At 41.1% G+C, this 63,840-nt stretch overlaps 4 protein-coding genes and 1 long non-coding RNA gene across 7 annotated transcripts in view; 2 read left to right on the top strand and 3 right to left on the bottom strand.

The window, feature by feature from the left end:
* Nucleotides 1-1,982, bottom strand: part of rp9 (RP9 pre-mRNA splicing factor) — an 8,959-nt gene extending 6,977 nt beyond the window's left edge. The window contains exons 1-3 of the mRNA XM_010791241.1: nt 1,655-1,982; nt 1,404-1,434; nt 1,163-1,292 (exon numbers count right to left, since the gene is read on the bottom strand). Of these exons, the coding sequence (XP_010789543.1) occupies nt 1,163-1,292; nt 1,404-1,434; nt 1,655-1,800 (307 nt within the window). The 5' untranslated portion in view covers nt 1,801-1,982. The remainder of the gene's footprint in view (nt 1-1,162; nt 1,293-1,403; nt 1,435-1,654) is intronic.
* A 1,509-nt stretch (nt 1,983-3,491) lies between these two features.
* Nucleotides 3,492-22,707, bottom strand: rmp24 (ribonuclease MRP subunit p24). Of its 3 annotated transcripts, none has more exons than XM_010791238.1 (6): nt 22,691-22,707; nt 22,393-22,532; nt 15,440-15,462; nt 14,830-15,050; nt 4,939-5,132; nt 3,492-4,618 (listed from the first exon to the last, which is right to left on the bottom strand). In XM_010791238.1, exons 2-6 carry the CDS (start codon nt 22,485-22,487, stop codon nt 4,456-4,458), a joined length of 696 nt encoding a protein of 231 aa, XP_010789540.1. In that variant the 5' UTR covers nt 22,488-22,532; nt 22,691-22,707; the 3' UTR covers nt 3,492-4,455. The 3 variants fall into 3 exon arrangements, with proteins under 3 accessions (XP_010789540.1, XP_010789542.1, XP_010789541.1); XM_010791240.1 differs by having other exon boundaries at nt 22,393-22,521; nt 22,628-22,706; XM_010791239.1 differs by having other exon boundaries at nt 22,393-22,521; nt 22,618-22,692.
* A 1,447-nt stretch (nt 22,708-24,154) lies between these two features.
* LOC104962744 (uncharacterized) lies at nt 24,155-29,240 on the top strand. The gene is made up of 3 exons (XR_800239.1): nt 24,155-24,462; nt 27,078-27,155; nt 28,955-29,240. It is a non-coding gene; the product is annotated as an uncharacterized lncRNA (long non-coding RNA).
* Nucleotides 29,241-41,543: 12,303 nt separating this feature from the next.
* Nucleotides 41,544-54,247, bottom strand: LOC104962743 (polypeptide N-acetylgalactosaminyltransferase 4-like). Its single transcript, XM_010791237.1, has 8 exons — nt 54,141-54,247; nt 53,325-53,512; nt 49,810-50,255; nt 47,891-48,060; nt 45,554-45,743; nt 45,237-45,422; nt 44,142-44,259; nt 41,544-41,786 (listed from the first exon to the last, which is right to left on the bottom strand). Exons 3-8 carry the CDS (start codon nt 50,193-50,195, stop codon nt 41,559-41,561), a joined length of 1,278 nt encoding a protein of 425 aa, XP_010789539.1. The 5' UTR covers nt 50,196-50,255; nt 53,325-53,512; nt 54,141-54,247; the 3' UTR covers nt 41,544-41,558.
* A 7,076-nt stretch (nt 54,248-61,323) lies between these two features.
* Nucleotides 61,324-63,840, top strand: part of LOC104962751 (polypeptide N-acetylgalactosaminyltransferase 4-like) — a gene marked incomplete at its 5' end in the record, with an annotated part of 4,706 nt that continues 2,189 nt past the window's right edge. Inside the window, 2 exons of the mRNA XM_010791246.1 lie at nt 61,324-61,470; nt 62,831-62,941. Of these exons, the coding sequence (XP_010789548.1) occupies nt 61,324-61,470; nt 62,831-62,941 (258 nt within the window). The remainder of the gene's footprint in view (nt 61,471-62,830; nt 62,942-63,840) is intronic.

The following is a 63,840-nucleotide window of genomic DNA, read 5'->3' as shown; positions in this document are numbered from 1 at the left end:
CCCCCCCCCCCCTCTCTCTCTCTCTCTCTCTCTCTCTCTCTCTCTCTCTCTCTCTCTCGAGTCTGAGTGGGACGGAGGAATGAATGGACTGTGAACATAAGGGAAGTCTTTGTCAGAAGGTGATCTCCACCAACACCAGTATTAATCTGTCGCAGTAGACAAACAAAAGACGTGGTGTTAATTGACAAGTTCTTGTGGTTACATTTTATCCGGCATCAAAACCACTGCCACACACAAGATGGATGTTTGCTCCCACCTACAGTTCATACACTTTAGGTGCTGCTGGTACTTCTAAAGCCAATATGAGGGAATCTGTCAACATAGGTTAAGAGCTTTAAAGAGAGTTTATCATAATTTTATGAATAAGAGTGCATGTTTGGAACTGTGAGCAGCAACTCTTTCTTGAGCTCAACAACAACATTTAAGATGAAACAAGTTATTATTTAAAGTGGACCTATCATGCTATATTTGAATAATATAGTGTAGGACCATACCTATATAAGGCATATTTATACTTTTTATTTTTCAAAATACCAAACAGATTATGCATTTTAGCCATTCCTCATTTCGCTCAATTTAACACTGTCTTTTCATGGGCTGATTCTGTGAGAACAGCACCACCTACAGGCCTGGCATATGTACTAAAGCGCCTCCAGAGCTGTAGTACATATGCCAATACATATGCAATGTCCGTGGCTGTCTCCTCCTCATTGGTGGAGTTGGCCCAATGTAGCTCCACTTCTGTGACTTCATAGAAGTGTTCAAACCTGGATCAGTCTGTATCAGATCCGTTGCAGCCCCTTTTTAAGAGATTTGGGTATGGAGGAAAATAGAGAGGGTTGTGTTTTCTGACACTTGGTGAGTTCCCTGGAACACCGGGGACACATATTCATGTTTAAAAGACGTACAAAAGTGCATTTTGCAAGATCGGTCACCTTTAAACTGTGATCAAAACCGTTCGCAAGCTAAAGAAGGTTTTGTAAAGTATATTTCTTATTCAAAGTGGTGTCATGAAGAGCTTACAGTTCTTATTTGTAATAATAAAGATGTATAGTATTTATGTTTCCCTTGCCGAAAGGAAAAATAAAGAAAACACAGAATTGGGCAAATTGTTGTCAAAGCAAACTTGAGTTATCAGTGAATGAGTGCCAAGTGTACTCACACTGCATCACCTTCACCTCCCTCCCCAGGGGCATCCACAGCCCCCTGGTGGGCGCGTGGGCCAGGAAGCTCCTGGCTGCTTCATTTCCGGGTTCAGCAGGAATACAGTCCTCTGGTTTGTCCTCGTGCTCCTGCAACAGTAACTTTCACCTTTGGGCATTTCTTTGAGTAAATGATAACAAAATGTGTAAAATCCCAACAGCTATTTTTCTTTAAAGCTTAATTACTAAATGTAACGTTACCTTTATGAGTCCTGGTGGAGGCTTCTCATAGCTGCATGAAGAAGATAATACTGATGTTATTCTTGCAGACTATTTCAAGCTCAGCTGTCTTTTCCATAACAAGATACCACAAGTACAACCAAACATTAACCGGAAGAGCGTAAGAGTAAATCATTATGGATGAGCTACAACAGATAACTTATCAATTGCATTTATAATTCATGCATAAGTTTGGACCCTGAAGCAGAAAAGCTCTCAGTAGTCTTACTCACAACGTCTCAAGGTGTTTCAGTTGTTTCACTTCTTGGGTGAGTTTTTTCGTGTGTGTTTTGAGTTTCTCCAAATCCTGTTTGGATGACTTGTGTCTCTTGTGCTCTCGTCGGTCCTCCTTCTCTCTTCTTCGCTTTTTGTCCGACATTGCCCTGATATAGACCCCCGAACAATCATTGACTTATAAATGATGCTGCATTAAACGATAGTTTGTCAGCTACACAGTGAGAGACATCGAGCAGCGTGCTAACAGCGGCTAACCAGCAGACATTTCTCTGCTGCTGTCCGACTTCCTGTGCAGCAGGCCGGTTTGTTAAAGTCCAGCGCCACCTACAGGACACGTGGAGTACTGCTGTGGTAAAAATGGCGTTTCCGTCTCTAGAAAAACTCACATTTATTTCATTGCGACACATTTTTAAAAAACATGTTATTCTTATTTTCGTCAAAAGAAACTTTAGGTACTTGTGGGTTATCTTTCGCCACTTTTTTTGTTTTTTTCAGACTCTAAATACGCAATTTAATTTTCAGACTCTCTAAATAACCCTAATCCTCAACCATAGGATTCATGTTTGTTATTTTGAGAAATTAAAAAGTTAATGTGGAGGAGCCAGTTACCCGCTATTAAAAAGGGGCAACAGATAACCCACAAGTACCTAACTTTATTTATAGCAAACAGTACATTACTGACTAACACAATGATGTTCTCAAGGTCAGCTGTCCAAAACAGAATCACACCTCCAAAAAACATCAGAAAGGAAATAGTGAAGTAGGCTAGTAGTTGTTGAATTTAGAGAGCAAAATATAAAATAAATAACCAAACGACATAAAAGTAGTATAGAAGAACAACAAATTAGGCGGGTAAAATAAACAGGGTCTGCAAATAGTTACTTTAGAGCACTACAATAAACATTTATATTCACATACATGTCTTATAGCTTTCATTCATTAAAGGTGGGGTAGGTAATTCACTTCAGAAACTCTTTTTGTAATATTCCATAGAATGCTCTTAACATCCATCGGGATGGAATATAACAAAAAGTGTTTCTTTTTTAATACATTAAATGCTTTGACAATAAATACATACAAAAATGTCATCTGTGGAAGCGGTGACGCTGTAAAAAGCACGACCAATTATTTTAGCCGGCCCGGCTAAAATAACTGAATGGCCTACCTGCCTGTCAGCCTTCCATCTCGTGCACAAATTTATCTCGTGCCCTCATTGGTCATGTGCACGTTCGTGTATGTTGGAGGAGAGGCTCTGTAAGGAAGTCTGAAGGAAAGGGCAGATTTTTTCAAGCGCACTCGAGCTGGTTTCTCCATTCTTACCTACCATACCTTTAAGTAACAGTAGATTTACTCAAGAAGTGTACTGTACAATATTGAGGTACTTGTACTTGAACATTTTAATTTGTGGCCATTTACTACATTTACAACAATCATTTTTATTATCACTAAAATTATGACTTTATTGATCCATTGGCTAATTCACAAATAACTTGCCAGTATATATATAGTATAGTATAATATAGTATATAATTATTAATGATGTACAAGTCATTTTTTGCTTGTACTTTCATTAGATTTATATGTAAATTGTTCTACTTTAATTTAGGTTTGTATGGTTTTCTTTTACATATTTTGCACAATAATTTTCTTGGATAGTAATATAGATGTGTAAGTGTAAAAACCCCCCATATACCCCAAGTACATGCAGCTGGATTAATTATAGCCTTACATCTATATCTGCAGAGACATTAATATAAACTCTGTAAGACTGAAGCTGCAGTAAAATACATTTTCTAGCACTCATTTCACAGAAAATTGGAAAAGGTTTCAGACTAAGATGGTTTTATTTGAGTGATTCACAGTGTAGGTGGAATACAAATGTGAGGTATTTCAGGATTCAAATACATACTGTACATTCAACAGCTAATGGAAAAGGTAATCAGGCAGTACGACAAAAGAAGATGTATCCAAATCCCTGCTCTTTACAAAAAGATGAAAAGAGTAACCTTTCAAAAACATGTTACCAAAGAAAATATTAAAATAAAATGTTAAGCATTGACAATACTGATTGTCTGTAAGTCTCTCTGTACAGGTTAAGGCAGAGTGCCTATTCAATGTAAACAGCAAGTTATGAGTCCCATGTCAGATGATAATTACAAACATCTTCCCTGGTGACACAGGTGCACAGTTCCTATCATGTCATGCATTTGCATTGACATATACATTTGTCAAGTATATACTTAACATCTCCCCACTGGATACAAAAGAAAGAAAGTAAATACATTCAAATACAAAATATTAGACATCAAGTAAACATGAATACGAAACAGTTTTATATATATATATGTATTATATACATATTTAATTGAAAAAAAAAGATATTGGCATGTAAACCAGCTTCCCATGCCAAACTCCACCCACAGACCACAGTTCCTGTGGGTTTTAAGCTATTTGATAAATACTGAATAATTCCTCAAACATTGCCCTTAAAATAACATCCCCAGTTTAGGAGATTTTAAGCGACATGTGCTGAGTTAGAATAAAAGCATTCTCCTCCAACTGGCTCAGCAATAACCCTGATGCAAAGCTGAAATAGCCAACCAGAGATCCCAGTTGATACATTCAGGATACCAGGAGTGCCATTCCAAACAGCCCGGCAATAGTTGTGTTGGTAGGCAGACTGTAACCCTTCACACACCGGCTCGGAAAATAAAGTTTCCCTTTGGCGTTAACGGGTTACAAACGTGGGTCTTACCCCATGTTTTTTCAAGAGTCGACAAAAAGACAAAAGAGACGATCAGAGTGAGGAGAGAAAATCTTTCAAGCCCCCCTTCTTCTTGCCCGGGTTGTCTTCTCGCATGAGTATCTTGCTGAGACGCTGCACAACCCAATTCTTAGGTTTAGAGGGAGTCTTGGGGGCAGATGAGCCTGACCCTGGGGTGTTAGAAGAGCTGGAAGACCTGGAGAGAGAAGGAGAAAGTTGGGAAAGGGAGAGGAGAGAAGAGGTAAATTAGAGAAATCTGAGATTTTGTTGGTCGGCAGGAAAAGTTAAAAGTGTGCGTCAAAAAGTATATGATCTGGCAAGCATGGATACCAGCACGTAGCACCCTTACAGCTAGCTGCAGTTCTCTTTATGAAACATAATCATTCAAAAAACTAATGGGCCTGACACAGCATCCTCTCGAATGTCTGTGACACCAAACAAGTTTAGTCGAGGAAGGTTATATCCTAAACTTTTAGCTCTGAGGATATTAATAAGATCCACCTTAAAATAACTTACCTAGGTGTGCGAACAGGTGTCTTGTCTTTGCCGGGAGTCTTGGGGGTAGGCATGTTGGCTCTGTGAGTAAACTGGGGGGTCTTGTATTTGCCCACGCTCCCTGGCGTGCTGTGGGTCTTCGCAAGGCCAGATAAAAACTCCCTGTTCATTCCTCTGTGTCTGGACGTTTGATTGCAAGTGTGGCAGGTTGCCATCTGGGGAGAGAAAAGGAACATATTCATTAATATTGCATGGCCTGAATACAAATTCCTCTCAAATATAATAAGGTTCCCAGGTGAAGGCATATCAGCTGTTGTTGTATGATAGCAGTTTATCTACCAACTGATGTCATTCTAAGTGAGGGAAGATAAAGCCAGTACAGCCACATCTACCTGTATTTCTGTGGGACACATAAGAGCTTATTGCGACTTAGTCTGGATTGATCGCAGCAACAGAAAGCCCACCCCGGGACAATGAGCAGCCTAAAGCCTCACAGACATCAGACACATAGGAATAGTTCACTGTGGGGTCCAGGAAGTAAATTCATGACGTGTAACAATTTTGAAAATGATTTGCTTGACAGCTGAGGCTCTTCCCATTGGTCCTGCCAATCATCCCAAATATTATCATACCTTTCAATGTTTGTACAGATATTAAAATAGCTGGATTAGTTAAGGCGGGATGGGAAACCTTGACTTAGCCTTTGAGAGGGGAGGTGGGTGGGTNGGGGGGGGGGCTGTTGCCAGGCAGTTTCACCTATTCAAGCTATAGGTGCTTTAACAGCTGTCAGCCAACTTCTTAAGTTTAAGTTAAAATAGAGTGGTGCATCTTTTGCTAAAATTTGCAAAAGATGCACCACAAAAAATTATCATTATGAAGTTAATTTTGATTGCCGAGTGTAATGGATAGTGAATGATAGATTGGTTCCTTCACTATGCAAAAATGTTTCCTACTCTTTTCAAATAATCAAATGAATACAAGCTCCAAAAGTAGGTAAACAAGAGGAGAGCAGTGGATGGCGATTACTCTGAGCAGGAAAGTGTTTCTTGCTCTTTTTGAATCATGTCTCTCTGGCAGCGGTGCCAACATGGGGGAAAGCTGAAAAGTTGTCTGTTGCAACTTTAATCTCTACACGCCATTTTTTTTACATGAATTACGTTAGCACGTCAGTCACACTTAACTGCGCCTTACACGAAACATTCCAAGCAATTTCCTAACACAGATTACACAACACCTTATATTTGGCGAAGAGCTCAGACACTTATGAGAGTGACGAGACCCAGCTGCTCATGAGACCCTCATGCTTAAAGATGGTAATTGGCATTCCAGACTCCTGACTAACCCAATAAATTAAAAAAAGAACGTGCATGTAGCTACAATATGACTGAGACAAACTAAAGAAAACTAAAAACATTATAAAAACAGCAGCTATGGTTATTGCCACAAAGAGTCCTTTACTTTCAGCCACAGATTTACAACTAAGATGCAACTATAAGATCAAGCGACAATAGCAACTAGGAGGCAATCAAATCTTCTCAGTGATGAGCGCAAGTGCAAGCTACAGGGCTGCAGAATATTAAACAAACTCTAGCAAATAACAAAGCTCTTGAAAAAGTGTCCTTTCCTCACTGTAGAAAAATGCAGGACAAAGAGTTAATGGCTGTTCTGCAACTCTACTTGTAACCTGTAGAAACTTAAATCCCACTTTTGACACAAGCCCTCCAAAATTGCACAAGATTCAAACAGGTCAAAAGAGACCAAGAGGTCAGCAAGTGTGAGCCAAGCTGTTGACAGCCCTGAATGCTGAAGCGATGGAAAACTCACCGACACGAAGGTAGCCATTTCAGATTCTGACAGGTGTCCGAGAGTTGGGTTTCTATGAAGCGGGAGTAATGAGTTCCTCTGTCTTTCTATTCGAACTTGTGTGAAGTGTTTGCTAAACGAGCATGCATGTCCAGCTTTATAAAGACCAGCCCAGCAACTGACCCACCTATCTTTGCAGAGGGGCGGGGCTCAGAAGAGTGCTGACCAATAGGAAGGGTCGACTGCTCTGTGGGACAGCCGGCACTCTGCTGCTCCGTCAGTGATGAAGCTGTTACACAAACTGGACTCCTGGAAGGATTCCTACTTGTATACATTTCCAAAATATATATTACGTTATTAACATTGCTGCACACATATAAAAGAAGCAGGGTGAGGATATCTTTAAAAGAAAAACACATTTTTTTAACCTGCTATTTATCCTGTTATTAGTTTTATTATATGTTCAGTCATTAAATGTTTGTATTCATTTAAATAAATATATTTTTAAACCATAAAACATTTTATTTTTGAATGTTCAGCACTTGGAGTTGTCATTGATGTATGAATGAAGCTATTTAAATAACGTTGGATGAATGACCCAAAGCTGATGTAAAGTATAATAAGGACATTGTGATCATTGTAAGAAACGTTTGCTGGTGATAGACTTGTCTACATTTTATTTTTCCCTCATATTAAAAAAGGTATAACTGAATACTGATGTCATCACAAATGTATTTCTAACTCCTAAATAGGCAAACCTTTCTTTCAGTAGATGAAGCTTCATACTGGAAGAGAACATGTAGCGGTAGAAGCCTATTCATCAAACTATTTATCGCTTCCAAAGTTAAAACAACTCTTCTGAACTTAGCAAACCATTTGTGATTACAATCGTTGTGAAGAACAAGTCGTAAAAACTCAAAGCAGCTATGTTGACGGTGCAGATTAAGCTGTTTTTAATCCACTAAAGATCATTTTAGCTGGAGATGGTAAAGCTGTTAAAAACACATCATACGGGAACAAACTGTCAGCAGGCTTTTCTTTGGGTCAAATCCATGCAGCAACGCAGCTATTCAAACATGTGCAAATGCATAGCTCAGATTTCCCCCTCATTCCTGTTTGTCTATTCACCTCAACTTATTTGTATTTGTTGTGATGAGCAGTCCACTGTGTTTACTTTCATTTACAACCCTTTCCTCACTACCACCTGTTATTTCCTGCTGCAATTACCCAATTTCCTCCAGCAGATCATTAAAGTGCCATCTGATCAAATATCAACAGGAAACTGGTAGCCAATACTCGAACAAGAACTGTTTGTTTACAGGTTATGAATGGAGCTGTGGCATTAGGCTTAGATTGTACTTGTTTGAACTCAGATGACTTATCAGCTGAAAGCAAAGAAACACCAGCTTAGAGGACAGGAGTGTGAGCGCCATAGTGAAGTGAAACAAACAAAAGCAGACACCTGCAGATGGATGTTTACATCAAGAATGACCTGCTGCTGTTTCGTGTACCACTAGTAGCCCCACATGTTTGAAGTGACTTGCTCCGAAGCACTGATATAACAGGCTCCAAGAAAAAAAAACGTTAACAGAATAAAGACTTCTGTAAAGTGAATCCATGGCAATCCAACAGTGCTTCTACAGAAAGAAAAAGTCACAGATACATTTAATCTTCATCCCCTACACATGGGGATAATAGTAAAGGTCTGTTCCAGAGCTAAATGGTAATTGCCCTTTACACACAGGGCGTGACGACCTTTGAAATAATGATGCAAGGTGTGCGAAATACCAGCATGTGCTGTTCATCCCTTGAATCCTAAAATGAAAACAGCATGAAATCGTATATATACCTCGCTAACTAGCCCACTTCAAAATCCATTATAAAGAGATAATACATCTCTTGGTGTGAGCGAATGTTTTTTAGGCAGTCAAGGCTTTCCAGCATGCCGACCAATCAACAGCAACACTTTGATTTATAAACCTTAAAATAAGACATGCATCCCATGTAAGTGTACCTGAACGCACAGGGAAACAAGTACGAGGAACAAAAGAGTCCAAGATATCTCACAACACAACAACTCTATGAGATTTTGCAGCTTTGTCTCATGTAGCTAAAGCTGTGCCCAGCTGGCCACGTGGGAAATCAGATGTTGTGTCAGGTAAGAAGATTAGAGACACTTCAGAGGATACATCTGAACTTATGAACACAGAAATCATTGCTTCCGCTGTCTAGAACATGCCAGGTCTGTATATATTTCTGCCACCCTGTGACATGCATGCTTAAAGCGTATGACCACTCTTGCATGTAACATTGGCTCTGGGAATCAAAAGAAAAGTTGCGTGCCAAATAGGGTTACAAACACACACAGACCCCACATAAATCCATTCCACCCTTTCTTCTATTAATAGCCCCTGCTCCATAAATACCTCCCTTCCTGCCTTTCACTCTCTGTGGCTGGGGGTCAGGTTGGGTTGATTCATACCAGCCAGGAGCAATATATGAGTAGGGTAACAGTGAGTGACAGAATTCAGGGCCTAAAAGCGCCTTTTAATTGAATATTTGTCGTGGCAGAGTTTTCTAAAGGCTCGATAAGCGTGTGATCTAAAGCACACATATCTACACGCAGTGTGTGAGTGAAAGTGATTTGAGAACACATCAATACAACACCATAGAGCCGAGAGCAGGAGAGCAGCTTGGGGATCAATACGAGGCCGGCCGTGGTGTTGCAGGCAGCCACTTAGGCACAGTGTCTGGAGGCAGGCTGCACGGTAAACACACCGAGACACCCCATACCAAACACTGATATTTATAAAAGTAAGTCATATCTGTTTCTATATCTGTTGTGTCTCTTTTGTTTGGATAAAGGTCACGTACAGCAGGTTTGCCTCAAAACAAACCATAGCAAAGGCTGGAGGGAAGATATCTACGTTTTAAATGAAGATGTATGGCACAGTCAAGTCGGATAAAGTAGCCGGGTCAAATAAAATAGGGTTTTTCAAAATGCTTTAGTAAATCATGAGTTTTTGAATGAACATCTGGGAGGCAATAAATCAGTGATATCTCACTGTGGAAAATGCCTGATAACATCCTATCAGTAAATATCCTGAGAAGAACTTTCAGAACAAAGAAATGTGTTAAATATTACCTGTGCGGCATTTTTCCAGGGCATTCTGAACTTGTTTGTTCTAAATCTGTAAACGTACCCCTAAAGGCCTGGTGTATTCTGTCACTGGGTTCAACACACTTACATAAAGGTTAAAAGTGTGTGTGTGTGTGTGTGTGTGTGTGTGTGTGTGTGTGTGTGTGTGTGTGTGTGTGTGTGTGTGTGTGTGTGTGTGTGTGTGTGTGTGTCTAACAAAAGACATAAATAATGCATATGCATATTTTGGTTTGTATATTATTTGTTGGTCCACAATTTTAGTGGTGCCACGGTTTTATGCATCTGTCCCTGGGTGGAGCAGCTGTGCTTCAGGGTGTAGCTGTTAGATTTGGAGCTCCTCTGTGGACAATATAAAAGGAAACTAATGGAACAAGTGTGGCTTTACAGCAGATATGTGTTGAATGACAATATTGTTCTTACATGCAGTCAGAATCAGTTACAGGAGCAATATACTGTAAATATATTGCTAAGTGAGGATCAGAAAACCAAAGAGTGGCGGCTTCCAAACCTTGACACCTATGCCAACTCACATTAGAGCCTATAGGAGCCATTTCCAAGTTAGAGAGCAGGCTTTTAATAGTGACTAGGCAACTCATTGAACAGGATTATTGACAGATGACTTGTTGTTCTGGAGCTGCAACAAGTCTTAAGCTGGGTTACAGACGTGATGACAGCGGAGATCAGAAACTGATCCTAGCCTAAGACAAAAAAACAACACCAATGCGCACTTCACTATGCAAGGCTTGTGTGTGTGTGAAGCCTTCCAAGGAATCATGACAGTCCCAGCTGGACTGCTGCCGCTTTTGTGTTTGTGTTAACTTGCTTAAAATACTTTATGTAGACTTTGTTAAATCGCTAAACACGTGAGACATGAGTGAGTGTCTTCTTTCCAGCAAGTCTCCTGTGTTTGTATCTCAAGGCCACGAGCACTGCTGCAGATTCCCTCCTGGCCTTTCTTTTCCCAAACATGTCCCCATCTTGTCATCCTGTCACTCCCTGCCCAACGTCGAGGCCTCCAAACCCTCGGCAGAGCTTTTGGTGTTCCCTGAGAGAAAACAGAGGCGAAGAAAGAGCCAGACATCTCTGTCTCCTGGTTCCTGTCATCCCCCTATGAGGCACATTCTCCAGCAACATAACTCCAGGAAAGATACAAATGACAGAGGGATGTGGTGAAGAGATGGCCAAGAATGGAAGGAGGAGAGAAGCAAGTTTAAGATTAATGTGAGAGGGGCGGTCAGGTAGAAGAGTTGAGGTAAAACACAACAGAAGAAGAGTGAACGAGAGCATGAGAGGTGGCCAGTGAGGTCAGAGAAGTGGTGACATGAATCACACATAGAGAGTTGACTTACGTCAGGAAGAAATGGCCCTTACGGGAAAAGGGAAAGGTTTTTCAACCTCTTACGTACTGTCGATTTATTTTTTTCCTGCCTGGTTTATCTGTTATTCTGAAAGCAAAGGTTGTTTTCAGAGAAAAACAAGTGTTGTTTTACAAGGGTTGTTGTTGTTCTCCATCAAGGGTTTCGAGTGTTGTTTTTACAACACTTGTTTAGAAGGCATCGTGACTACACATTCAGTAAACATATTCAGTCCTCTTGTAAAAACTAAAATAGTTATTCTTCCGGGAGCTACTAGCATCACTTTTTATTGCCAAAGTAAGTAACTGTTGAGTTAAAAACAAGGCATAAATTCCCCATATAAAACAACAATATTGTACATGTTCAGGAAAGACCTGAACTACATATTTTTGTAACAAACAACTCCGCTGGAAAGCATAAATCTAGGCTCACGAAGAAAGAACAGAAGAACAGAAGGACAGAGGAGGAGACGTGTGCATGTATGTTTCGCTCCATTTAGGGTCTCTGCTTCTCTGGTGGAGCTACAATCCAACGTACTTCCAGAGCCATTGCTAGATAACCTGCCCAGCATGCATAAACACGGAGGATTTACAATACCTCTAAAGACACCGCTTCACAGAGCCGAGGAAAGCATATGACATCCCACCCAGTGGGCGACACACATACATACATCTAAAGGGAGAGCAGTATGGTGTGAAATGAAGGGGATTTACACACCGAGGGACGGCACACCACCTATGTGTATGAAGGGGAACATTATACTGGTCATGTGCATGCTTTATTTTTGTTCAGGCAGGGATATGTTAACATTGATATCCCTATTACAGTACTACACATATTGTTGGTGTGGGGGAAACGTCTGTGTAGCAATGCAGTGGGAGTCACCGACTCATGAAGGAGACACGGGAAGAGCAGGAGCTTTGATGTCAAACACTGATGGTTTATTATAGGAGCTTCGGCCGGAGAATTCACATCACAAGTCCAAGAGCCAGAGGTTCTGACTTCACGGTAGAGTTGCCACGTCAATTCTGAAGAACTCTACCCCAGACCCATGTATTTAGCTAGTTCAGAGAGAATAATCAACATGCTGCATAACAAGATAGAATGATAACACCTCTATCAGCTGACGCCAACAGGCAGGAACAGGGAGAAAGAACACTGAGAGCACAGCAGCCAAGGCTACAGGTGCGTGTGCTCAGTCAGGACAGTTTGAACTGATAAACTGGGTCAAAGTTATGGACCTTGGAAAATATTTCCCCAACAGTTGGGAAGACTACAGTTTACTCACAAAAGCTTGAAATACTTTATAATGCAACTTGGCCTGGAGTAACTACTTAAACTAATCAAAATAGATTACAAAAAAAAACAATCATAATAACAATTAGCTCTTCAAAATTTCCGAAAACCCCTCCTATAAAAGATTCCACAGAACTGTTTTGACACTTGGAAAAAGACTGAGAACACAAGCAAACATGGATTTCTGCAAATACTCATGCCTTGTTCTGAATAAACGATAGCTTCGTCCTGCACACAACATGGCATGAATGGGACATTTATAGAACAGCATGTTTTGATTATTCTTCCAATAAATCTCCCACTACTTCCTGTAGATGTAACGTGACTAACAGTAGGAAGGGCAGAACACTATGTGTACACAGCCAAAACACTCGACTCAAGCACAAGGTAATAAAACAATACAAGAATAAAACAAAGAAAGAATATTATTAAGGGTTCATGGTCGCTGCGGCACATTATGTTACTGAAAGCATTCTCAAGTCTGTGGACATTGTAGACTGTAAAGAACAACTTTGACGATTTAAAAAAAATAAATTCTTATACATTGGCTTATCCAGTCATCCCAACTACCCCGCGCTTGCTTCTTTAAAAGGAGATGAGTGGATCTCATTCAGGCTCCTCTCCATGTCTGGTTTGTTGTGCTCTGTTCATCAGCAAACAGCCACGGAGACAACGATAGGAAAGCAGTCCACATTCCTCCTCTTATCTCACCGCTCTGCATTTTGAGGGCTCACTATCACACCACTGCAGAACTCGTTGCCCCTTGAACCCCGAGTACATGACAGTCAAGTGACCCGAGCAAACAGAGGGTAAAAATACCTCAGAGCACAAGCTCAGGGTGTATTGGTTTACTAGGAAGTAATGCAATGATGAAGTCATGACGAAAACATTGTTTACAAATACGTAAGAGGAGAGGTGCTCAGTCCCGGATGTGTTTCTGTAGAGAGGCCTTCAGGGGACTACACAGTTACGTTTGACTAAGCCACACCGATTTAACACTAGAACTGCCAAGGAGTGACATATGCCCTAAAACTGCTAACAGGGCAAATGTACGCACTATTATATTGCTTTTCAAGATTCAATGTTAATTCTACAGCACAGGGGTGTCTAACAAAATGCTTTGTAGCTATATCATTATATTTAGGGTAATCTGGGGCCTCTGTAAAACGTAATTATCATTTTAACTGTGTATTACTGGAAATATGTTATTTGCTGAAATACATCCTCAATGTAAATATTTTCTCAAATCTTTTTTTGTCCAGATGACTTCCCTATCAGACCTTGATTTGACCTTAACTCCAGTCCACAAAAGAAGAACAGGAATACGCACATAGCCACTTCTTTAAACCAACATTGTGTTACAAGATTACTTTTTCTCTTACAGTCCATCATTTGACTTCTTCTGTTCAGCTCTCTTATCTGCCTTCTAACTTTTTCCTTTCTTCACCCTTTATGTTTCCTTTGTTATTCTCATCCACTTTTCTCTCTTCCCTTGTTAAGCATGCTCCCTCTCTCCGTCTGTCTTCCTCTTTGCCCTCAGAGTCAGCTGATATACTGGATTGTGGGCTCACAGTGCCTGCATGAACACCTGCATGTTAAATGAACCCAAACGGATTTTAATGAGGCAGCAGCATTTCCACTAGAGCTCTTCATTAGGGCTGATGTCAGCTCTTCACTGATTCTCTCTTATCAGTGCTCTCTGATGTCGGGGGGGGAATGACCCTATCACCACAAACTCCACAACCAATGTCCTTATTAGTAGAGTGGGTGAGTGCTGGCCCTAATAAAAAAGATTTCCATTCTGGTGCCATCCATTAAGAGGGCAGTCAAAAGGGAATACTGCAACACTTTATAGGGCTGTGGGAGGGAGCAGGCTGAGTGTTGACAAAGCACTGTCTGGAAACATTAGTTATCTTACAGTTAAGCATAATGGGACCACTGTAAAGAAAGACTGCAATGATGAGTGGAGCCCCATAATGAAACCAGGCACTTTCTGTGGAATGAATACGAATGAGTCCATAAATCTAAATAGCAACAACGCCTGGAGACAATACATTAGGAGACAATGTAGGGCTTGTTTTGTCACGATAATCAATGATTCTATAAGAAATGTTGCACCCCTGGGATATGATTTTTGATTTTAGGTCAAAGAGTCTTCTTAACTTAGTTCAACACCACTGCAGCTGAGGATACAATTAAGGAACATGCCCCTGTGTTTCTCTGCAAGGACACTATGCTGCAGTGCAGTACAATACATAACTGAGTGTTCTGCAGAGTTGTAGTGCTTTGTGTTCTCACCAGTACAGAGGAGGACTTTTGGAAGCGTTGCAGCAAATCTTTCTGCATCAGGCTGAGTCGTTTGCCCCGGGCCTTCCTGCGCAGGACACTCTGCACCCGTGCCGACGGACGCCGTTTTGGTCGAAGTCGCATCCGGTAATTGTTCGGATGCAGCCACTGATAACAGTACTGACACACGGAGGTATCCTGCAGCAGAGGGGAGGGACCGTGCTTCCGTTGTTCTGAGAAAAAGAGAGAGAGAGACAGTGTGAACACTAAATAGCACCCCTACCTACTGATGTGTGTGTGTGTGTGTGTGTGTGTGTGTGTGTGTGTGTGTGTGTGTGTGTGTGTGTGTGTGTGTGTGTGTGTGTGTGTGTGTGTGTGTGTGTGTGTGTTGACTGTTCCCACCAGGCAGACTGCTACATCTGGCTGACTTGGTGTGTTTGGCTGTGGGTAAAGTGAGATTTATCAACCTAGACAAGCTGGTGACAAGGTTCCACTTACTGCTGCATTCAGCTGTTTGTAGCTATTATAGTCCCGGGCATCACTCATGAAAACATGCAGAAATTAAAACAGAACAAACATTGTAATTCAGAAGTCAGATTCATCCAGGAGGTGTTTTACTTACCATTAGCCTTCACAGGACACTGCCTAGGGAGGAAAAAAAGAGACAAGATTAGATATTTTGAACGGATGCTTTTTATACCAGAAAAGAATACTGTAATTTAATTTTTTCAGCATGTTTTATATGATTTTTTACATTTAAATTAACACAGCATTGTAATAGTACACCAGACACGTGGGACAAACCTCTTTTTATTTAGATTTTGTATTTCATCTTAATATCTTTTTGTATATAGCATTTTTACTATAAAGAACAAATATAAAGAATTTTTTGAATTAATTCAAATTGGCTGTTGTTTCGTCAACTGGCCTTCTACACGACCCTGTAAAAACCATTAGTAAAAGATAATTATAAAGTAAAAGTTATATTTAAAAAGTTTTTGGTTCTCTAGGGAAAAGCATTTAAATATAAGTCAACATGCAAATGTGTTTATTAAAAAATGCCCTTTTCAATTTGATAACAGCCTTTCACACTGTTAACAAGGTAATGTAATAGGGAAAGGATATTTGGAATAATTTAGTTCCACGTAGCTTTCAATTTATGAATCTGCTGAAAGGAACTGACAGTTAACAATGCTGTTAAAATACATGAAAATAAACACATTGGAAAACAGCTTGTGACCAACAAATCTTCCCATTAGCAATGTGGAGAGCATCCGGCCTGTCCAAAACAATACAGGGCAAATGTCCACACCATTTGATTCCCCCCCCACTACAGAGCTACCCGTTGACCACTAGGCTGCCTTCAACTTTGGAAAGCATGCGATGAGATATTCCTGCAAATATTCAAACTAAGCTACTGCTAAGTCCCACAAAATTAGCCCTGGGCTTGAATCAATGAGAGGAAATGTACTGTCCAGCTGCACGTGTGGGAGGAAAAGGGGGCTGACTGTTCACGGAGAGGAGGAGGGGGCGGGGGGTCGACTTTAATCTGGAGTTGACCCACTGACTGCAGCTGCGTGTGCTGTCAGCGCTTTGTTGACGCTCTCCACTAGCCTTCTTAACCACCCTACATTTGAGATGGCGCATTGTATTGTATGACGTTAAGTGGGTGGAGAAGGATTACTACATATCTGTCATCACTTTTCACACAGTCTGAGTCACCGTCGCACGATCCACCACAATTTAATAATCAGTGACTTAAAACTGTCATATTATATAGAAGCCCTGAGGAAAACCCTGGAAAGGAAGGGGAGTTGTTCGAGGCTGGCGTGGTGCATTGTGGCTCCGCAGAGGATGGATAACAACTCACAGGCCTCAAAAGATTCCCCAAAAACACTTTTGATGGTCGCTGAGAAAGCTTTTCTTCTTTTTTGGCTTATATAAATGTCTGCCACTTCCTGAGGTAGTTGCATCAGGAATAATCAGAAATTGTACACTGAGAAACACTTCATAAAAGGACACATTCTTCATGCTACTGACGGAGCAAACTCTCTGACAAGGCTGTGAATAAACCACTGATGACTCCACTGTGAGGACTTTTCAGATTTTGTTTTCCCATAACCTCTCCTTCCGCTGCTCTAGTGATAAACCAGCTTTCAGGAACTGCACGCCGCAAAGAAACTCTTCCATTGCCCCGGTCTAATTATCATACTTGTCATGCATCTCCTTTTAAGGGCACACTTAGTTGTGGTGACTGGAGATATGGGACCTACACATGAACTGTTGATAACTGGGAAATGCCATAAAGTGATACTTAAAGATGCCAAAGGGTTGGGGGGGGGAGTTGGCTACAATGTAATAATGTAATTAGAGACAGAAGGCTAGCTGAGGTAAAGCACACAATGAAAATCAGTGTGAACATGTTATTGCTACCATCAGGGTAACAGTGCTACTGCTGCTGTATTTAAAAAAAGAAAAACTATAATTAGGCTCTTAACTCAAAAATATTTCGACCCAAACAGCCAGGCTCGGCTAGAGGTGTGTTCAGCAACAATTAGTGAACACTACATATTGTATCCTACTACAGCATAGTCTGGCAGTGTTCCTATTAAACAGCTGGAAGTGACAGAAAGAGGCCAGCAGGTTTCTTACAGTCTAGAGTCACTTTCATGTGTGTAGACGTAGCGGAGAGGGGCTGTAAGACACGAGGAACACAAAGTATTTACCATGTCTCAAAAGATGTTGACAAAAGTAATAATTGCCCCTTGATTGAATAATTTATTTCAAGTTAAGTTTGGTTATTTTTAAGCTATAGCCAACATAAGGGCAAGATTGTAATGTACCTAATATACTTGGGTTTATGACGACATACCTGCAAAACGAATTACATTCACATTGACCTCAACTGTACTTTTTTGTGCTTATTAGCAAATATTAGCAAGCTTCCACATTAAACTTATACCTAAGAAACTGAGGTACACATATTAAACACTATACCTGCCAAACATATTCATGTAGCATTATCTTTGTGAAAGTAAAAACAACATAGGAGGACCGCCTGACAGCATGGTTCAGGATAGGATTGGAACACCCCACCTGGGCTTTGGGAAACCATAATGATATTTCTTCCACTATTTTCTGACATTTTACGTGACATTATTTCAGAAAAAACTGTCAAAACATTTGATAATAAAAATAATCAATACAAAGTTGGAGCCCTACTCTGCTTTAAATATTGCTCACTGAACACAGACCTCTACTGGTATCAGAACTCCAATACTATTGGCTAATATTAGATTATAATTGATTTATTGGTAATATAAGATGATGTTATGGTCTCTATTGAGAGTGCATGTAACTGGGCTTAATGCTGAACAAAAACACTTGAGGCTATTTAATAGTTGAGTAACTTTGTGTTTGTCAAGCAGGCATCTTGCATACTTTGGTTATGAGACCAGTCCGGTTCCAGTTACCAAACAAACAACTATGACTATGAATTTACTGGAAACAGGTTCACTAGTCGGGCAACTTGAGCCACAATAAAGTCATGTCAGTTCACAAACAAGGACCAAACAGGCCGTCACAAACATTCGCCTGGAATCATTTCATGAACGCTTTTACTACAAGGCAATATTTATGTACTGAAATCAAGACTGAGAAAACAACTAACCAATTGTAGCCCTGATGCAAACACAAACACAAACATGTTAGTTAATAATCAGCCTGCCAGAAGGTGAAGACAGCGGCAGAAGGCAGTAACACAATCTCCCACAAATATGTGTAGTAGTGTCTATGAGTGCAGACGCGCTCCCACGACCAAAACACTCCAGTGACGCATGACCAAAACCATAACAGGAGAAGAGAAGGCGCTGGAAAGGCCCGGAGGAACATGGAGAGACAGTTCATTAGGACTAAAAGCATTTTCAACACACACTCCACACTTATGCCAGCTATTTGAGCAATGCTGACGAAAACATTTTCATTTCCCCTCCGTTAACTGATCCACTGCGTCCAAGATCTCAATCTGGGACTCTATTTCATTACATTCATTTCCCTCCTGATATGCTTTCCATATTATCACTCTGGCTAAAGATCAAATTCAAAATTCAATTAGCTCATCACACTTTGAGTTTTTGCTGTGGCTGCTTATTGTGTCTTCTCTGCCGGGCACTTTGGCATGAAACCATCCAGGTCTTTGAGCTACTGGTCCAAACATTGAGAATCGTGTCTTGCCTGCTAGACAGCTGGTCAGAGTTAGGCTAAGTGTGGTCGAAAGGTTCTCTTTAACCACAGCTCCTCCATAGCCAGGAAATCTGGGGAATAGATCGATGTATTTTAATAGCACTGGCCTCGCACACATCCGTAAAATGACCCTGACTTGGGGTTTCACAGTTAAAACCTCTGTTTTGATTTCCATTCATGGTTCTGCCCAGAGATTTCCTGGCTCAGGTGAAAATGAAAACAACCTGGAGGATGTGGGGACATGGTTGAAACCCAACTCAAAGTCCACACACACACTTTTACACACTTCAATGGATTAAAACACCATATCCATTATGATAGAGAAAAGCACGCAGACACGCCTGTGAGTGGCACACACTAGAGAGACTAAAGTGGCTTTATCCGGAAATTACATTCAGCTTTGACTTTCCTCACAATAAGATAATCACCAATGTGTGGGACACGCCATCAGAGAAATACACTTTGGCAAAGAAACAAATTGAAGCAATGAACTGTGAATGATGACGCAGTTTAAGAACCGGCATCAATTATTTTTGTTTTATTCTAATAAGGATGAAAAGACTTGACTACCAGAGGCTTATTAGATAAAGGCAGTTGGGAAAGACTTTTATGAGACCTTGTGGCAACCTTGCAAAAGATGAAAGAGAAGAGGCGAGGTTCTGTTTGCTCTCCTACCCGACGATAAGAGGAAGTGTGTCTTTGCTGGCAGCACTTTGCTTTCTCTGTTTTGTTCACATGTTTAAGCTTGTTAGGAAGGTGCTGTGACCTCACCAATGAAATATAACTCACTGTGAAAATACACATGATTTAATAAGAGTACGTTTAAATTGAATTCATCAGTTGCAATAGCTCACACATGCTGCACAAAATCCCCCAGGCCATTCAACTGCACATGAGCCACTGGGCACAACCAGCTCGTATAATCAATCGTAATCAATCGGAAAAATATATCTTTTAAAAACCGGGATAAAACGCAACTGAAATGTGTGCAAAAGGAGCTTAATCACATGCTCAGAGAAGCTAGAAGGAGACATAAGGAAATTATTGAACCGAACTTTTCTACAATGGACTCCAAGGAACTTTGGGACACTATGAAAGTAATCACAAATATGACTCCAGCTAAGAAAACTCTCTGTACCTCTGATGACCTGCAAAAAGCAAATGAACTGAATGACTTTTACATGAGATCTGAAACCCAGGACTTCTCCTCTGAATGTACAGACATCTAAAGGCCCTGACACACCAGGCCGAAATCGGCCGTTTTCGTTAGTCGAACGACGAAGCGTGCCCTGTCGCCCAAACTCAATTTGGTGTGTCCCGCACCGTCGGCCGTGACACGCCTTATTTAGCCTTTCATGGCCGACGCATGCTTCGGGTCGGGCCAAATAAATCACTCTGATTGGCTGTTCAGCTAGCAAATCAGTGCATGAGAAGCGAAACAGAAGTGAGGGACGTAAACAAACGCTTTAAGAAGGCACAAAGAATGTCTTCAACAAGCAACACTCCAATGGCTGATAGCTCCAGTACCGCACGAGACATGTTTTCGATGGACGAGAGTGAAAATGGAACGCACACGCTATTTGTTGTTTGTTTATATCACAGTCTGTTCTTCTTCTCTGTCTTCCGGTTGTTGCCTCTTTTGAATGACGAATACACACCGCTGCCTGCTGGTAAGGAGAGTTATTGCCACTCACGCATGCGCAGTTCGTACGTGCTACTTGGCCGTCGGCTAAAGTCTTTGCGGTGTGTTCCAGTGCGACTGTTGGCCAAGAAGCAGGAGACGTGAGGCGACACAACAGTCGTGTTCCGTCGGGACGTGTTCTTTGGTGTCAGTTTGGTGTGTCAGGGCCTTTAGAGACAATCTCTGCTACTGACCAGGACGAAAGGGTGGTGATTGACCCTTTAAAAGGTCCAATCACTTTTCAAGCACACCTGTACTAAGAAGGCCACAGGGCCAGATGGCATCTCTGCATTCCTCCCCAACACATTTGCAGAAGAACTGACATCAGCATGGAGTCCCATATTTCAAAAATCTGTTGATCTTCACACCATCCCCACCCTCTGGAAAACATCAATAATAACACCTGTTCCCAAAAAACCTTGTCCAAAGGTAAACAATGATTTCAGGTCTGTTGCGTTGACATCCATTGTCATGAAATGTTTTGAGAGGATCATGGTGCCGCTGCTAAACAAAATTGATGTGTATGTATAGTGTTTACTATGTTTGTATATGTACATGTATGCGGAACTGCTGGACGGAGTCCAGAACAAATGTCCTTACGGGGACAATAAAGTATATTGTATCGTATAATGGGAATAGCCACTGGAACTAAACAAACAGCCATGCTTCACAATAAGAAGATAATTTCGTATAACAACAATAATATGTGGCATCATCAAAGAAAAAAGTCAGTAATCAAGCAACAGCCAAATATTACTCAGACTTAATGTGGAGGTGGAAAAAGACTGATACACCAAGCTGTGAATGTTCATCAGTCACTAATGATCCAACAACAAAGTGGATGTTAGCTATCCTCATATGGGCAAGTCTTCAAAAGGAGTGATATGCATGTGACACATTACCTAGCCATATTCAAATTTAAAATGTAAAAGGTGAAAAAGCTAGTTCTCAAACAACTGTACATAGTAAGCTTTTCAGTGGTTAAGGGTTAAAAGAGCAATGCTATTACACTTTAATTGATTGACAGGTCTCTTGAAACAAAGTGTAACACTAGGCATCAAATAAATATGTTACATGCTTTCTAATACTGTTGATGGTCTGTTACAGTCATTAATATATGCTAGTAAACCAAGCACATATGATCAATTTCAATATAAGAAAAGCCTAAATGTGTGTGATTTTGCTAAACCTATCTTTATTCAATTTGTGAGTGTCTATAAAATGAATTATCACAATATACTGTGTGTAACTAGAGAAAGGTTCTTCTATTTCAGCGTTAACTCCCATATATGCTGAGTGAACAGGAAAGGAACATTCTAGTTAAAAGGGTAAGAAATCTAAAGTTAAATGTTAAATCAGAGCATTTATTTTTCCCACTGGCTCTCTCTATTAGCATTTACAGAATTAAAAAAGGATAAAGTATAGAAAGTATAAAGGCACCACTCTGGGATAAACTAATGTTAGTAAAATTAAACATATCAGTATACTGTTTCCAGCAGTCCATATAAACACAGTTACAGGCAGGAGGTCCACAGCTAACACTGCTCGGCTCCTCCACCTAGCGGCTACATGCTGCCATTACAACAATACACGACAGAAAGCAGCACCTGAGAAAGTGAAATTAATGTAGGATTTTAAACAAAGTTTCTTACAGTAAGAACCGTGATAGCTCCGGGCATGTTTCTTTATACAGCAAGGAAGCGTCCAACAGGAAGTCCACTGTTTTTCCTTCTTGATGAAACTTCATTTGAATGCAGGGTGCTGAAGTGGCTCGTGGAGAACTGGAGCGACACTAACAACGTGTTAAAACCATAGGTAAAACGTCTTTTGAAAAACGTTAAAGTGACCACTGAGGTGAGAATAGAGTATAACATAACATTCACGCACTCTCTATTGGAGCTGCAGTGGTCAATACGTGTTAAAAATGTGTACGTTTGAATCTCGATAAACCTTTTGCTGCAAATCCACGTTGGGTCGCAAGACTGTGACGTTGCTCGTGGTGCATTGTGGGAGATTGAGTCAAACAAGAGGTACACTGCGGGGCGACTGTTTTGTTCGTTTAGGTAGCATAATGTAATTTATAATGCTCTTCTGTTTGGGCTATTGGTTAAACAAGATAAAAGCAAATACACCCAAAGTAGTTATTTAAAAATGTGATTATATCGTGGTAGTTTTTAATGATATTGTCATTTTATCTTATTTAAGATCACTTTCAAAGCACGTAGGTTCAGGTAGGAAATCACAAATTAGGTTAATAACAGGCACAATTTGGAGGCGGTAACGTTTCCTAAAGTTAAAAGTCAGACACTAACTCATGACAGCATTTCAGAGATACATTAGGTATTTCGGTTATTAATTTGCTGCAACCTTCCTCTTTATTGATGTCATAATTTCTTATTGAGAGAGTAAGAATTACTAATGTCTGACGACATTACGGGCTGTATTTACATCAATATTGCTGTGTCCTGCGCATTAACAAACCAGGTTTCTTGGGTTCAAGAACACAAAGGCTGTGCCAGAAGGTTATCGCTCGAGTCTAAAATCCTGCGGCTATGTGGAATTATTGCATCAAGGAATTCTAAGGTCAGGGAAAAAGAGCGACAATGTGAAATTGTATATCTCCAGCCTATATCAGCAGCAGCAGCAGCAGGGAGGGTGAGCTCACTGAGTGCGCATCGATGCACCCTCTGGGGGGCTGATACCAAATGAAGCAGCCCGGTCAGACAGACACCTGCGATACAGAGACATAACAGAGGTTTGTTCGACACGAGAGGGGATATCGTTCAGCACTACAAACACACACTCCTGCTCGGCTCGTCTCAAGGTGCCCATGGACTGATCTCCGGAGCTGTGCGTTTTACGCACATCTTTTCCCGGAATATCCAGTCTGACTAACAGTAGGTTGGTTAATCGCTGTCATTTACGAGAAATGCAGCAATTTTAGTTGAAGGGAGGCAATTATGTGGTACCTAGTCCATTATGAGTTATCGATGTCCCATGTGAACCTGAGTTAAAACAGAAAATAGCCTCTGCTCTGACGCAATCATTTCCATTGTTAAAACTGAATTTCCATCCTCATATCTTCCTTTTGGGACTTCATACTTAAGTGCAATATCCAGGTCTGTGCAGTAGCCTACAGTATTTCTCTTTTATTAGTGGGTTCATGATTGTATGATTATTTATATATGATTTGCATCCATAATTGTGTAATAAGGCTACAATAATATGTTATATATCACATGTTGCTGCTGTGGAGCATACTTAAAATGTTGTTCTTTGTATGTTAAAATGCTTGTTTTCTTGCGCGCGTGTGTCAGTTTATGGGGAGAAAGATTTCGGTGTGGGGGGGGGGGGGCGTGCCACCAGAAACTGGAGATATATTAAATCATCGGGCCAGTATAGAGCGCACAAAACTGATGGAGTAAGCTGAAGTGTGAGGGATTGCTTCTCACTTTGTACGCGAGTAAATCTCCACTTTATCAGGCGCTGTCAGGCAGGCGCTTTCTCACAAGATTGAAACAGCCAAGCGGTGCAGCTCCTTGCGTGTAGTTCGCGGATAAACGGATTTTCCCTCACTACAGGACTGAATTGACTTGCGATTACTAGGGAGGGAGGGACAGACAGACAGATAGAAAAACCGAGAGGTTCATATTGTGCGCAAAGTGCGACGACATTCCCATCTCTGCTGCGTGCTGCTGAAATGAAAAAGAGGTGATGGAAAGGTAGGCTGACTATTATTCACTCACAGTAAATTGGAATAAATGAATGTTGTGTGATAATATTATGAAAATGCATGATCAAAGAATAGCCTACTTCTAAGCTCTTCTGCACAGTTATAAATGAACCCAATTTTCCTGCAGGGCACAGAAACCCTGAAGCCAAAGGAGTTCAATCATTATCAGACGCTATTATAGTGTTAGTAAATCTTTGAAGGATGCCCGAGATACCACACATCAGATATTTCATGGTTTTGTTTTGCACTTGAGACCATGGAAGGACTTTTTGGAATCAGTTTGCAGGGGAACCCAATATTGCATCCCTAAATGTATTTATGCACCACTTATTGAGACCGTTGGAACCAAACTTGTCTCCATTGTGCTGTGGTGTGAGACAGGTCTGGTGCCAACAGGACTCGGCTTCCACCTATGGAGGTCCTCACAGGGAGGCAGACACCTCCCAAAGTGTCCTGTCAGCACCTGCAGGGAAAAGCCGATGGAGCCATCACTTCTGAGACGCAACACAAACTCCAATAGTGCTGAGAAAGCTTGGGAGAAAAGGCACAATGCCCTGTAATGCTGTGTGTGTGTGTGTGTGTGTGTGTGTGTGTGTGTGTGTGTGTGTGTGTGTGTGCGTGCGTGCGTGCGTGCGTGCGTGTGTGACAACAAGAGGGTCCACTTCAATCAGTGTTCTCCTGCATACTGATGTGAATGCAGATATACATTTGTCTGCGGCTATTATCTGAAGTCACTTTCTGGCTTCATACATCTGCAGCTACTTTAAGAGTTTAATAGTCTATACTCCGTAATGAGTGTCATTATCCATTTGAATGAATAATGGATGGCCATACGATCAGTGACTCCGTTGTTATGCTGTGTCCTGATAATGGGCTGCAATTTATGCATTCTTTCAAATTCTTAGCGCAGATTGTGCTATTAAAATCAGTGCAGAGTTTAATGCTCCTCTACGTGTTTGTTTGTATTGCAGACATGCTTCTTAGCTATGGAAGCAATTGTCCTATTAATGCATCATTTAGAGCGTTAGCACTTTTTAAACCCCCCTGCTTCTGATGCATTCATCCCAGCCATTCCTCAGATTAAGTGTGAATGAATGGTCTGATGCAGGAACATAGAGAGAGAGAGAGAGAGAGAGAGAAATCCAAGGTCACAGCATCACTTACTCATAGGACTTGTATCTGTGTGCAGGTCGGAAGTTGTCTCGCTTCGTTGGGAGTGAACACACATCACTAACATTAACTTGATGACTTCACATTCTGCTTAATTCCCAATAGTTCTGTAAGATAAATAGGATTTAATATTCAGCATTTGACAAGTGATTACCACTCCACGGCTGAGTCACTCTACTGTTACTGGAAACTACGCATGTACAGGCCCAGAGACTTCATTATTCTCTTGGGCTATTTTCAGCGGAACCTTTCTGCGGTTACTGTACTTCCTGATAGAAGAGCATGTGAAAACTCAAAAGGAGGTGATCTGGTTCAACCTTGTTGTATAGCTTATTCTCCTTTTCTGTACTTCAGAGAATAATTCCTTAAATATCTCAGTATCAAAGTTGATTGTAAAGCAATGAAAGGATGTGTGTCTCTCAAAAAGGCAGTGTGTACATTCCTATGTGATGGCCCGGAAAGCAGAGCTGTGAGGACAGACTGCTTTTCTACACCATGCATAATCATGTTAAAGAGAACAAAGATGTTGGTTCTACAAACAGTGTTTTTTTGGACCAGGATGATCCAAGCAACCAGAACCCCAGAGAACAGTGGCTCTTTCACAAGGGAAGGGACCCAGTGGAGGGACCAGCTAGGTCTTTGTAAAAGGCTGTGTATCCATGGAGAATAGCAAGGAGAGGAATAGTAAAGCCGTCTTCCTTTTTCATAATAAAATGATAGAGGGTTAGTGTTCAAAGACCTGAAAAGCATTCAAAAGCTTTACAGATTTATGATTTCATGGTAAGACGTTAGTAAGCCTCTTTGCACATTAGTTTTGTAAAGGTATGATGGGAGAGCCTAACCTCTGTGTTCGACAGATAGCAAACCTCAGGTTAAGCTAAATTTTTGGCCCATTGATGTGATTTATACAATGGTTGTCATTTAAAGTCCTCGTTAAAATGTGCCGGTTGGATGTCAGGCTTTAAAACGAAGAGTTATGTCTAAAACTATGGTGTTAAAGTTATGGTGGCTGTTTGTTTAGGCGCTCCCTGCGGCCTTGCTTCAAAAGAGAATGAACGAGCACAGAGCTTCACATCCAGTGGCTGCCAGAAAACTATTTTCTTTTCCCTCTTTAATCCCAGACAGCAAACTGATTAAAGCAGAGCCTATCTGAAAGGCCAAGCAACCTCACATTTACAGACACATTTCATGTAAAAGGATATTCATGCAAATTCATTTATGCAAAGTTTTATAGTCATCACTTTTCAATCATGGATAGACCCGGTGATGTGTTTCGCCTTATGTGATAATGAACTGTCTTTTAATGAATGTTTATACAGGGATATCAATAAACGTAAATTTGAGGCATTATGTTAATGTGTGATTTTCTTCTGTTTCCTCATACAATTTCCTTGTAGGTCTTTCCCTAAACCCTTTTTTCTACTTCCGTTCCAGCAAACTGAAATCTTCCTCCATATCACAAACTGATTAGAGAAGCCACACCATTGTAGCTGCTGGCACAATGTACCATTGGTGAGTCGTCCATTGTGTGAGTTTCTGAAAAGCGAAGGAACATTTTTTATGATTCGACTGTAAGGGACACGGGCGGCCCATATCCCTTACAGTCTCTGTGATCATTGTCCTGATTATAGTGAATTATTGGGCCCTAATACTCAGCGGCAGTACTTCAATTACAAGTTCAGTTAATTGCAAACTGTGTCCGCTGCAATATTCGTCTGGCAAAGTCATTTCAGTCCTGTCTGAAACTCATTGTTGCCACGGTAATGAAAGGCAATTCACGTAAACGATTGAATGTACAATCTGGGTGGCCTCATTCTCACCACAGCCAAGATGCCTTGAGCAGTTGCAGTAGTAAGCCATCCATTATTAGTCTATGTTTTTTGTCTAATGTCCTATATGGAGGGAGAGGTACACTGCAACTTCCATTACAAAAGAATGCCTCGTACTGCCTCATGCACTTGATGTAGGAGATCAGCTTTTCCTGAGAGCAAACTTCAAAAGCATCATTCCCAAGTGTTAGGCAGCCTTTATCTCTCCTCTCTGATAAAATATCTGTGCAGTTCTATCAGACATTGTTACCTAGACTTCACTCGGACTCAATCTTTGAATATTCTCTTTTTCTAAGGTTTGAGTTAAGAATAGCAGAAAGGGTTAAGTGAATTGAATTTGCCCGTGGCTCTCCTCTATTTTCTTTTTTGCTTGCTTTCGTACTTGCAACTCCTTTCATCTGTCCTCGGAGTTCATATCCCTGCAGTTTCAAATCTAGGTTGAACTCATTTTCATACAAGGAACTAGGCGAGAGAAAGATTTTCATGTAATTGCCTACTGCATCACAAAAGTCTGATTTAAAGTGAGGCTGATGTAAGAATCTCTAAAGGGATTGAGGGATTGGATCAAATCCTAGCGGGGAACATACCACTGTGAAACATTTGGGTTGAATGTCACAGAAAAAAGGGTGTTTGATTATGCTTTGTTATTTTGCCTGTTGATGTTCCATCTGCAGATATCATGCCAGTGAAACCATGGCATTTTCAGACCTTTGTTTGTGGTACAAGCAGCTTTGAGTTCACTCGGCTATGACCTTTTAATGCCAGTTACACGGCAGACTCCCCAAGAGATACGAGAAGAAAGGGAGAGAGAATAACGTGGGGCTGGTTTGGAAATTGATTGCATGCCTTCTCCCTCTTTGATGACAAACTGCTTCGCTCTGAGACCAATACAGTAGATAGCATAAACATCATTTTACTTGCACACATTTCAGATTTTTAAGCCAAAATCACCCAGCAGATCTGATTTATTTTCAATATACAATGCACAACCACGATAATGATTACATTTAATCCCAATGACACTCTCCCAATCGGCCACAGGGCTTTAACATATGGACATTTTCAGAGGGATCTTTTTCTCCAGTGGCACTAAAAGTCATTAACCATTGAGTCAAGCAATTTGGGCGTAAGCCTTTTTCTCCGGTTGTAGAACAAGGTGCTTAAGAGACGAAGCTTGGAAGGCCAACCCCCTCTTCGGTGAGAAAGGCTACTCTCATTGGCCAGGTGATGAATGTGGTGTTTTTGGAGGAGCATCGTCCCTTTGGCGCTCTCCATTAGTATCGTTCTCGTTCATTTCCCCCTCCGCTCCAGTCTCATTCTCTGTTCCCTAAAATTCTGTCACTTTTTCCCTCTCATATTCTCAAGTCGCCTCCCTCTGTCTCTCACACAATAATCTACTGTAATTGACTATCTCCCTCTCTGCCCCCTCCCTCTCCCCCTCATTTCCTTCCTCTCCCTTCTCTGTTTCCTTCCTCTTCACAGTGGATAAGCTGTCGCCGCCCTGAGCTGAAGGCGACCTGTCGGCTGGGCCAGGGGCTGCAACACAGGACATGGGTCCCGCTTGTCCTCCCCGCTCGTGTCTTGTGTTGCAGCCAGTGGTCTCGCCTCTCTGCCTCTCTTCACACCGCTGATGGACTGAGCTCCCACAACAGATCCCGACTGCAGACCCTGCTCCTCACTCTACAGCGCTTGTTCCCATATCACTGGGAAGTGTAATTTTCCAAATCAACATATTTTGTCTTACAGTTAGAAAATAAAGCACTTCAAAGCTAAATGTTACTCTTGTGTTCTCATTTGTAATGCCATCAGTGGGATTCAAGGATGCTTTGTTTTCGACTATAATTAGGTTTGCTCCGTTCTTCTAGTTGAAATTCAATACTTGTCTCAGGTCATGTCTTATCTTAGATATAGATGCAGACCAACGAGAATAACTTCGCTGTGACATTCGCAGTGTGGCATTCAAGGAAAATTAACACCGTCGAGGATTGTTATTCTTTCCAAACCATAAACACAAGGCAAGCAATATAGCTTTCTAATGAGCCTTGACTCGCAGCAAATGAAGCAAGACTTCTGACTTTCCCAGGGAGAAAACTTCATTGTGATGCAATGGCTCGTGACAAGGTCAGCAGTGATGTACCTCTGGGTGAGGCAGGCAGGTGCTACAGAGGCACCAGGGCTGTCTGATCCCTTTTGATATGTTTCCTCTTCTTCGCCCCGGGTTACAAACGGACAGCATTGAGAAAGAGGTCGGAGCGTGATAGCGAGAGATAGCGTTTGACTTTGTTCTCATTTCAATAAAAACAGGAAAGAGGAGGGAACACAGGTCCAGTGAAGGGAACAGGGGAGATGATAGATTTACTCGCTCCAGCAACTCAGACTTGGCCAGAAACACAAAAAAAGGGATGTTTGTGATGAGTAGAATTGGTTTGTGTACATCAAGTGTAGTTTTGTTTGTGTGTGTGTGTGTGTGTGTGTGTGTGTGTGCACTTTGTAATAATGGACCTTGTGTGAGTGTGTTCTTTTGATTGGAGAAAATGAAGCCATTTTCCAGCAGGGGTGCCACTTGATTGGAATGTAAATGCAGGCGCGGGTTCTTGCTGTTTTCAATCTCCCCCCACCAAGACTCTTTACCAGAAGGATTGAAAGGAGGGTGTGTGCTGAATGCTGCGTGAGCTGGTATTGGCTGACTGTGTTTACCCCGTGTTGGTGCAGATGTCTCAGAAGCAATATTATGTGTTTATAGCCCAGGGTGCAGGCAACTATTTTTTTTCTGACAAACCTCCCGGAGTGATCATTTCCTGATCTTAAAGGTAGGCTTAAAGTGATGTTATGATGAGTGTTCATCTTTTTATGACCTCAGCGAGATTGCAAAATCACTTCAGGGTAACTTTCTTTTAGATTAGAGTTTCCTCTTGGTAAAATTTATATTTTGCCTGCAAAATATATTAGGGTGCTTTTTTGGTTTAACACTTAAAGTAATGATTTGACATTATTTCAAATACTTGTGCTTTCTTTCCTTACATCACAAGATTGATAACACCTTCATGTCTGTAAGCTGATAATGAAGCTCAAGTCTGAAGCTGGTTAGCTTAGCATAAAGAATGCAGGCAAATAGCTAGCCTTACTCTATCAGTGGTATTCCTACCAAGCTAACTAATGAACATGGAAAAGAAAAAGTTAAACAAAACAGTGTGTAAAAACAAACACTTGTTTTCAATAGATGTGCTGGACTATTTATTGGCAAGAAGCAATGACTTAATATATTCCTCACTGGACTACGACAGTTTAACACGGTGGGCTCCAAAACTAACAAAAACACAATAATAATCTTTTTCAGTTTCAGATTAAACGCTACTAAAACATATTCATTAATATAATATTGCATTTCTGCCAATACATCAGTCCAAATTGTTCACTGTCCATCAATCTTCTCCCGCTTATCTGTGGTCGGGTTGCGGAGGTATCGTTCAGTGAGTTTTTCCTGTTGTTATATTTTCATATTCAGTGGCGGCTGGTGGAAATTATTTTAGGTGGGGCTATTGTAATGGTGAATAAACCACACGGGGAACATTTTTGAGAAATTACCCCTTAAATTAAATTGGCTACACTATTTCATCGTTGCTGTTGTATGATTGGTGTTTAGCTACGGTATTAAGCGTCTACAGCACCTCCGCTTTTAGGGTTGACGTAGACCCAAACGTCGCCCGGAGGTCCCCCGGTGTTGTTGCGGGAGCTCCTGCACTAGCTAACGCTACATTAGCAAAACAAAAGCTTATTTATTTTGCAAATGGTGCGGCGGGCTTCAAACACGTTCCCCTCCACTGGTTTCAACCAAGCACTAAATTAGATGTTTTCAAACCAAATACGGTTGAACTGACACTTCCCCATATTAATTTGTAAGTAGATTCGAAGATACATGAGTTTCTGACTGCCACAAGCTGAAGCTTGGTTGCTAGGTTACTAGCTGGGTGTTCTCCAATAAGGGGCCGGGGGAAACAAAGTTAGTGATTACTGGTTCCATGTTGATTTAATTCAATACAAATTGTTGGGGGGAACTGAAAGGCTATTACCGTACTGATTACTTTGCAGCCCGGACATTTCGCCCAAAACACATTTAGACGCTATCGCAACACAGAAGTACCTTTCAAATCCGATCATTTTTAAGACCTTCTAAATCATATTTAAGACCTTTCTTATTGTTTTGGTCATATTTAAGACCTTTTTACGGCCTTACATTCAGATTATCAAATGTAAGACTTTTTAAGATCCCGCGGGAACCCTGAGGAGACTAAATACGAACATTATATGCAGACACAGACGTGGTTCAGAAACACAGAAATATTAGAAAACAGACCATTAAGGCAAAACATCTAGTTTGATGGATGCTGTCAAAACTCAACTACAATAATATGTGTGTGTGTGTGTGTGTGTGTGTGTGTGTGTGTGTGTGTGTGTGTGCGTGTGGGTGTGTGTGTGTGTGCGTGTTTATTTATCACGGGCACATAGTATCTGTCCCCGGCCGTTTGAAGAGCAAGCATGTGAAACCAAAGACAGTGTTTATCTGTGGCCCACTGATGTTAACGATCGTAACTGAAAGGCTGCCTGTCAAACGTAAACATTCAGCCACGTGACTCGCAAACTCTCGCGAGAGTTTTACACAAGGCGGATCCTTTCTAACCATAACCCTGCACCGGGCGCTGACATTGGCGCCCGGTGATCATCAGATTTGACGACGCTGATTGGCTGAAATTATGTTTCGGAGCCATAGCTTACAGATAGCAACAGTCAGCTGCTAGTGGCTGCTGCTGCACTGGTTGAGGGCTCCTCTCTTAGCGCCCAGACGAGAGAGGGTAATGATACAGGGGCAAGGCCAGTCAGGAAACATGTGACTTATCAGTAACTTTAGACATCGTAACACCATTTTAAACAAGATTTTATTGTAGATTATACATTTTACTGATACCAATTATATAATATTTACCTTGTTCATAAAAAATTAAAATTAAAAAAATATATTAAAAAAAATATATACCGCCACTGTTCATATTCCTTTCGCTGCTCTAAATAGCTAAACAAAATATTTGCACCCTGCACATAGAGGACAGATCTGTCTGAGATCTAACAGATTGCTGGGTCTTAACAAAAAATTTCTGTGCCGCATATTTTCCCACACCATTTAGTGCACTTTGTGTCTGCAATCGGCAGTTACATATCGAGGGAGAGAGTTATCCCCTTTGCTACTGCAGCGCTATCTCCACCCTAATGGCCTAGTTGGTATGGTAATGCCACAATATTAAATGAAGGCATTTTCCACACAGCCGGGGGGGGTTGAAGAGAGAGAGACTGAAGACAGGGTCGGGAGTGGGAGGAAGTCTTCATGTAACAGGCGTCTCGTCAAAATGTGTTATATTTGGATGAGCGAGCGCATGACATGGCAGGCACCCCCGGGCACCCCACCAGGTTAGACTGACATGTGTTTGATAATGACATGTGGAGAAATATAGTGTTGGTGTTGTGCTCTAAAAAAGAGAAACTTAAAATTAGAAAGGGAGAGCTAAAAAGGAAAAAAGTTATACTTATACGGGTCACATCTGGGTTTATAATATCATTTAAGTGCAGTCATTCATGCTGGAGGTATAGACAGAGGAATAGAACATTGAATTGTTGACAGCATTTTACTTAGTCACAGACAAATAGTGGACGCCAAGGACTCATAAAGTCAGGCCTGATCTCTGTGATGAAGGATTTTCCAATATCCATCATTTATGAGCAGCATATGGCAGCCTTATCAAATCCTCAGTCTATTCAAGTCACACTATATCTATTCACACTCACATATAATACATTAGGGGTGAGATAGCCAAAGGTGGAGAGACTGGAAGCATATGGGCAAAAAGAGGAGAGAAAACCTATTGAAGAAATGTCAGAGAGTGCATGAGCAAGTCCTTTTCATTTAATCATACCTTTCCTCTGCCATCACCTTTAAAAAGTGAGAAACCCTCAGTACCTGACTTCATAAAAAAAGGCTCTGAGCTTTTAGAACAAGCTAAATGTACCAGCACTCCCGGAGGAGATGACAGAGGAAGTGGCTCTTTTTGAGCAACTTAGCAATGATGAGAGCTTCTAAAGAGAGACCGGAAAGATAGGGAAGAGGAAGCTGAGTATTAAAGCGGGGGAGTTGGAAATGGTAGGAGAGGGACGAAGAGATTGGCAGCCATGGCAGAGATGAAGACAGGCCAAGGGAAAAGTAAAGGGAGAGAAAAAGAACAGAGATAGAGAGTGGCGTGGAGGGAAAGCCATCAGGATAAGATACGGGAAGAAGAGACGCGAGGGAGATTGCCTGATTTATTAAAACCAAGCAACAGTCAACTCTAGAGAGACAGCTGCCACTTCTCACAGAATTTCAGACAAGGCGTGACAGTGACACATCAGTCAATAGAAAAAGACTTTGCCCAACTGTTCAGCAAAAAAAGGTCTGAATAAAGTTTGGTAGTCTGACCATGGAGGATACTAAGACTGTTTCAGTAGTTCAGATACAGGATGTTCCCTCTCCTCACTGTTTCTGTTATTTGTTCTCTTTGTGTTCAAGCTGTTTTCCATTGTGTCTGTTTACCTGAAGCAGAGCAAACACAAACAAGAACATCTCGCTGCATGCAAGAATAGCTTGCAGTCGTTCAGAGAGGAAGAATAAATAAAAACACATTTTCACCCAATGCAGCATCATCACACAAAAGCACCCATTTACATTACAACGTTTGCACAGACAGAGACGGAAAAAACATAATTTGACGGATAGTAACTTAAAGAGAATTGTAAAAAATGTTAAGAGTTCATTAGGAGGGCATAGGAGGTTTGTCAGCTTTAAAGCACTCGGCATACTTTGATGTGAACTTTCAAAGCAGTGAGAGATTACTTTAAAGACCGCAAAATCATCACAAGGCTTCATGTGCATTGATATGCCAAGAGAAAGGTCATACATATTCCAACACAAACTGCAGTGCATGTTTGTTAAACTGGAGATACCAAATGATTACTTGCAACCTTACATGATCCACCTTCATCGGTGTGATAGGGATATGGTTTCTTCAAATTTCCTCTTAAATGTTAAACAAATGAATCCCCCTCGTGCAAATACTGCGTCTGCATGTCAGTTTGTGGTTGTATGTGCATGTTGGCACGTGTGTGTGAGTCCTTCCTTGCACTGGGAGATGCCTTTGAGAGGTTCATTGAGTTGCTGGAGAGATTTCGATCACAGATTTCCTGTAAAACCCACCGAGCCGTGTCGCAGAAAGCAGTCAGTCGTTTCGTGATGCCTCTGGAATCACTTTTAAGCTGCTGAAGTGTGACTTTGATAATGCAAACATCAACATATGCTAAGCCTCACTGGGCTGATGGCTTGTAGTTTAGGGGGATTTGATCTTAATGAAATTCCATATGCCATCCCTATGTTGACACCTGGGACAAAATCGATTCTATGCTATTTTAAGTTATGAGGAACGGATTAAAAATCACGCTGCTTTTTTTAAGGGGATTTATCTGTGCGGTGAAAATAGAGTTGAACCTAATTCTCCGATCTGAAGCATTTTATGAAGAGTAAATAGAAATCCAACCTCTTTTATATGTTATGCTCACAGCAAAATGGCCTCCACTGATGGGAAGAAACTGGATCAGAGAAAAAATGTTTTCTCTTCTCCAGTGTTGGATTGGCTGACCACCGTCTCTCCATGTCAGCTCCCAGGAGCACTGCTGTTCCAGCTCAAGGGCTCATGGTGAGCAGGGTGGGGGGGAGTGGGTGTCTAAAGATAGACAGACAGATACAGAGACAGACGGAGAAAGGAAAGCCTTTCAATCTTAGAGCCAAACTTATATAAAAACAGACGAATGGAGAGTTATCATGCGGAGACAGGCAGGGAGAGTCATGGAGGAAGAACAAATGGTAGAGAACAAAACACAAAAGCCCGAAAAAGGCAAAAGTAATTTGAAAATGTGGGAAACAGAAAAGAGGACAGAGATGAAATGAGAGAGAAAGGCATGGGAGGATAAAAATATGTGTTAAAAAGACTCAATCCCTGCTAAGTGAAAAAAAAGATGAAAAGTTCCTGTGAGAGATGCAGAGGGAGGAAGGGGGACAGCACAGAGGGGGAGAAACAGAGGACAGGGGAGAAACAGAGGACAGAAACAGAGGACAGAGGGGGAGAAACAGAGGACAGAGGGGGAGAAACAGAGGACAGAGGGGGAGAAACAGAGGACAGAGGGGGAGATACGAGCTTCAAAAGCTGAGAACTGAACCTCCAGTTGACAGCAGATAGGGGTCAGTCATGATAAGTGTCCTCTCCCTACCCTCAGTGGGAGTATAGTCCAGCGTTGAGTTATCAGCTGACAGTCCCCTCGCCCAGGTCCCGCAGACACAAGGTGACCTTCAGTGAATCAGCCAGGAAGCTGCAGACTGCTGACAGTGACAGGTGTTCCCTTTCAGCTCCCTGCGGCACACTCATTATGTTTATTCACTCATTCTGAATTTGCACAAAACTTTAAAGGGTAAAGAGGTTCCCTGCAGGGCGGATGTAAATCAAGCATTCTTGCACATACACCAATCCCTGCTTTGTTTAGAAAAGAGCTTCGATGTACACTCAATGAGGGAAATAACACCAGATGGGGTAGGGAGCACGTAATTGTTGACACCCTGTCAGATCCACTCAGAAATGATGAGAGGCCAATTATGAGGGTGTTTCATAAAGGGCCAGAGCTTTAAAATGGGCCACGAAGACAAAGCTGAAGTGATGAATTGCTGCATTTCCTGACAGCCTGGAATGATGTGTTTTCAACAGAGACCGCTCTACCCCTGAAAGTGATTGTAATACATCAGCGAAATGTGAATTTAATGTGTTCAAGTTTCAAAAGATCCGGAGGGGGGAAAATAAGGTTTTTCATTTAACTTTCCGACAAGAAACAATTTTCCATTACATTTTAAACCCTTTTTGTTTGTTTATCCCCAGCCACATTTAAATAGTTAGTTTGCAGTACATCCAACCTTGAAAAAAACAAGTTTTCCTAATGAATGGTGGACAGAAAGGTGCATTTTCTGGTGCAATTGCTTATTTGGAAGCAGGACTCTGGTGATGATGTACATTGCTGCCATGAAAGCACTAGTAATAGGACCCAGGTCTAAAACAATGATATTGTCACAGGGATTTTGATAAATGTGAAGGGTGGCTGAGAAACGACTCCAGCAGTGTTATCAGGAGCAAACAGAGAGGGACAAAGGGGCCCTTAAGCTTGGAGGGGCCTCATTAGTGGGTCCCCATGCTGCATGGCTGGGATTCAAAGCGCTGGATACAGTGTCTGATGTGGTTTGTTTACCCACATGTGTGCATTGTTTGTGCTGGTGCTCATAGATTGGTTGGAGGCAATTGTGTTTCTGTGTTTACACAATGATTTAAAATCTCTACTTCCAATAAACTTAACGGCTGATTGGTTTGACCTTGCAGACACAATGCATTCATTTTACCAACTAGCTGTGAAATACAACCTTCATCACACTGCATTCACAGCAACACCTGCTTATGATGTGAATAGTTTGAACTGAAATAAACACTAATAAATGAAAGACTTATTGCCTGATGTGGGAGTTCCTGTGAACGCTAAGTAAATGCCCTCTATATTTAAAGTCTAGACATGCACTTTTATCTTTGGCAGCTGTGTGATAACACCCTATGATGATATCTGTTTTGCTTCTAATTACAAATATTACACTGTTTCCATACAAATGAGTCTGATATAAAACTCTCTCTTCCAGTCTACGCATCCTTCGGGTTTTTTGATACCCAAATGAAATGGAGATAGAAAAGATTCTTTATCACAAAACCCCCCCTCTGGAAAAACGATCAGCAGCTGTCACACTCATTTGTGAAGCAGCCAATTATACCAATTTGACAGTTGTGCTCATTTTTTGAACAGATCCTGTTTCAAAGGGGCGGACATGGCGTTCTGCATACTCAGAACTTTTGGCCTATCCTGGTGGAGCGTTTCAGATTTCATGCCACCATCCTCTCCTCCATTTTCTGTCGCACCCTTAATCTCTCACACCTCTCTCTCTCTGTCTCTTTCTTTCCATCCCATCCCCTTCCATTGTGAATCAGAATTGAAACAAACAAGTTGGATGCTCACTGGACTGAATGTGTTGCCTCGACAACTGAGGGACAGGCCTGGGGAGTCTGGTGCTGGTTGAGAGATTGGAGAAAAGTGAGGAGGTGGATGTGTGTGTGTGCGAGCATGTGTGTGTGTGTGTGTTTAAAAACTCCCATTGGGCCCCCTGGCTGGCGAGGACTGACTGCTGAGTGGGCTGACTGGCACATCGACGAATCCCTGCCCAACCTGCGCCTGCTCCTCTCTCCTCTTCCTCCCGCGCGGTGTAATGCTGTAGGCACGTCCTGCTCCGGGTCCACTTCAGCTGCATAAACACATTGGGATGGTGTAACGGTCATCCAACATACACAGTACAAAAAAAAGACAAGCACACAAAGACATTGTTGGCAACCACCTAATAGGATAACACACAATGATCCGGCTCTCCTTGTATAATTAGCTTGCAGGGAAATGAAGATAAGTTGACCTTAACATCCACCACTCTTACTAGCTGAGAAGATTAAGAAAATCAAAGCTTCGCCAACCTAAAATGTATTAAAGTGGGTCTTTTTTTTCACTGCTTTCATAACAGTCCATCGTGATTTATTTAATAACTGTAAATCCATTTTGCAGGAGAAGTCTTGGCTTTGAAAAGCACAGTCACGACAGTTTGACAGCGAGCCAGCATGCAGAGTACCCTTAAAACAACAGAAGCTAAATGGATTCAGTCATCACTTATGTTGTTGTTTATACTTGTGCTGGTCTAAATGTGACACTTGCCTTCAGTGTATTGAAGACAACCCTACAAAGCTAGTAAATAACTTGCCACAGAATATCTGCTAAAACTGCACTTTTATGTCATGAAAGACAACTAATAGCACTCAAAAAACACCAAGCCGTTAAAATGAAGAACAGAAGTAGAAACAGAAGAAATACAGCTTGCTTAGTGTTTGCTGCTAACAGGCACATCCCAGAATGATTCAACTCTGCAGCAGAGCTTGGTCATCTAGTTACTTCAAATGTAAAGTTGTATGTGTTGTTTACATGATTTATCTTAACACCTATTTGCACATGGAAGTTCCACTTTCAAATTAACCCTACCTCACTTAATTGTTTTCTTTTGTAATTCATGTTGCCAAAATTACCTGATTATTTATTCACTGAGTTTTAGAACTATAAAATAAACAATATAAATATATTGTTGTCAACCTAGCTTTTACTATAAGGGAGGTCTTCCATAAGAAACTTTATTTTGGTTATTTCAATTCAGATATGCCTCTCTGTGATGTCACATATTTTCACATGTTTTATGAGGCATTCGTTAGTTTCTAATCTCAGAATCAGTGAATTTGATCGCAGTTCTCTGGTCATGTTTGCTTATTTTGCCAGGCCACTGTAAATCAAATCTGATCAAACCACAGCGATACAGCTCTGATGAAGCAGATTAGCTGAGTGTTTGAGTGTACAATTCGCAATAATGAATGTCTAATTATGTCGTTTACTGGTAATTAGCTTTGTGTGTTGATTATTTGGTCATTAATTCCACATTTGATAAAGAAATTGCACATTTGTCTGTAAGCACAATTGGTCTTTAGCCAAATTCTGCATATACAAAGCACCACAAGCTCAGACTGATTGAAATCTCCCTCTCTCATTCACACACAGCAGCAGTCTCTGGCACAGAATCAACAGGGGTGTGCCGAACATCTTATCTCTGACCATTCAACAAACTGTAAACGAATAGCTCTCCTTACAAGGTGAAACATAATCTGAGCTGGACGATGTGCCTTATCTATCTGTCCTTTGTAACGAATAAAGCTCAAAAGTGTTTTTCCTTGTTTGTCCAGAGCATTTTCTTTCCTAGTGACCGTCTTTCCTTATCTCTCTCTAATGTATTCCAAATCCAACTGCAGACTTGCCAACCTCTCTGAGGGTTAGAACGTAAAATATGAACCAGTATTGTGCGCATAATGATGCATGGCTATACACACACCCATCACTTTAAGGACACATGGTTCAATAACTGTAATAATAGGTCATTCATTCATATTAGAACCAAGGTCATAAAAGAAGCCCCTTCACTTTCAGGCTCATTTCTAACACATTCAGTCCTTATGGCTGAAGGTCATTGTGTATCCCGCTCTATGGGGAGCTAATAAGCAAAGGGAGGGTGTGGGCCAGAATCCATCTCCATTAAATTAAAGGAGCCTGGTCCCACAAAGTGACCTCTACTTGCTATGATTTATTGCTCGAACACAGTAAATGAACATCAAGCACAAAGGACAACCAGTTAATGAAATCATTGGACCAACAGTTAAGTCGGTTCACAAGTGAATAGAGCTGTAATTGAATTGTAGAGAAGACACACTTTCCTTGCAGTGCTGTTGTGGGGCAGCTTATATATCCTTTGTCAAACTTATCATGGAGCTCTGTGTTTTTCATTTTAGAGGTTAGATGATTTGCTCAAATAAAACGCAACTTTATCAACCAGACACCATCTCACAAAGGTCTTCATCAATCTAACATGTGTTTTCCAGCTCAATATATGGACCGTTCATCCAAATAGATAAGTGGAACCTGAGTTATTGTCTACTAAAAAACAGGGGGTAGGGGTCACCTGACTGTATTATTTAATCCGTTATATAATATTGCAGTGTCATTTAAAAGGACGGCATAGGTGGGGACTCAGGACTGTTAGCAGGTCAGTTTCGGTCTATATTGTGAGCAGAGGGATTTAACCACCGTGCTATTTGAGAGGACCACCTCTTTGTGTTTTTGCACTTCTGCAACCAGCTTGGTCCGTGTTTTTCCCATTAAAGAGGAATGGCATTTCTCTTGTACTGGGTAAGAAGTAATTAAAAAAGGATGTATTCCATGCAGTCACTAGATGGCGCTCTTTGCTTGAACTGTTTTCCTCTGATCTTACTGCCTCTGGCATCGGGACAACTGTTGACTGATGTGGTTCTTTCAATCCGCTTGACTCATGTTCTTCACATCCATCAAATGAGAGAGATCTTAATCATCAACTCTGCAGCTGCTGAGTTGAGTCCAACAGCAGATTATCATAAAGGACAGCAACAGGCTAAATTGACCGCTGACCAACAAATCAAGAGCCTCTTTACCTATTTAGAAAGGGCCAAAAACACTGGAATTGCTTTGGATTTCAATAAAACCTTTAAAGAAAAAATACGGACCTTTTCATAATTTGAGAACTGATCCACTTGGGCTAAGCTTTAGCCTTTTATATACGTTTTAGGTTAGTAGAAAAGCTTTTAACTGCAAACATCCTTTTCCCCCTCACAATGGAGAGCAGGGGCGGACTGGGACTACAAATCAGCCCGGGACTCTCGACTGGCCCACTTCGGTACCGCCGGCCCACCGCGGTACAGCAAGTAAATACCGCTAGTAAATTGTCGACGGGGGTGGGGGGGGTGAATTACCGCAGAGGTAGACATTAAGGGTAAAATGCCACTGGCCCTCTGGAACAACACATTTGTTGCAATAGTAATTTATGCAATTTATTAACTACATTACTACTTGAATAATCAGTTCTTCCTCATTTTCCTCAATTGTTCATATTTGGTTTATTAAAATAATGATATTGTGGTCATTATTAAAAAATGTCTGCTATTATTATGAGTATTATTATTTGTATAAAGCGCTTTCTGCCTTCCTGTAATTAGGAGTTAGAAATGTAATGGCTATGTAATAGATTAGATTAGAACCTTCATTATCCTAAACTACTGGGACNTGGCCAGGGAAAAGAAAGTTTGGGGCTCTCTGCTGGAACTGCTACCTCCGCGACCCGACCACGGATAAGCGGGAGAAGATGGATGGATGGATGGATGGATGGATGAATGAAAAACAAGCCTTTTACAAGAAAGCTTAGCACTGAGAAAATCTATTTGTACGATGATGATTCGGCGAGGAATCTAAAGCTTCTCACAGCACCAGGCCCCAGCTAGACACACTGTTTAAAAACTTGTGTCGGTTTCATTTGTAACTGTCTTACCTTTTTGGCAGGGGGATTCCTGTTGTAGAAGTGTTGTTTATAAGAGTCCATCCAAACTTCTGCAGCTCGTACGGTATTCTGGAGGAAGTTGGGCCGGGCATAAGGGGCCTTCTTAGGGAACACATGGCCCACATGGGAGCAGGGGTGAATCTCCAGGCTGCCTCCACACATCCACACCTGAGGGGGTTTAACACAGGAAACCATTTCTTTATTTTTAACACTCAAAACGGTCATTTTGTGGTTAATAGCATCCTTAAGCAGATAACCAAACTCCAGAAGGGAGCTCATATTTATAGAGCCACTACAAAGTTAAATAATGAGAGAAAAAAATGGATGTCAACAGCGAACTCTAAAGGATATACTAGCATATATTTTATTCATTGATCTTTCAATATGGGCTCTTAGAATCGTGTAGATAGTCACGTAGTTTAATACAAATCAGCAGTTACACAGATATGGTGATCATTAACCAGGAAGTATTGTACTCTGTGAGATAAAAGGATGTGTGACACAATAACTGGTGAACTTTGACACTTACATTTACGAGTAGTTTTTATTACTTTGTCATTCAAGTTTGACCTACCTGACAATACTTACCAGGTGGTTTGCAAGTAGCTTTTTAATGATAGTAGTATAGAGAATTTGTGAAGTAGGTAAAATAACCAGTCCAAAATGGTTAAAGGAAAAACTCATAATATCATTTTAGAGGGAAATCAATAACAATACCCAAGCAGTTAAAGAAATATATTCCTGTGGTGGGTCTACATCCACAGATAGAGAATGATGTGTATAACTTTAACCTGTAACTCTGCAGTATGATATATTAAGCCCAGAGAAGCTAAAAGGAGTGTCATCTATATATGGATCTGAGAACACGGATGTGGATAAAAGGCACAAATCAGGGTGTAGCGACTGAGCTCACAATAGAGGCACAAAGGCTCTTCTGTCAGATTTATGAGGACAGGTGTCGAGCAGAAGATCAATGTGTGTCCTGTTGACTGAGTCAGAGGTTCCTCATGTCAGGGCAACATGGACGAAAGCTGATGATTTAAGGGCTGTTTAGAGGCCAAAGTAAACTTATTTCATTTTCAAAGGATTACAATTTGTGGTATAGCCGAAACAATGCGTTGACTGGGTCAGGGTGACTTGAACACTCAACTCAAAGATGTGTGACCCATAATGAGTATTAAAGAACTGAGGCATCTGTCGACATGAAGTGCAAAACTAGACCCCCACTTTAACAAGAGACGCACGTGAATTGCCGAAAATGTATTATGTTCGTTTCATTTGACTGTTAGTAGATGTATTAGTAAGACCCAGGACAGCTTGGTTATTGACTGTATTTATGTGCGTTAAAAAAAAAAAAACAGCAGGGAAGAAGAACATCAAGAACTTCCATGTGCTTTGTGATGTGTAACTTACATTCCTGTGAACTGAAGTCACTGTGGGATCTCAAGCAGTCAGCCCAAAAACGTTCATTGTCATTAGTTGGACTATTTAAATACACGCAAAGAGAGTAACACCACATTTTCAATAAGTCTGCTTGACGGGTGTTGATGTTGTGACAGATGCAATGCTAAAAAGGATAAACACAGCTCTTTAACTTCAACCTGGCAACATCAATCCAACCCTTTGCTTCTTGAGTCATGCATTTTAAAGCAGCTTGGATTTATAGGATACATTTGCATTGTATAATTGCAACATAGAAAAAACAAAAGATTGAAAGGTTGTTAAAACAGTATTTTCTAATACTTGGCTGAGCTATGTTCCTTTCACACAAAGCTAAATTATAATCATATATCCACGGCCAAGCAGCTGTACATGAGCGTCTCTACTGTCTTTATTCACTTGGCGCTATACCTTGCACCATATTTTTTTTAGCACTCGGGGTTGAAAAGCAATTCACTAAACATAAATGATGTATAGCAAAAAGTCCCAGAGAGAGGCATTTTTATATCCACATGAATAAACACATCACTCAGGGGAACAACCCATCCGTCTTCACACTGAAAGAACACACACTATAAATCATTCACCAGGAATCTACCTACCTACCTTTGCATGCTCCTGCTACAAGCTCACACATCATCCTAAAATCTGGGCCAGTTAGATTGACGCAAACAAGTGAAAAGCGACACGAACGTCACAACAACAGCCAATATCAGGGTGCAGTTTCAGGTGCCGCGGCTGACTGAGACCTGACACTGACACGTGTCCCACTCACACCAAATACCCACTGGCTGACAGCTGTGAGATGGATGAATCAAAGGATCTGTGGCATAGACTATGAAAAAAGGATTCTCTTTGTGAAATTAAATGTCAATCAACCTCATGGATGTCTGCTCTTCACCTCAACAACAAAGAATCTTAGTCAATGGATGTACTGTCAGAGTGGTTTTTCGTAACGGTGCAAATGAGATGAGTCACTCTTTCTCAACATTTTTAAAGGCCGTACTCTGGTCTCATATTGCTGCGCGGCTTTGTAATGGTAAAACAGGGACTCTGTGGTCACTGAAGGAGAGCTGGACTCACCCTGAAGGAGAGCTCCAGGTTTTCTCCCCCCCACACCTCCATGCCCATGTCATACGTGCCCAGATACTCAAAGTAGGCTTTGCTCACAGCGAATAATCCACCTGCCATTGTCGGAGACCTGGGAGAAACAGTGAAAATAATGCAATGTTATGATAGTTATTTTCATACGTTCCAACATTACCCATCCTCCTTTTTTAATCCAATGCAAATGTAGTTTCTCAACGGTCTAATATCTAATGCTGCATTAAGACGATAAGAAGTGGCTTATTAAACAAAGCCTTTGAAGAGCAGCTTTGCCTAAGCTAATAATCATCCTGCTAACACCCTGTACAATGCAATGCACACTTTCAAAATCATGCATCACAGTTGGGTGTGATCCAAGCACAACAGACCACATGAAGTGCAGCAGACTTTAACCCTTCAACACACAGAGATCACTTCAGGTATGCCTTCCCTCAAAACTAGACATTGTGTGAAGTTGTCTCTCTAAAAGTAGCAGCTTTAACTCCAGGAAGAATAACTTTATTGTTCACAAAAAGTTGCACATGTGACTTTTACCTGCCCATTTAAATGTACTGTATATATATTTAACCTTTTTCACATATCTGTATAAATGTACATTTACCTGATTAGAGTTAAACTTGTGTTATTTCTAATCATACTGTTACTACATGTATATATTCTTATTATCCCTGTGTATCTCTCATGTGTACTAGATGTGTTTATCTCTTATTCTGCTGCTATAAAACCTGAATTTCCCTGCGGGGACCAATAGAGTTCCATCTTATCTTAAGTTATGGATTGTTTGATTTACATTTTTTTATAGATTGGGATGCCCCACATGTTTCGGTATGGGCTTTTTAAAAACAACACATTTGAATAGATACCTCTAATTGAGGTGGTTTATTGAACCCAGGGTTCCAATACACATTCAAACATTCTCTGGGTTTAATGTGAGTGGAAATATAGAAAGTAAGTAATACAACACGTGTATTAGCAGAGGTGTATTACATCTGTAAGAGCTACACTGGTACGTGCCAATCTGACAAAGTAATCTCCCATGCTTGAAGTTGTTGTGAAGTATCATACGGTCACCTGATGGGGTCTATGCGAGACTTTCGCCTCTTGCGTTCCACTTCAGGGACCGAGTGCCACTGAAAGGTGAGTCTCCAGTCGAAGCCTCCGATCATTGGCTCGTCTGTTTGCATGTAAAACTCAAATGTGTTCCAGTCAATGGTGTCGATCACAGGGCACACGATGGTACTGGCATTCTCAGCAATCCTAAACACAAAACATTGCAAATTACATTCAGCGAGCAGGCAACGTTGGTTTAGTATTTACATTTGATTTCTATTCAGGTTCCTCCAATAAAAAAGATCTTCACAAAGCTTTTGCTAATCTGATGAACCCACCTTTCAAGCAGAGGCTCAATCCAGCCAGGGACGCACTCACAGTGGCAATCGAGAAATGTCAGCACGTCACCCGTAGCGTAGGTGGCCCCGATGAGACGAGCCCGCACCAGACCCTCCCTCTTCTTGGTGCGAATGAGTCGCACGCGATTGACTTCACTGATGTGTTGGGCCAGTTGAGATTTCAGGTACACTATTTTTCACAAGAAATACACACACACAATCAATATTTTTTACATTAAACGTATGTTGATTCCCTGTCTTACATGTGATTTGTGGCTACTAGAGGCAGAAGTGGACAAAGTATTCAGATGTGTTTTACTAGATAAATATTACTGCTTTCAAAATGTTCATGAAGTGAGAGTATAAAAGTATTTACATCAATTTATTTTGTATTATTGATGCATTCATTTGCTTTTCATTTAAATGTTACTGTTGTTAATGCCGGAGCTTATAGTCAAGCTATATGTTTTCCGTGAATTTCCCCCTGGGATCATAAAAGAAAGCCCGCAATAACAGATGATCCTTTTTTGTTGATTATATTTTGTATCATTTGTCTAAATCTGAATCTTCAAAGTAACTAAAGTCGGCAGATAAACATTATTGAGTAAAAATAACAATATATGCCTCGGAATTGTAGTATTAGGAAGGAAAATACTATGCTGATACTTTTAAAAGTATCTCAAAATCTTACTTCAAAACAGAAGCTGACTGGAAGTATATTTGTGGTTAATAAAGGTAAAACACAAAAGCTGAAAGGAAGCTGTCTGTCTGTCAATCACTCTGTCTCTCAATCCCTGCTGCCTGTCAGCCTGTCTGTCCGTCTGTATGTCCGCCTGCCTGTCTGTCCGCCTGTCTGTCTGTCCGTCTGTCCGCCTGCCTGTCTGTCCATCTGTCCGCCTACCTGTCTGTCCGTCTGCCTGTCTGCCTGCCTGTCTGTCTGTCCGCCCGTCTGTTTGTCTGTCCGTCTCTCTGTCTGTCCGCCTGCCTGTCTGTCCATCTGTCTGTCTGTCTGTATGTCTGTCTGTATGTCCGCCCGTCTGTCTGTCTGTCCGTCTGTCCGCCCGTCAGTCTGTCTGTCCGTCTGTCTGCCTGTCTGTCCGCCCGTCTGTCTGTCTGTCTGTCTGTCCGCCCGTCTGTCTGTCTGTCCGTCTGTCTGTCCGCCCGTCTGTCTGTCTGTCCGTCCGTCTGTCTGTCTCTCCGTCTGTCCGCCCGTCTGTCTGTCTGTCCGTCTGTCTGTCTGTCCGTCCGCCTGCCTGCCTGTCTGTCTGTCCATCTGTCTGTCTGTCTGTCTGTCTGTCTGTCTGTCCGTCAGCCTGTCCGTCTGCCTGTCTGTCTGTCTGTCTGCCTGTCTGTCTGCCTGCCTGTCTGTCTGTCTGTCTGTCCGTCTGCCTGTCCGTCTGTCCGTCTGCCTGTCCGTCTGCCTGCCTGTCTGTCTGCCTGTCCGTCTGTCCGTCCGTCCGTCTGTCTGTCTGTAGAAAGCCTTCTGGTCGGGGAGTGGCATGTCGAGCGTTCCATTTGGTCAGGGTGGTCAGAGGAGAGGAAATGATGTCATGGCAGCTCAGTGCAGACTGAAGTCATTATTATGGTGTAATGTCTTGGATGCACACAGGCTAGACTAGCTGGGACCGAATACTAATACCATTAGGACGGACAGAAATCAAGCTACTACTATATCTAGTTTCTGAGATGAAGTATCAATCAAAAGGTTTGCTGGCGGACACCATGAGACAGGGTCAAAAGTTCAGAGAAACTGGTCAGTCAACCTTTGAATTGTCATATATACACTTCATTCCCCAATAGACACGCTTCATGGTCTGGAGAAGAGAGCATACAAAAGACACACATACCAAGAATAAGACAGCAAATGCTTGAGCAGGGAAGCAGGGAGACTGACTTGGAATGAGCTGAATAATTTGTAATTACTTAGCTTTTATAGTAATGATTGCAGCAGTTTTAGAAAAAAAAATCTGCATTTATTAACCTTGCCTCTTTTCAATAACAAAGCAATCCACTTCAAGCATGCCTTAAATACCGCTACACCTTATTTCATCATTAAAAGAATGTGCACAAAATTAGTTTCAGAGCTTGTTTTTCTAATTGTTTTCAGAATACATCCAGAGGCATTATGTATTAGTATTCATTGCTCCATTGATATGCATCGTTTCATTATTTATAACAGTCCTGCTTGCCCTGTTCTCTTCCACGCTGTGAATGTGAAGAAATCAAAGCAAAACTGGAGGCTTATTTTGTTAGCTTTACTAAACTAGGCCAAGGCTCTCAGTCCTCTTTAAACACTTTTTTTCTGTCAGTTGTATTGTTGTGTGTAGAGTGTCAGACCTCGGTCACTGTAGTCATCGATGAGGATGATCTCCTTCAACAGGGTGGCGGGCGTGGTCTCCAGGACGCTGTGAATGGTCCTCAGCAGGGTGGACCACGCCTCGTTGTAGAAGGCGATGATCACAGAGGTGGTGGGTAATCGCCGGTAGTCAAACTTCTTACTTCGGCATCTGAGGTATGTTCATGTGTGTGGGTGGGTGGCGTGAGGGAGAAGACAAACACAGTTGACATAAGCAACAGTACATATTTATAATGAAAGGACAGCATGCTAAAGGAAGTCAAATGATTTTCTCATATGATCAGAGCAGCCACAGCAGTTGTAGCAGGGGGAGGTATCTGGTCTTAATCCAGATGGCAGTCATTAAAACAATAAAGAGCCGAGAAATATGGATGGGGGTGGGGAGGGTATCGCACCAGTGAGCAACATACCACAGCAGTGCTCTGAGAGAGACTACAGAAAGTTGAACAAACAGAGACGAGGGGAGCAGAACAGAGAGAGGGGACAGGGGTAACACAAAAGTACTGTAAACTCATAACTTGAAGGAATACAAAAAAAAGGCATGAAATACTGAAAAGAAGAGAAATAAAAGTCAAACTGTGTTACTAGAGAACTCTATTGTTATGAGTCATTGGGATAGAACAGTTGAAGTACTGGCACAGGTTGAATTACTTGGCTAAACCCATGATGATGACACTGTTGGAAGTTAGCCAGGATTAGAACCAAATTGTAATTCTGTAGCACCAGTTACAACCAATCAAATAAGCTGTTTCCCTTTCTTTAACAGCAAACTGTTTCATAGTGGAGAGAAAGAGCTTTCCAAAGCGACGGATTCACCCTCCAATAACAGATGCATGTGAAGGAGGCACTCCACAAATCCCACTCCTTGTATAATAGCCCGTAATGACAGACTGGCAGTTCTCGGCTAATTATTAGTTACTTAGATCATTATAAAACATGTCACCGAACTTGTTTATTAGTCTACAAGTAAAATGTGTTCATGCAAAAATAGCGTGGAGTATTAGTTCCCTTGTAACTCCGTCATGGTATGGGCAGGCAGTGAAGCACATGAGGAACATGAAACTAAAACAGCACACCACTTGATCTCTGCTTACTCCTTCCTCACTGTGTCTATTCAGTTGTGTGTGCACTTGTCAAAAATGTCACTGCCAGCGCAAATTCCCATCATGCACTATCATAAAAGTGACCGTTTGTGCAACGCAGGGAATCTGGTCTCTAGGGCTAAAACAGAATGTAGTTTTGTTAATTAAAAGTATAGTACAATTAAATATAACAGTATTTACATTTCAATGGAATGGAATAGAAGGAATAAAATATGGAATACAAATCAGCAGTCATACTTGACTTTCAACCTTCCTGGCAGTTTCCTCAGCATCTTATTAGTCTACTATTGGATATGCAGACATCTTGCTGGTCAAATGGTTTATTCCAGTGTCACCAGGGCAAGATTAATATCTCTGCACCTCTAGTTTTAGGGATAGACGGAAACATGGAAAGATAAACTATTAATACAATTCATCATACTTTGTGTGTCATCACAGAGGCTGAGAATAGCTGCGGACAACCACTCTGGATGGAATAAATCAATTCAGCCAGGGAGCTGCTGCTTACCAGCTTCAATAAGCCCTGCAATGCATCCAGAGAGCTTTCATCCTTGTGTTTGAAAGTCAGGGGAAAACTGATCCCAGTAAAGAACTCAACTTAATCTCTAGTGAGTCATTTATCCCTGACACAATTGCAGCATAGCTATCAGCTGCATGCAGGACAGAGATACACATACATGTTGGCTAGGACCTCAAAGGAAATAACAAGCAATAAAAGATGAATTAGGGATTTCCTTGAGAAAAATTAGTCAACTTAGGCTCACTTTCTGACTAAGAGGCCTTTTTGCCATACTCACTCATTCATCCTGTGGTCCTGGATGTGCCGGTGGAGGGAGATCTTATCACTGACGTAGATATTGATGGCATATCGCTCCACACTGTCCTGCTCAAGTTTCTTCTCCTCAGGGCTGAGGTTGAGGTGTGTGGCCCGCCCCCACTCCCCCATCGCGTTGCTGTCTGGTGCTGGTTTACTGTAGAGGGGCCTAGCCAGCTGACCATCAGCCGCAGCCTCATCCAAGGACCGCTGTTTCGCCCGAACATTGCGGCCTTCTTCATCTTCCTCTACAGTGGAAGAGGAGGGGAACGGGGAGCCTGCTAACAGAATGTAGCCCAGCCACAGCACCCAGAGCAGCACACCTGCCTTGGCCAGCACACCAAGTTTTCGAGAGCAACGCCCCCTCATGACGAGAAGCCCGGCAACGGGACTGGCTGAGCTTCAGGGTGCCCCACAGGACAAAAGCCTCTGGAGGACAGAAAGAATCAAATAAATAATGATTATTAAGGTTTTTATACAACATGTAAGAAACAGGAGAAGGGACAGGAAAGTGTAGACTTGTGAGAAACATCAAACCAAGGCACCAAGAAACTACCACTGACAGGAGGAGATTTACAAGATTGAACTCTTTAATCACAGCTCGCCGCATTACAACACATTCACAATCAAGTGAAGCTACACCCAAGTAAGTTAGCGCTTGCTTCTAAATTTGTGAATGCCCCCAAGGACACGGCTCCAATAGAGCAGACCAGGGGTAATCAACAGCAACATCATAAATGTAATCGCCTGCTCAGGGCTACATTAAGATGCTCATCAAATACAAATGCAAAGATGGAAGAAGCTAAATTAGACTTTTACAGTACAGTAATGTGCTGAATAAATTAAGTCTGTGATGCATATACTCTCATTACAGCGGTGCCGTTTAGGTCCCATTGGACAAAGTGATCTTCAATATGTAGGTTTTTACTCAGGGCTGTGCATTGGCAATAATCTGGTATGTGACACGATACAGTGGTTATGATCATTCCATTTTGATACTTTGTGATACTCCATAGGTGATATATATTAGCAGTAGAGTAGAGAAAATAAACGTTACTTTTTTAAATGCAATCAATACAGTGGGGTCTGCATTTGCATTTCTCACAGTCCCTGTAAGAACCAAAATCATAGCACTACTTTGAGTTGATTGTGAAATGTAAACTATTGCTGAAAATGGATTGATACTTTATCACTAAAAATGTTTTCCGATCTGGCAATAAGTGGCGATAAGTGTTTCAATATTTCCTTAGTTTCTTCCAAACTGCGCTGTTGTGATGTTGCACATTTACCGCGTTTTCAAATATCATGTGAATTTTCCAATTAGCCGGTTCACACTTCTGCTTCTGCACCGTAACCAAGAAACCAGCAACAGCTCAAATATTCCCTGGTGCAGTGATGAATCACATTTCCAGTAATTATAAAATGTTCCTAGAACCCACAACCTATTAAATGGCATTCACAGCTCTTGCACAATATCTTTAAATCGAAATTAGCCTAGAATTTCGATTAAGAATCAGCAGTTTGAACGGTTCCTGATTTTAGGATTTCATTTCCCTTCCAATGAGACTAAAAAAAAGCAGTGAGCCAATGAATCTGGGTTAAAAAATGTGCACAAGGATGGACCAGCTGATTTTGAAATAGGATTTAGGTTGGTACTGCAGGTGCACACATTAGGCAGTGTCGACATTTGTGTCTGACAGATCGACTTAGCACGCCGGGGCATAAAGAGGGCCGCGGGAAAAACAGACCACTTAGCTATGTTGACACCGACCCGAATGTAATCACATAATTGTGTTGCATTAATATTAGAGCGAGGTGCCATTTACAGTAGTGCCAGCAAGTGCCAGAAAGGCTTAGCAGCAATACTGAAAGGCACACGCACTCTTACAGACAAACAACAACAGTGTGTTCCCTTTCTCACACCAGCGCACAATGATTTCCTAATTCTGACAAACCATGGTTATTCCTAGGAACAGTGACTGAAGACCCTGTCAGATAAAGATGTGTGTGCAAAGTTCTGTGTGGGAGAACATATATGGTACAGACAGAGTCAGAGGAAACTAAATTTCCACTGAGAGTCCTTCAAGGCAGCAGCACAGCCCTTTCACTCCAATCTGGGCCTCGGCCAACGCACTCGGGAGTCCTGAGGTTACAAAATGGAGACGTAGTCAGACAAAAAAACCTTTTATTGGCTGTCCATCACACCTTCCACTCTCTCTGAATCTGATAGCCTTACTGGGCAGCCGTTTGTAACGAGCCGTAGGGGACAGAGGCCTAAAAATGCAGCTTAAATCCGGCCCCCCCAACAAAGAAAAACTGGGTAATGGATATGATTTGCATTTGCTTCCCAAGCTGCAATCTGTTCAAACATATCACGCTAACAAGTCCTTAAAAAGAGAGCGATGAAAAAGATGGGTCAACAATTTATGTTACAGTTATACACAAGAAACACACCAGGCTTGATGTGTGAGTCACTGGATTCTCAGATGTCAGGTGAACTATGTGGCACGTGAAGGAGGCTCCAGTGCTCTCCGTGGTTAATAAGCAGCATACTGTACAATACATGGCTCATTTCCTCATCAGCCAGTCAAGAGAGGAAGACAAATATCCAAGCAGCACCAGACAGGAACAGGTTACACTAGTAAAACAACCCCATTAACCGGTTGACCCTTTTCAGTTTGTAAAAGACTCATAAGACAGGATCCACGACTCCTTTCAACAACACAAACATCTCTTTGCTGCTTACACTCTGTGTATACAATACTGACAGAAACTGTGTTAAAGGAGCCAGGCTGTGATGCAGGATGAAAGGCTAAAAGCTGAATAGAGATTTTTCCATCACTATGTGTCAGACACACATCCAAATAAATCCAAACAGACACATTTGCTTATCTTGCTTGACTTGAGCAGATTGGGTGATAAGAAATACTGCATTTGAAAGCAAAAGTAAAACTCAATGCCCCCCATATTTAATCAAATGTCAGCCTAAAGCCTCTTTATCTGGTGATCTAACTTTTATCTTTTTGGAGAAAGAGGTGTCACAGGTGTCAGGATGAAAAGAAGAGATTAAAGAGGCAAGTAGCCAGTCCCTGTCACCAGTATAGCTACAGTCAAAACACACTTTAGCAACAGGTCTCCTCGCCTGTCACATTAAACCAATGTTAGGATTACAATCTGATTTATAGTCTGCAGACAGAAGGAAAGCTCTCAATCAACGTCACACTGTGTGTATAGATTAGCGCAGTCGTGACTCAAAAGAAAGACTAATCTCAATTTTTAAACTGGCATCTACGAAAAACTATTATAAGAAGCTTCAAAGTGACATTTTGAAGCTTTACGTCAGCATTTACGTCGTTGACAAACCACACCGACTAATGAGTGACTTTACCGGTAAACAAGCAAGGAAGTTATCGACAACACTTTGAACACAATGTACACGACAGTTGCAAAAGCGCGTTTACAGTTAGATAGGAACGAAGTGATCTTGTTAGAGTTTACCTTCAAAAACAAGTTACATGTCTCGGAGTTTCTTGAAGTTGCTAAGGCCGTTGTTTGTCAGTCTGCCTGCGGTCGTCTCCAGTCAAACCTCTGGCTTGCAGATGTCAGCATACCCACATCCTCTCCTCCACGTTGGGCTTCTGACCTGGGGCAAAGCAGCCACGCTTACGATACTGGTTCCGGTCAGACTTTTCAAAATAAAAGAAGGAAACAAATCTTCAATCAGGAAAAACGATATGTTTTCTGGTAATCCAATAAATAAAATGTGTGAAATAATAACACGGTAAAGAAAGTGTAAGCATGTGCTTTTTATAAATGTATAGTGTAAGTCTGTATCACAATGTCTCAGCATATGATTTCATTGTGACACAGGAGTTCAACATATAGTTGTTTTGAATATATTCAAAAGATAGAATGAGATACACATATAATACAAATACAAATTAACATTAACAGCGATACAAATTTACAGTAGAAAATGCACATATCACTAAAGTATCTAAACAATACACAATATGAAGAAAATACTGAATAAATGTGAATACTCTACAATAAACAATCTCACTAGGCAACAGCAAATATACTATAGAAACAGAAACATATTGACATTGTAAATGAAGTAGCTAGTATACAATAAATAGGCTACTATTTTGAGCGCTTAGGGTATTTTATCCAATCTCGATAAACCTACTTGTTTAAAACATAAAGAAGAATGAAATGTATTTTGACTGGTGTATAGTGGTTTTGTTAACATTAGCTTATTACTTCCTCTTCCTGGTTTCTCATACTAACTTTCACACACAAAAATAAACATACTTTATTGCTCCTTACTTCCGGTGTTGGCGGCATCGCCTCCAGTTAGCTTGATGCAGCCTTCAATGCTAACCGCTGTTAGCTGTCATGTGTCTGCTGCGATTGGATACTATTGCAATGTATAGAACTATATAATCAGTATGTACTCTATGCCACGTGGCCAGGGTTAAATATACAGGTAAGTAAGTTAAACGTGTAACCTGAACATTTATGTCCGAGTTGCTGTTATACACTTAAAAAAAGTTTGTGTGTGAGTGTGTGTGTGAGTGTGTGTGTGTGTGTGTGTACCCTGTGAAAAGCTCACCCTAACCTGTCAGTTAGGTTAACTCCATCCTCTAGGGGTGTCTGAACTATAATTATGTAATTAAAATTACATTAAAAAGTTACATAAACACACTGTCACATGTTCATGAACTGAACGACCTTTAGCCTGTATGTGAAGATAACATAAGGCTGCTGGATTCTATTATTAACCCAAAAAAAGTAATAAACGTGAGCAATAAACACCCAAATGTAATGGAAATGTAATAATGTGTTAACTTAATTGTGTGCTCAAATTGCAACAAGTCAGCAAATAGGCATCAACTTTATATGTCAAGCACAATCCTAAATGGCACCGAATATAAATCACTTTCACCGGGATCAAAAGCTTTACCGGAGGAATTAAGTATCCACAGATGATTTATGAGATCAGTTAAATTAAACATAAGACATTTTTTTTGGTTTAGACTCCGGACTTGGATGCGGTGTATGAGTTTCCAATTGTGTCGCTTTAAGAATCTATTATTTAGGGAGTGTAGCTCCTTTAATCACATAGCTTTACTTTAGTTTAGGATGGATTTAAACCAAATTGAAAGTCACAAAGTGTCTTAAATCCTGTCTTGATGTTCACAAGAATGGTGAAAGGATCTATTCGTCCAATGCATGAATGGACAATGTGTCACACACTCGCACACACACACGCACACAAACAGACCTTCCCTCTGTGTGTTTGCCATTTTAAGCTTGGTTTGTTTTCCCATAGTCTAGCTCCTGCTCAGGCCAAACCACACTTGCCTAGAGTGTGCCGATGATGGTGCAGCCTGTTGTTAGGCCGACACCTGCACCTCTTGGTAATCTGCCAAAGTCTTTTATTCCTCCTTCTCTCTCCTTCTCCTTTCCTCATCCTTTTCTTTCCCCAGTTGAAACTAATTGACATCTCCCTCTGTGAGGCTGATGTGCCCCCATCCGGACCTGAAAGGGGTCTCGTTTCCATGATAGGGATCTGGGGCTTTCACAGCAACAAGGGGGGCTCTTGTACAGGTCTTACGTTTCAACCTTCCCTCGCATTCAAACTGTTAATTACTTTGCAACTTGCCCTGTTAGCTTGTCATAGCTACATTAGGGGAAATTCTCTTTAAATCAATTTAGAATCAAGTAATGTTCTACACTCTCCATCAGGGGCGGACTGGCCATCGGGACGTTCGGGACGAATCCCGATGGGCCGGTACTGAAGCGGGCCGGTCGGACGATGTGGGCCGGTCGGTAACCGGAAGGGCTCGACATTAAATGGCCCGCTGGCCCGGAAGCACTATTTAGACACCCCGGGCCAGCATAACGTACTTTGCCCGCTCGGGCCACTAAAAATATTGCTTTAAAAAAATGGTCCTGTGGTATTGGTATTTTGACTAGCAATTTAGTTAAATTGTTTCGTTTATCAACGCTACAATATAGCGTTTTGTGAGTCGGTTGTCGTTGTTGGGTGAAAAGCAAACAGCTGTTTGCTGCGGAGCGCAGCGCGAGCAGGCTCCCCTGAGCGCGAGCAGGCTCCCCTGAGCGCGAGCAGGCTCCCCTGAGCGCGAGCAGGCTCCCCTGAGCGCGAGCAGGCTCCTCTGAGCGCGAGCAGGCTCCTCTGAGCGCGCTCCTTCACTACAGACTATCGCGCCGCCTAACCATTCGCCAAAATGTTTTTAATACCAGCGGTAACCGGCCAAGCGCCGGGCAAAAAACAATCTTCAAATAAAAGAAAGTTACCAGAGGAGTTAAATGAGAGTGACAGGGAGCATGAGAAGAAGAGGGAGAGAAAGTTTCGGCCAGCTTGATCGATGGAGTTGGCTTCTAGTGGTGCAGTGACGAGTCCTAAAACCCTTTAATAATCTATCGATTAGATTTAAGATTCGAAAATTATAAAAGTAGGGTAGACATGTGGAGATTATCCGGCTGAACAAAACGTGCATTTATCAAACAGGTTTGTTTTCCACAGACCTTATTTCCAGCTATTTTCCAAAACCCTGTGGAGAAATCCCATTGCTTTTTGTCGAGGGAACCAGCAGTTTACTTCCTGGTTTTAGGACGCGTCACTGCACCTCTCAATATGATGCCAATATAAACTGTACGATGAAAGTGGGGGGATGTTGGCTTATCAGGCGCCCGCAGCTCACACACAGGACAGATATCAGCTGTCTGGACAGGACTGATAGCCAGACAGACTGAGAGGCTCAGTGAGGTAAAGGACTGAGTGTTTAGATAGTTCACTTTAGTCTAAGTTATCTCAGAGGGTCTCAAACGGTTTGTTAACAATTTATGTAAACAAATATTTCCAAGGCAACCTTTATAATTATTGGGATAAATAAAAACAGGTTTGAAATCATTCCAGTGCATACTATAGGACAGTAAACCAGAAATATTGTTTAAATCTGGAGAGATTAAAGAATATGCATAAATAAATAAATGTTAACTGGTAAAATAAGAAATAAATGAACAACAAAAATAAAATAAGTTACATTTACTTGTTATTGGCTATGTTAGGTTATTGGTTATGTCCACATACTTATTTGATTATTAAAATGTAAACCGATCTTTTCGATATGGGTGTTTAGAGTTGTACCCCTTAGATCTAGTCTCTGGCAATTCAGCTCAAAGTGCACCAGATTGAAGCATTTTACTTTATAATGTTGAAAAAAAATCTTCCCCCCTGACCCCCCTAGAGGATGTGATCCCCACAGCACCCCCCATTTGAAACATGTTCCCACGGCTATGCTTGCAGAAGTCTCATTGGACTCTAGGACGCAGATTTTTAACCAATAAGTTATTTTCTGACATCCAGTTTGAGTAAATAATGAATGTGTTAGAAAGCAGATCCTGGTGTTAAAATAAACCAACTTTATTGAGTGATCAGGGTATATGAATCTTTATATCTTATAGATTAGTAACTTGAATTTAGTTAACGAATGACTCTGAAGATGGGGGGGTATGTAAAAATGGTCTCCACCTTCATCACCTCATGTTTATGAAGCAATGACGTGAATTCATGTAAAAAAGGACCATAGTCATGAAATTAGATGATGAATAAAAAGACTGTTGAAAAAGAAACTGAAAGAATGTACAACTTTGTGGGTTTATGGACATGAAAGATGAAGAATGTACAACTTGTGTTTATGGACAATGAAAGGGATGAAAAGAGTGTACAACTTGTGGGGTTTATGGACATGAAAGATGGAGAATGTACAACTTGGGTTTATGGACATGAAAGATGAAGGATATGTACAACTTGTGTTTAATGAGGAATGAAAGAATGGAAGAAATGTACAACCTTTGAGTTTTATGGAGATGAAGATGAAGAGAGTAAAAGGTTTGTCCGACCAAGGAAATCAGACTTTACACACAAACCCACCGCACTAGTAATAATAAATTCTCAGTAACGCCCGATACTAAACTTTGTGCTAGGCACATAGGTAGTAAAGGACCAGAAGAGATTCTTCTCCCTGGTTACTTTTGCAACAGTACAACGGCAACAAGTCGTACCTTTGTAAGTAATCGATTGTACTGTAATAACAAGAATAATTATATTTCCCTCCAGTCCAATGAGAAATTTTGTCGACGATCAATACCCATGAAAAATGACTTCATGTAAATTTTCGGGAGAAATGAAATGAACTCATTTTTCTTCAAATCAGTCATGAAGATGAAAATTGTCAGGACATCAGGATCTAGACTCAGGGGACCTGAAGGCTCAGCACCGACTTGGACAGAGACACCAGACGGACTGAGAGTAGGTATGATGAAGGGACTACCGAGGGTGTCCTAACAACTGTAGGATCACCTAAAGTAGAAGAATAATGACTGTGGTACGTAAAGGTTGTAAACCAGATGGATGCGACATTTTAACAATTATAGAGAAAACTAAATCTGTGCCGTAGATAAACGAGACAGGCAGGACTCCTCTCCCAGCTGAGGAGAACGACGAGAGGGACTCCAAAAGGTACAAGGGGAAAATTTGACACCCCCAAAAGAGTACCTTCACAAAGGAACATGCTACACTCCAGATTCTGTCTGTGTGTTACACCAAAACGAATATAGGAACATAAGACACCTCTACTATTGTAAATTATTGTCGGAAAAGTAACGAGACTTTCAAAACCCGTGCACAGAAGATTGTTATAGAAACTTCAACGTATTATAAACTAAAGTGACAGAAGGAAAATAAAACTGAAAAACACAGTTCAACCATGTGTCACGCTCCTCCTTTGTGTTCACTGACAACAGAGAAGTCATTTTATAAAATTTCGAGTTTAGTGGACCTTAAAGCCCGTATAAGTGACAAGATGTGGAATTTTCGGTTACCTCTAAAAAAATTTGCTGAATCTGAACACAAAACCCCTAGTTATTTCAGTTTGGTAGCAACCCTCAGTGGGTTACTCACTGCAGATTTCTTGCTACTTGTTGATATTTAATTTGTAACAACTCTTTTACGACGTAGAGAACGTAAATAACTTCATCTCCTCGGAATAACAAATGGAAAATTATAGTAAAACCAATTCAAAGTTAACGAACCAAAAGCACCTTTAATCGGACAAAAGGAGGAATATCACATGTGTCTAAACTACGTAGAGGTTTCTAGTTAGGAATTTCCGAAGACTTTACCCCTGTCTTTCCCTCTCCCATGGTCACTTACGTGAAAAATTTCATAAACTCACTTTTGTCCAACTAATGTTCTTAAATTTTATTTGCATTTGTGTCACCGTATGAAGGTGCTCACCACTACCCTACTGGTACCCACTATGATGAGAACAAATCACACACACACACACACACACACACACACACACACACAACACACACACACACACACACACACAACACACACACACAAACACACACACACACACACACACACACACACACACCACACACCACACACACACCACACACACACATACCTCCTAATTCGTAACTTCAGAAGTACAAAACCAAAAATACAAACCTTGGACTCGTACTAAGGATAGTCTCCCTCCCCGACGTCTGCCCCTTCCCTTCCAACTTTCAACTTTCATACTTCAGTATGACAGTCTGACGGTCTGCGGTTAAAAATGTCGAACTGCCCCGTTCCTCCTGCTGTCNTTACAAGAAAGCTTAGCACTGAGAAAATCCATCTTTGAAGAACCAGCACCAACACAGCCCCCAGGTTCATCAGGGCACACAAACCTCTCTACCACGGTAAGGTGCTGGTTCTTCAAAGATGGATTTTCTCAGTGCTAAGCTTTCTTGTAAAAGGCTTGTTTTTCATTCAACTGTGACTAAATCGTAGCTCTAGCAGCGTCATGTTAATATTGCTAATGTTGATGTTAGATTTAGAGGTTTTACTATGATAACATTCATCTGTCTGGATCTCAACCGAATGAACACTGTCTGTGTGAGAGGGCCTGCATGAGAGTGCATGTGGTTTGTCTGCCGTGTACCTCTCAGGTTCTGAGTATTGGGCACCATCAAAAATGCATGTATCTCAGTTTCACCTATCTGAAAAAAGTACATTATTAATGCTGGGGAGCTTTGATCGAACAATAAATTACCTGTTCAGGGGGAGATTGTACCGAGCTCTGCCAGAGCACATCAACAGCTTCAAGTACATTAGGCTGTTCTCATAATATATTAACAGACTGCAGAGCTGCAGTAAATAATATTGTTTTTGGAATACAACTAGTTTCCCTATTAACAAGTGATTATGCTTAAGTTGGGCCTATGTGCCTTAGATGTTCACATTTGCTTTTGTATGTTTTCTTTTCATGCCAGCAACCTGCCACAGACTGTAATGGACTCAAGTGCTCATCTTTATTAATGCCTATTGCTAAATAAATAAACATAAAGTATATTTAGTGACTTATATTGGTTTGGTATACCATTTAAAAAAAAAAAAAAAAAATCATAATAATAAATGTTCAAACTGATTGAAGACAACTTCACTGTGTCTTCCATCTGATACTGTAAGTCTCTTTTATGTATTTGTCTGTTTATTTGTTTGTTTATTTATTTGTTGTTTTGGTTTTGTTTGTTTGTTTTTCAATAACAAATGTATTTCTTTAAGAAAAAAATTAATATATATATGTTAATAATTTAGTTTTTGGGAGAAGGGGTGGGATTAAATAAGTGTAAACTTCTTCCCACCCCTTTTTGGATGTGTAATTAAGTAGTTCATTTGTTTATATATAATTTAGAATCAGTAATATTTTTGTATATCAATTTGACACTGCTTAATTTTATATTGTATAATAATTCTCATGTTACATTTTTGTATTATTGTTTTATACATTCGAAATAAATAAATAAAAATAAAATATTATAGTAATTATAGTAGGATTTAAATTACTACACCAGCATGTTATTCACAATAAAACACAACATTCATTGTACTTAATATTTAAAGCCCAGGATCTCAAATGAATTGTAGAATGATTTAACAGTAAATATAATTTTAAAGAATTTCAATCACAAGCAATTATTTTATTGTGTCGCATTTGGAGAACCGCATCTTGGTGTGTGTGTGTGTGTGTGTGTGTGTGTGTGTGTGTGTGTGTGTGTGTGTGTGTGTGTGTGTGTGTGTGTGTGTGTTTTTGTGTGAGTGTGTGTGTGTGTGTGTGTGTGTGTGTGTGTGTGTGTGTGTGTTACTGTGGACTTTGAACGTTATTGAGTTAACAACCTTAGCAAACAAAGCTATTTGTTGAATTGACATCATGTGCTACCAATAACCTGCTATTTGTTTACCGGGTCCGATTAATAAAGTAAATATTTACCTTTACTGTGTGACTGTTTGATTTGACTAGCTTCAAATACATAAGAAAATGTTCCATTAGCAACAAAGAATATTGTGGATATTGTAATGAATAAATACATAAGACTTTGGGATGCCAGTGTGAGATGACTCTTTTGTTGTGTGCTCATTTCCCAGGAGACCTATGGGGATATCTCGGAGCGGCTGCTGCTGAGGGAGAAGCTGAAATGCCAAAGTTTTGAATGGTATTTGAAAAATATCTACCCTGAACTACACATACCTGGGGACAGAGGGGGCTGGCATGGTGCTGTGAGTGTTTGCCTTCTTATCTGAATTCCTTTATTTGTCCTGTTGCAATCAAAGAGTTGCATCAGTGTTTCATTGACAATCTCCACACATCCTGTGCTGACTTGTCCCTGCCTAGTTACAGAGAAATGGCATTGCAGTTAAGTCTTACTTTCTAAATTCCATTTTTTTTATGTCTAAAACTGAGTTATGCTGGGGCGGGATATGTGAAAATCCTGTTTAAAGTGAGAAAGCTGGACTTAGACAAACAGAGGCTTTGTAATCCATTTGGACTGGGATCAAGAACATAACAATCCGGTGGAGTATAAAATGCTTTGCACGTTATTCTCGGTTGGCTTAGTGTTAGGTTTTAAAATGATCAGTGAAGAAAAAAGGACAATCCCTAAAGGATTGCTAAGGCCTTAAATGGATAGTTCTGCCTTTTTGAAGAGGGGTTGCATGAGGTCTATAGTCACACTGGATTTGGAGAAACAGACAGGAGTACCAACACTAAAGGTAAGCAATGTAATGCTATGGTAAGGGGCAGCAGCACATATCTTTCTGCTGCTTTGATCCGCTAGTTAGTTAGTTATTGTGTGTCTTTTGTGGTTGAAAGGGTTCGTTTGGAATCCCCAAAGTCACATGACAGATTCACAGAAGGATAATCAAATACAACATTAAAATTATATAAGTAACTGTTAGAACAAGATATCGCAACAAGGTAAAACTTGATATTACTTTAGTTCCCTATTTGAAAAGGCGAGCAAAATATTCTAAATACAGTGTACTGTACACTAAAACCAATATTGATTATATTTAGGAGCCTTAGAAATAGTTTTGCTGATGCCCACGTCCGCAGCAAGCTGAGGGTGTAACAGCCGTCATCTACTGTATGTAATACACTGACTATAACACCTCCTTCAAACCCACTTCAAAAATCCCAACTATCCCTTGAACATCCAAAAATCCATCACCCTCAACAGCTGTTAAGTCACACGCTATATGTTATCAGAGCATTGCCCAGACATCTGGAAGGTTATAATTATCAAAGATCTGTATGCACGCTTATAGTCCCAAATACATGAACACATAACTGGAATATATCGAATCTTCAAATAAATAGCATTTTGATAGAAAAGTATAAGTAAGGATAAGGGTTTAAATTGCTTTATAGGTATGTCATAATGTGGAAAATAAGCAACGTCTGTTTTAATCCGAGGACTGAGTCTCCCAGGCGCAGTGTTGCTGTACTGTATGTGAACATTATAGTCTTAACTGTAAAGAAATAAAAGCAACAATAGAAACTCCCTCACAGGAATCAATGAAGCACTTCATTTTATTATTGTATTGACTGTTCTCTTTTGACTTGTTCTCTTCCCGCCAGGTGCGTAGCTTAGGGATTCACTCTGAGTGTCTTGACTATAACTCCCCAGAGCACAGTCCCACAGGCGCCCACCTCTCTCTGTTCGGCTGCCACGGACAGGGAGGCAACCAGGTAGGTCAAACATGTCACACTTTCTTTATTCTGTCCTTCTACCTCGCTCAAGTGCACATATTCTCTCTTGTCACAATCTCCCAACCTCTCTTGGCCCGGTGGGAGATGTATCTTGAAATGTCAACCCCCTCTGCCAACCCCTAAACAATCTGCCACAGTTGATTCACAACAGGAAATGGCTCTCTGCTGGAGAGCATGACTTGAATTGAATAAAGGTCCAACTAAGTTTGGAATTGTATCCACGTATAAAATATTGTTCAATTAAATCACAGGTACTTTTAAACTGAATGCCTGCCAACTGCAGTGATGGATGGGTTAGCAACCAGAAGATTGTTTGTCTGTGAAGATGTATATTTAATGTTGGAGTCAGACAACAGGCAGAGCTCCTTTTATGTGAATCTCCAACCTGCTCGATATCTCTGATTACCACTGATGCACCGCATCTGGTGTCTCAGACACAAAAGCACCATGTGTGACTGAAAATCAATGTTTGTATGGCTCCCCGCTGAAACAAAAACCTTGAAAGGCCCTTCACCCCCCTCACCCCCTCCCTCCTGCTCCTCCATCCCTGGCACACATAAGTACCAGGTTCCATTTAAAAGATACATGAGCCTCGCCGCTGAATGAACGGCACAGCCTGGGTAAATAATTTTAAAGCCAGCCACAAGGGCCTTGAGTCTTTTATTAGAAACTACCATTATGGACCCCACTGCACCTGAAAGATGTATGAGATGATAAGAGAAGGATGGGTAAGGATGAAGATTGATTACCTGAGCCTCCGTTTAATGGGTAGCCCAGGCAGTGCTGCAGCTTTTGTCTCTATTGGCTGGGATGTTGAGCTGACACCAGAGAGGGACGAGCTGGGTTTGTGTTCACGTCTGGTTGATTGAGAGGGCCGC

The sequence above is a fragment of the Notothenia coriiceps genome, unplaced genomic scaffold (assembly GCF_000735185.1).
Source record: "Notothenia coriiceps isolate Sejong01 unplaced genomic scaffold, NC01 NC01_scaffold00035352, whole genome shotgun sequence".
In the NCBI taxonomy this organism is placed as follows: domain Eukaryota; kingdom Metazoa; phylum Chordata; class Actinopteri; order Perciformes; family Nototheniidae; genus Notothenia; species Notothenia coriiceps.
This window is presented reverse-complemented; position numbering and strand designations above follow the sequence as displayed.

What these genes read in the sequence shown, in the direction of transcription:
- LOC104962743 (XM_010791237.1), bottom strand. Translation starts at nt 50,195, where the DNA reads ATGAGGGGGCGTTGCTCTCGAAAACTTGGTGTGCTGGCCAAGGCAGGT. An exon ending in CAGGACCACAGGATGAATGA is followed by an intron (nt 48,061 to 49,809) that starts GTGAGTATGGCA and finishes AACATACCTCAG; the next exon opens with ATGCCGAAGTAAGAAGTTTG. An exon ending in ATTGAGCCTCTGCTTGAAAG is followed by an intron (nt 45,423 to 45,553) that starts GTGGGTTCATCA and finishes TTTTGTGTTTAG; the next exon opens with GATTGCTGAGAATGCCAGTA.
- rmp24 (XM_010791238.1), bottom strand. Translation starts at nt 22,487, where the DNA reads ATGAAGTTTCATCAAGAAGGAAAAACAGTGGACTTCCTGTTGGACGCT. An exon ending in AAAAGTCCTCCTCTGTACTG is followed by an intron (nt 5,133 to 14,829) that starts GTGAGAACACAA and finishes TTCTCTCCCCAG; the next exon opens with ATGGCAACCTGCCACACTTG. An exon ending in ACACCTGTTCGCACACCTAG is followed by an intron (nt 4,619 to 4,938) that starts GTAAGTTATTTT and finishes TTCTCTCTCCAG; the next exon opens with GTCTTCCAGCTCTTCTAACA.